At 44.6% G+C, this 72,089-nt stretch overlaps 1 protein-coding gene across 1 annotated transcript; it reads left to right on the top strand.

Moving 5' to 3' along the window:
• Positions 1 to 7,448: 7,448 nt before the first annotated feature.
• APLN (apelin) lies at positions 7,449 to 59,908 on the top strand. Its single transcript, XM_082262509.1, has 3 exons — positions 7,449 to 7,553; positions 56,429 to 56,597; positions 59,380 to 59,908. The coding sequence occupies exons 1-2, from the start codon at positions 7,487 to 7,489 to the stop codon at positions 56,590 to 56,592; spliced, it is 231 nt and encodes a 76-aa protein (XP_082118635.1). The 5' UTR covers positions 7,449 to 7,486; the 3' UTR covers positions 56,593 to 56,597; positions 59,380 to 59,908.
• Positions 59,909 to 72,089: the final 12,181 nt, after the last annotated feature.

The raw sequence follows: 72,089 nt of genomic DNA on the forward strand, positions 1-72,089 counted from the left end.
CACGGAGGGGCACTGATGAGGCTGCACGGATGGGCACTGATAGGGCTGCATGATCGGCACTGATGGGTCTGCACAGATAGGCCCTGATGAGGCTGCACAGATGGACACTAATGAGGCTGCACAGATGGACACAAATGAGACTGCACAGATAGGCACTGATGGGGTTGCGCAAATGGGCACTGATGGGGCTGCACAGATGGGTGCTGATGAGGCTGCACAGATGGGAACTAATGAGGCTGCACAGATGGAGACTGATGGATCTGCATGGATGGGCACTGATGAGGCTGCACTGATGGGCACTGATGAGGCTGCACGGATCTGCACTGATAGGGCTGCACTGATGGACACTAATGAGGCTGCACAGATGGGCACTGATGGGGTTGCGCGGATGGGTGCTGATGAGGCTGCATGGATGGGTGCTGATGAGGCGGAGCTGATGAGGCTGCAAGAATGGGTACTGGTGGGGCTGCAGGAATGGGAGCTAGAAGGGCACTAATGAGGCTGCATGGATGGATGCTGATGAGGCTGCACTGATGGACACTAATGAGGCTGCACGGATGGGCACTGATGGGGCTGTACGGATGGGCACTGATGGGGCTGCACAGATGAGCACTGATGGGGCTGCACAGATGGACACTGATGTGGCTACACTGATGGGCACTAATGAGACTGCACGGATGGGCACTGATAGGGCTGCATGGATGGGCACTGATGGGTCTTCACAGATAGGCGCTGATGAGGCTGCACAGATGGACACTAATGAGGCTGCACAGATGGACACTAATGAGGCTGCACAGATGGGCACTGATGGGGATGCGCGAATGGGCACTGATGGGGCTGCACAGATGGGCGCTGATGAGGCTGCACAGATGGGAACTAATGAGGCTGCACAGATGGAGACTGATTGATCTGCATGGATGGGCACTGATGAGGCTGCACTGATGGGCACTGATGAGGCTGCACGGATCGGCACTGATAAGGCTGCACTGATGGGCACTAATGAGGCTGCATGGATGGGCGCTGATGAGGCGGCGCTGATGAGGCTGCAAGAATGGGCACTGATGGAGCTGCAGGAATGGGAGCTGTTGCGACTGCATGGAAGAGCACTAATGAGGCTGCATGGATGGACGCTGATGAGGCTGCACTGATGGGCACTGATGGGGCTGCACGGATGGGCACTGATAGGGCTGCATGGATGGGTGCTGATGAGGCTGCACGGATGGGCGCTGATGAGGCTGAGATGATGGACACTAATGAGGCTGCAAGAATGGGCACTGATGGGGCTGCACGAATGGGTGCTGATGGGGCTGCATGGAAGGGCACTAATGAGGCTGCATGGATGGGCGCTGATGAGGCTGCACTGATGGGCACTAATGAGACTGCACAGATGGGCACTGATGGGGCTGCCCGGATGGGCACTCATAGGGCTGCATGGATGGGCACTGATGGAGCTGCACAGATGAGCACTGATGGGGCTGCACAGATAGGCAATGATGGGCACTAATGAGGCTGCACGGATGGGCACTGATGGGGCTGCATGGATGGGCACCGATGGGGCTGCATGGATGGGCACCAATGGGGCTGCAGGCATGGGCGCTGATGGGGCTGCATGGATGGGCACTAATGAGCTGTACGAATGGTCACTAATGGGGCTGCACTGATGGGGCTGCATGAATGGGCACTGATGGGGCTGCACTGATGGGTGCTAATGAGGTTGCACTAACAAGTACTGATGGGACCTCACTTATAGGCACTGATAGGCTGCACTGAAGTGCCCATGGACATCCTCCCAGAACTGGAGAGCATCTATTGGCTACAGCACAGGAAGAACCAGTAACTAAAGCTGGCCATACACTTTACAACCTAATTGTACAATCTGTGTACAATCTCCTTTCAGCTACAGGTGTGTAATAGGAGGACATTCCTAAACAATCCATTCAATCTGTATCCAATCAAGCAGGCTCTTGCCCTACATAGGTAATGGTGGCTCTAAAGAAGATTGTACAATCAGATTGTACAGTGTACAGTCGCCTTAAAGTGTTTGAGTAAAATCTGCGTTTACGCTTTAGGATTGGGGGAGCGCGTCCAAAAATCGCAGAATGCTACCCTACTTGAGTGATTAAAAATCGCAGGCAGAATCTGAGCGATTCCAAGTCATGGCAGGGTGCACAACGCACATTTGGGTGCCATCTATCCTGAATGCCACCCCAAAGGCGGCACGATTTTGCCGCCATTGTCGCGTGAGAATCACCACAAAGGATGTGCGTAAAATCGCACCAAAATTTGGTCGCTGAGCTTCCTTTGGGCAACAAGTAAATAGGCCGCCCCATGGTGGAACAGGCAGAATCGCATAAGAATCACTCAAACAAAATGGCGAGCGTCAGCGAAAGTTCCCTCTAAGGCCTCAAGGACTTCTTCTGAGCGTTTCTCACGAATAGGGAAGCCCATTGAAACAAATAGGCTGCCTTACATGCGACCTGCAAAAGACGCACACGCGATTCATTGTACCTGCATGGTATGAACGGAGCCGCTCCTTTCACACTTGTGCGACTTGGGATCCGACTTGTGAGACCCCCAAGTTGCAGGACATGTGAAACTCAATGTATTTCTATGAGAACCGTTCCTACCGACACTGCAGAAGTCACTGCGACTTCAGGAAAGTTTCCTGTACGACTTTGGTCTGACTTTTGATGCAACTTCAGTCCGGAGAATGTAAAGTCAGGTCAAAGTCGCACCAAAAGTCGCATCAAAGTCGCAATGCAAGTTATGAAAGTCACAAGTGTGAAAGGAGCCTTAGGGCCGGTTCACACTACATGCAGTCCAGTGCGTTTTTTTTTCTGCACCAAAAACGCATGGACAGTGGGTTACATGGGTTCCAGAGGCAAAGTTCACACAGTTGCATTCCAGTGCAGGCAACAAAAATAAAGCATGCTGGATCTTTTCTGCAAGGAACTGCACTGAAACGCAACAAAACGCATCAAAAACGCACTGGAACGAATTACACAAAAGAATAACAAAAAAGAAAAAAAAAGAAAAAAAAGAAAAAAAAAAAGAAGAAAAAATACATGTAGAATGCATCAAAAGCGTGTAAAAAAAATGTACCAGAAGGCATAAAAATGCACCAAAAACCATAAAAAAACGCACCCAAAAGGAACCAAAAAATGCATCAAAAACGCTCATTCAGGTGTGGTGTGAACCGGCCCGTAGAGTATTTTTGATGCGTTTTCAATGTGTTCCAGTGCAGTTTTTCCCCCAAGGTTTTATATTGCTGTAATGCGTTCTGGTGCCATTTTTGATGCGTTTGGATGCGTTCTGGTGCATTTATGATGCCGCGTTCCAGGACAGTTCGGTGCAGAAAAACACAGCACGTTCTCATTTTTTTTTACCGCACTGGAACGCACAACACTGGTGTGAACTATGCCGTTAGAACCCACATAACCTACTGTCCATGCATTTTTTAATGCAGAAAAGAAAAACAGTTGAATGCGTTGCATGTTTCCTCTATGGAACGCATCTGGAATGCGGCAAAATACATAAAAAAACGCACCAGAATGCACAGGTGAAGAATAAAAAAAAAAAAAAAGGGGGGGGGACGGACCAGAACACATCATAAAGGCACCGGAATGCATCAAAAAGGTATCACAAATGCACATGCGAAAATGCATCCAGAACGCAAAAATTGTGGTGTGAACCGGCGCATTTGACCCGATTTACACTTGAAGGAGCAAAAAAATAAATTATTCTCCACTCTAAGTCGCCTGAAGCTCAAAAACATTCTGGAGATTTTTTTTGTAGCTCAAATCGGGCAGATTGGTGCGTTTATGAATCGTTTTTTTTTTTTTTTTTTTTTTTACATAGGAAATGCATTAAAACGCTTGATTAGAGTGTTTTATTGCATTTTGCTGCGCATTTTTTAAGTTTTTTTCTAATTTTCAAATGCAATAATTAAATGAAAATAAAGAATAATAAATATATAATAAAATAAATAAACATAAAATAAATAAATAAATAATAGATCTAACCCCCAACCCTTAACCATAATATTAACCCCTAGCACTAAACCCTAACCCTAATATTAAACCCTAACAATAATAATAACCCCTAATATTAACCCTAATACTAAACCCTAACCCTAATATTAAACCCTAATAATATTAATAAACCCTAACCCTAAACACTAATATTAAACCCTAACCTTAAAAGGCTTAACCTAACAAAATAAATAAATCAATAAAGAAAAAAGTCATTAAGAAAATAAATAAACAAAAAACATAAAATAAATAAAATAAATAAATAAATAAATAATAAACCTAACCCCAAACCCTTAACTCTAATATTAACCCCTAACACTAAACCCTAACCCCTAATATAAAACCCTAACAATATTAATAACCCCTAACCCTAAACACTAATATTAAACCCTAACCCCTAACCTTAATGCTTAACCTAACAAAATAAATAAATAAATCAATAAAGAATAAGTCATTAAGAAAATAAATAAACAAAATACATTTTAAAAGTAAATAATAAAAATGACATTTAAAAAAACCCTGCCATTAACCTGAATATTAACCCCTAACCCCTAATCCTAACCCTAATATTAAACCCTAACACTAAACCCTAACTCTAATATTGAACCCTAACAATATAATAACCCCTAACCCTAAACACTAATATTAAACCCTAACCCCTAACCTTAACCCTTAACATAACAAAATAAATAAATCAATAAAGAATAAGTAATTAAGAAAATTAATAAAAACAATATATTTTAAAAGTAAATAAAAAAAAATAAAAAAACCCCACCATTAACCCGAATATTAACCCCTAACCCCAATATTAAACCCTAACAATAATAATAACCCCTAACCCTAAACACTAATATTAAACCCTAAACCCTAACCTTAACCCTTAACCTAACAAAATAAATAAATAAATAATAAGTAATTAAATAAATAAACAAAATATCTTTTAAAAATAAATAATAAAAATAAATAAATGAACCCCACCAATAATTCTCATAACCCCTAATCCTAACCCTAACAACAGTATTACCCCTAATCCTTAACCCTAACCCTAATTGTAAACCCTAACAATAATATTAACCCCTAACACTAAACCCTAATCCTAATATTAAACCTTAACAATATTAATAACCCTTAACACTAAACACTAATATTAAACCCTAACCCCTAACCTTAACCCAACAAAATAAATAAATCAATAAAGAATAAGTAATTAAGTAAATAAATAAACAAAATACATTTTAAAAGTAAATAATAAAAATAAATTTAAAAAACCCTACAATTAACTCTAATATTAACCCCTAATTCTTTAATTAAACCCTAACAATAATAATACCCCTAAACCTAATCACTAATATTAAACCCTAGCCTTAACCCTTAACCCAACAAAATAAAAAAAATATATAAGAAGTGATTAAATGAGAAAGTAAACAAATTATATTTTAAAAGTAATTAATAGAAATAAATAAAAAAAAAACCCTACCATTAACTCTAATAATAACCCCTAACCCTAATCCTAATATTAAACCCTAACAATAATAATAACCCCTAACCCTAAACACTAATATTAAACCCTAACCCCTTAACCTAACAAAAGAAAGGAAGAAAGAAAGAATAAATAAACAAAATACATTTAAAAAGTAAATAATAATAATAATAATAAAAAAAAACAAGCATTAACCCTAATATTAACCCCTAATCCCAACCCTAATTTTAAACCCTAACAATAATATTAACCCCTAACCCTAATATTAATCCCTAAAAATAATATTAACCCCTAACCCTAATATTAATCCCTAACAATAATATTAACCCCTAACCTTAATTCTAAACCCTAACTCCCAAACTTTAACCCAACAAATAAAATAAATAAATAAATAAACAAAACAAAATTAAAAATTAAATAATAGAAATAAACTAAAAAAAAAACCCAACCCCAACCCTTAACCCTAATATTAACCTCTAAACCTAACCCTAACCCTAGCATGAAACCCCTAACCCTAATAATAATTCCTAACAATATTATTAACCCCTGACCCTAAATACTAATATTAAACCCTAACCCCTAACCTTAACCCTTAGCCTAACAAAATAAATAAAGAATATGTAATTAAATAAATAAATACACAAAATAAATTAAAAAAGTAAATAATAAAAATACATAAAAAAAACATAAACCCTAACCATTAACCCTAATATTAACCCAAAATCCTAACCCTAATATTAACCCCTAGTCTTAACCTAAAAAAGAAAAAAACAAGTAAATAAAGATTAAGTAAATAAATAAATAAACAAAATATATAATAATAAATTAAATTAAAAATAAGTTAAAAAAAAAAATGAAAAAACCTTCCCCCCAACCTCTAACCCTAATATTAACCCCTAACCCTACTCCTAACCCTAATATTAACCTTTAACCCTAATCCTAACCCTAATATTAATCCCTAACCCTATTTCTAAACCCTAACCTTAACCTAACAAAATAAATAAAGAAAGAATAACTGAATAAATAAATAAATAATAATAATATAATAATAAATATATAATAATAAATATAATTAAAAAAATAAGTAATAAAAATAAATGAAAACCCCAACCTTTAACCCTAATATTAACCCCTAACCCTAATATTAAACCATAACAATAACATTAACCCTTAACCCTAAACCGTAATCATAATATTAAATTCTAACCCCTAACCTTAACCTAACAAAATAAATAAATAAATTAAGACATAAAGAAAAAGTAAATAAATAAATAATAATAAATTCATTAATTTAACCCCAAACCATACAAAAAAAATGTTTTTTTTTTTTTAATGAATAAATAATATTTAAAAAATAAAAGCCAATGAAAAAGCTGAAAAACATAGCAACAAATGATGAAACAGATTATCTTTTTTCTCCATTGGCTAATTAAAAAAAGCCAAACCTTAATAACGCTGTACACAAACGCTCAAAAACGCGCATACAAACGCCCGAGTAAAACGCTCAAAAAACACAACTCTCGGGTGTGAATGCAATGCACACTGATCAGCAAGGTGCATCGCACCAAAACGCATGCAACGTGTGCATTATTGCCATTCTGCAGTGTGAGCGCACCCCGATTATTTCTCCCAAAAATCTGGGAAGCATCTGGCAGCCGCCCCAATTTGTAAAACGCTACGCCTGTCAGCCGCCCCGATCCATTGTGTCTTGGGTTTAAAATGTGTGAAGGAGTTCAGATCCTTACGGTGCTAAAAAAAAAAAGAAGGAAAGAAAAGGGGGAGGAACCGGATTGGTGACCACATGACCAGCTTGGCTTTCATCCAAAGCAGACTCACTAATACAAAATGCAGCTCCAGCTGAATGAGAGCTCATAGACAGAGCAGAGCCCCCACCAGTAAGGAGCCAGTCTAGATCTGACATACAGGGAGTAGCACAGGGAAGCCCCTCCGCTCTCTCCGCACATAGTCAGCCAACATGAATCTGCGCCTTTGGATCCTGGCACTCGCCCTGCTGCTTTTAACCTTCACTTCAGCCTTTGGAGGTGAGTGTGTCCCCCCCTTGTCCTTCAGCGCAAAGTGCAATTATATCCTTTTTTCTTTTTTTTTTTGGACCATTAGCGCATGCCTTTCCTTATTTTCATTCATTCTTGCATGCCCCTTCGGAGCTGTCCAAACTCTCAGCTGCAGAGCTGACAATCTGTTGACGTTGAGCTTTGTTATATATTAACTCGTGTGGATCATTGGATAGGCAATATGACCAGATGTAAAAACGACCGTTGGGACGGTTGGCGGAGGATATTATAAACTTGGAACGGTTGCTGGAAAGTGGAAATTTTGTGACATTGTTTGGCACTGCAGGGAATGTTGTGCAGGGAATGTTGTGCAGGGAATGTTGTGCAGGGAATATGTTGCAGGGAATGTGTTGCAGGGAATGTTTTGCAGGGAATGTGTTGCATGGAATGTTGTGCAGTGAATGTATTGCAGGGAATGTATTGCAGGGAATGTATTGCAGAGAATGTATTGCAGGGAATGTATTGCAGAGAATGTATTGCAGAGAAAGTATTGCAGGGAATGTATTGCAGGGAATGTTGTGCAGGGAATGAGAATCTTCAGTACGTGTTGAGTTTAGAGCGCTGGGATTTGCAGCAGTTCACTAGTAGTAACAGCAGCCTAGGCGGGGTGCTCGCCGTCTCAGAATTAGAGGGTTGGTCCACCCAAAAGTGATTTTTTTAAGCTACAGGTGGAACATGCTGGACTGAGTCAACCCCTGGCTTCTTGTATATCTAGGATACTTGGTGAGATCGCCCTGGTATAATCCCCGGCTGAGAAGAGTAGACGTGTTTTGTGGGAGCACTGAACCCCCTTGTAAGGACAAGGATGGATATTCAAATATCAGAAATTTCTGAATCCAGTGCTTTGTTGACCCAGGAGTCCTCAGAAAATGTTGGTAGGCTATTGGATGAATTTCTGAGGCTGTCACACTGATTCTTTAATATAAGTCCGGTACAGATTCATTTTCGACATACAAGCCCTGATGAAGGGTGATTTGAGAAAGTCCAAAACGCGTTGGGTATAGATTCATTTTTGACATACAAGCCCTGATGAAGCGTGATTTGAGAAAGTCCGAAACGCGTTGGAATTTTCCTTCATATTGTATCTAATAAAAATGCCCTTACTAGACTGCAGCAATCAGTGTGGCACTGTATTCCTCTAAATCCTACTAATAGTTCCCAACTATTCCTGTTCACCTGAGGGTTTTGGATGGATACATGTTGTATAACATAAATCTTTTTTTTGAAGAATTCCAGGAAGGATGGTGGGAACCCCTCACTATTGGCACAGCACAGGAGAACACAGTGCCACAATCTCACTAGTCCCTGAGAGATAGAAAAACTGTCTGGGGCCTAACCCTTAAACATTGAAATATTTATATTAATTAATTTAAAATTTTATATATATTTATATGAATTATACATATGGTATATTATATTATTTTATACTGTGTATATACATATATTATATTATATTATGCAGTGTATATATTTTTATATATTTATATATATTTTTCCCCATTTTTTAATAATATATTAAATAATAAAAAAAAATAAAAAAAATATATATATATATATATATATATATACTGTATATATATATAAATATATATATATATATATATATATATATATATATATATATAATTTTTTTATACATGAATTATGAATTTAAATACTTTCTTTTTATATATATTTCTTTATTTATATAATTCATAGTTATATTATAACTATGTATACCTAAATATGTATATTTGTTCAGTTATATTTAATATAAATATCCAATGATTGGAATGCGGTTTTATTTTGACGTTTTGATGAGGCACAAGCTCATCAAAATGTCGGGAAAAAAAAAAAAAACTTCATCATGTGTTCATCTCTTAAGACCCGTGGGTGCCGCTCTCTCTTATGGTATATAAATAAATAAATAAATAAATAATAAGAAAAAAATATATATATATATATATATATATATATATATATATATATATATATATATATATATATATATATATATATATATATGTATATATATATATATATATGTGTATGTATATGTGTGTGTGTGTATATGTATGTATGTGTGTATATATATCAATGTATTTTAATATATATATATATTTATATATAAATTATTTATATTTTATATATTTCTTTATTTATATAATTTTTACTTATATTATATTATAAATATGTATGCTTGAAAATATATATTTTTTCAGTTATATTTAATATATAGATAGATAGATAGATAGATAGATAGATAGATAGATAGATAGATAGATAGATAGATAGATAGATAGATAGATAGATAGATAGATATATTAATATCAGTTGATATATGAATTTTACTGAACTAGTGTATCATTTCATATATTTTTATATAAATGTATTTATTATATAATTTATATATATATATATATATATATATATATATGTGTGTGTGTGTGTGTGTGTGTGTGTGTGTGTGTGTGTGTGTTATAATTAAATATATATACTTATATATATATATATATTCAAATTCATTGATATATGAATTATGGGTGGACCGACTCTTTACGTTTATGATACTATAGTCTTTGTGGGTGAAACAGATTTGAATGATCATCCGTGTTATCCAGAGCTCCTGAATCTTGGAAGTTTGCTGCTATGAGTTGGAGCTTCATACAGCCTTCACTAAACACTAGTTTTCCACTGCTGGTTACTCACATGCATAAAAGTGACATCTGCATTGTATCAGTCTGCTCTACAACATGGCAATCTTGCTTCGCATGTAAGGCTTAGTAATTATTTGGTCATATGTTTTCATTCATGGTTTATGCCTCATCTCGAATCGTATCCTGCATTGTATTTCATAGATGGGTCTCTGCTTGCTTTTAGTCTTGCAGCAGCATGCATCCATTATTCATGCTTTCATATACCTGATAATTAAACCGTCTGAGCTATACATTGAATTCAGTCTATTTCTGCGCCGTTTCTCGGTAACATATGCAGAGAGAACAATGGGAGACATTCGTAATGCATTGACAGATTTAAAATAACTTTATCTGCATTGTAGGATGGTGGGGACGGAGCGCAGTCTGGGGCATCTGGAGTGAAGTTATTACTACAATTGGAACAAAAGCTTGGCAGGGAGTTTTTTTTTTTAAGAGAAGAAGTCATTTATTATACATGGTTGCCTTTTGCATTAATTTCCCCATCGCTGGGGAGTCTAATGGGCTCCACATACAGTCCCAGCGAAGGGTCAGATATGAAAGGAATGTGCTGTTCTTCAATAGCATTGCTTGTGTGCCCAGCCATGCGATGAGGGCATGGAAGGCAAAGCAATAATACATTATATAGGCCGCTTATAATACTTTGTGTGAAATGTTGTGCTACAATATTAACTCCTTAGTGCTATATGGTGGCTCTTTAGTGGTTCCCAGGCTTCTCGCTGGGTTGTCTGCCAAGGTGATTGTAGCCACATCGGGGCATTGGCAACAATACAGTAAAGTAATGCCTGTGATCTTTTTTTTTCCAAGCAAGCTCTCGGTCCTTCTAATGTTGAGTACTGCTTGGACCTTGGAAGAAGGGTTATACCCCAGGAGCTTGTCCTGAATATTCTACTGGAAGGGTCTATTCATATCAGCCGCAGAGTGACAACGCAGTGGTTGGTGGGCAGTGGGGTGCGGTGGCATCATAGCAGTATCAAAAGGGAGAATAGAGACTATGTTCCCCAAAGCGTAGTCACCAAAAATGGGAAGAGGTTCCCCTTTGGAGAACATTGTCTCCATTCTCCCTTTTGATACTGCTACAATCCCATCTGGGGAGCGAGCCTAAATCATAAATAATGGGTTAATAGGCACCCATATTAAAAGCAAAATCAAAAGAGAGAATGGAGACTATGTTCCGCAAAGCGTGGTCACCAAAAAATAGGAAGAGGTCTCCTTTGGGAAACATAGGCTCCATTCTTTTTTTGATACTGCTATGATCCTATCTGGGGGCGAGCCTAAATCATAAATAAAGCATAGTCACCAAAAATGGGAAGAGGTCCCCTTAGTGAACATAGTCTCCATTCTTACTTTTGATAGAATGGGACCTCTTCCCATTTTTGGTGGCTACGCTTTGGCGAACATCATCTCCATTCTCCCTTTTGATACTGCTACAATCCCATCTGGGGGTGAGCCTAAATCATAAATAATTGGTTCATAGGTACCTCCATCTGTATTAAAAGCAAAATCAAAAGGGAGAATGGAGATGATGTTCCCCAAAGCATAGTCACCAAAAAATGAGAAGAGGTCCCCTTAGTGAACATAGTCTCCATTCTTTCTTTTGATAGAATGGGACCTCTTCCCATTTTTGGTGACTACGCTTTGGGGAACATCATCTCCATTCTCCCTTTTGATACTGCTACAATCCCATCTGGGGGGTGAGCCTAAATCATAAATAATGGTTTAATAGGTACCCGCATCTGTATTAAAAGCAAAATCAAAAGGGAGAATGGAGATGATGTTCCCCAAAGCATAGTCACCAAAAATGGGAAGAGGTCCCCTTTGGGGATGGAAGAATGGAGACTATGTTCCCCAAAGAGGACCTCTTCCCATTTTTGGTGGCTACGCTTTGGGGAACATCATCTCCATTCTCCCTTTTGAGACTGCTACGATCCCATCTGGGGGTGAGCCTAAATAAAAAATAATAGGTTAATAGGTACACGCGCCCATATTAAAAGCAAAATCAAAAGGGAGAATGGAGATGATGTTGCCCAAAGGGGACCTCTTCCCATTTTTGGTGACTATGCTTTGGGGAACATCATCTCCATTCTCCCTTTTGATACTGCTACGATCCCATTTGGGGGTGAGCCTAAATCATGAATAATGGGTTAATAGGTATCCGCATCCGTATTAAAAGCAAAATCAAAAGGGAGAATGGAGATGATGTTCCCCAAAGCATAGTCACCAAAAATGGGAAGAGGTCCCCTTTGGGGAACATAGTCTCCATTCTCCATTTTGATACTGCTACGATCCCATCTGGGGGTGAGCCTAAATCATAAATAATAGGTTAATAGGTATCCGCATCCGTATTAAAAGCAAAATCAAAAGGGAGAATGGAGATTATGTTCCCCAAAGCATAGTCACCAAAAATGGGAAGAGGTCCCATTTGCGGAACATAGTCTCCGTTCTCCCTTTTGATTTTGCTTTTAATACGGATGCGGGTACCTAGTAACCCATTATTTATGATTTAGGCTTGCCTCCAGATGGGATCGTAGCAGTATCAAAAGTGAGAATGGAGATGATGTTCCCCAAAGCATAGTCACCAAAAATGGGAAGAGGTCCCCTTTGGGGAACACAGCAGTATCAAAAGAGAGAATGGAGACTATGTTCTCCAAAGGGGACCTCTTCCCATTTTTGGTGACTACGCTTTGGGGATCATCATCTCCATTCTCCCTTTTGATACTGCTACGATCCCATCTGGGGGTGAGCCTAAATAATAAATAATGGGTTAATAGGTACCCGCATCTGTATTAAAAGCAAAATCAAAAGGGAGAATGGAGACTATGTTCTCCAAAGCATAGTCACTAAAAATGGGAAGAGGTCCCCTTTGGAGAACATAGTCTCCATTCTCTCTTTTGATACTGCTGTGTTCCCCAAAGGGGACCTCTTCCCATTTTTGGTGACTATGCTTTGGGGAACATCATCTCCATTCTCACTTTTGATACTGCTACGATCCCATCTGGAGGCAAGCCTAAATCATAAATAATGGGTTACTAGGTACCCGCATCCGTATTAAAAGCAAAATCAAAAGGGAGAACGGAGACTATGTTCCGCAAATGGGACCTCTTCCCATTTTTGGTGACTATGCTTTGGGGAACATAATCTCCATTCTACCTTTTGATTTTACTTTTAATACGGATGCAGGAACCTAGTAAGCCATTATTTGTGATTTAGGCTCGCCCCACATGGGATTGTAGTAGTATCAAACGGAAGAATGGAGACTATGTTCCCCAAAGGAGACCTCTTCCCATTTTTGGTGACTATGCTTTGGGGAACATCATCTCCATTTTGATACTGCTACGATCCCATCTGGGGGCGAGCCTAAATCATAAATAATGGATTTAATAGGTACCCGCACCCATGTTAAAAGCAAAATCAAAAGGGAGAATGGAGACATGGGGGGAAAGTGTTCTGTAGTCCAGAGAAGAGATTAGGGAAGGTTTGGTTAATAATATGGTTTCAGATATTAGTTCTTTGCACAAGAAATGAGAAGGCCACTGCATTTTTGCCAGGATCAACGGGTATTTTTGAAAATGTACTTGGCCTGAAAAGAATTGCAGCCACCATATCTAACGAGGGGTATATGGGTATTAAATTTTTATTTTTGGGTTTAGATATCCTTTAAAAACTTTAGGCTTCTTTGATCTTGATGATTCCTCTGGGCTCCCAGCCTTGCCCACTGTTAGCCAATGCTTGTGGAATTATTCCTCTTCTTCTGAATGTGCAGTCAAAATGATGGACTCAAATGGCATTGAGGGATAGTCCAGTAGTGGCCTTCAAGAATTACAAGAAGCCAGCAAGTTGCTCCACCATTCGAAACCCAGAATAGAAGCTTCAGTTTTGGCCCGAGAGACCCTTTCATTATTCTTTTATAGGGAGTTCCAGTTGTTCAGACCGTGTTTCCAGGGTAGGCAGACACAAGCACCGTTCATGTAAAGTTTGTATTGACGCCCATCACATACACAAAATACAGTATGGAGTGAGCACATAGTGGATAGAGAAAACAACCTTGTGAGGTCCCCTCAACTCTGATAAACTTTGGTGAAGATTCTTGGAAAGATCAGATAGAGAGGTTATGTCAATATGAGTTAATAACTCACAGGATCTACATGTTTACACTAAGCGATGGGATGTGGTCTAATTCTGAGTGCTCACCTGAGAATAGGACTACTAAGAATACCTGTATTAGATAGGAAGATATGAACCACCTCTCATTCCTACCAAACTAAGGGCCCAGATGGGAAACCCATGGTTGCAGGAAAGAAATTTGTTCCTAAGGGCGCAAGTGAGCATATCTATGTGTTGGGATGGGAATTGGGATGAGCTACATTAAAGCACACTGTGGACGTACGTTGGGGTGCAATTTACTTTCTGATCCCTAAGCCCCGGTTCACACTAGGGCGACCTGTGAGGCAAAGCTGTGAGGAAAGCTGCGGACCCGTTCTAATAGGAGCGACACAAGTCGCTCCGACCTAGAAAAAGGGTCCGGAGCTTCTTTGGGCGACCAGGAGGCGACCGCCATAGACTTCAATGTTATGAAGTCCGTGGCGGCCGCTCCAAGGTCGCCGCGCGCTGCTCGCACCGCGATCTCGGAGGTCGCCCCTGCAAGTAGCGTCGCTCATATGTGAACCGGCGCTAAGACCTCCCATATAAAATCCCCTCTATTATAATAATCTTTGGCGAGGATTCTTAGAAAGACCAGATATGGAGGAGACGTCGATATTGACAGTTAATAACTTACAGGGATACCGCACAGCATGAAGCAGATATCCTACAGAATGACCTGGACAAAATAACGGAGTGGGCAACGACTTGGCAAATGAGATTTAACGTGGAGAAGTGTAAGGTTTTGCACTTGGGGACTAGAAACATAAAAGCACAATACACGTTAGGGGGGGAACCCTTGGGGGAATCAAAAATGGAGAAAGATCTGGGAGTCTTGGTTGATGATAGATTAGGCAATAGCATGCAATGCCAAGCGGCAGCTGCCAAAGCCAGCAGAATATTAGCATGCATAAAGAAAGGGATGTATTCCAGAGATAAGACTATAATCCTTCCACTCTATAAAACTCTGGTCCGACCACATCTGGAGTATTGTGTCCAGTTCTGGTCGCCAGTCCTCAGGAGGGATGTGTTGGAGCTGGAGAGAGTCCAGAGAAGGGCAACTAAACTAATTAGGGGATTGGAGGACCTTAATTATGAAGAGCGTCTGCAAACGCTTGATTTATTCTCCCTGGAGAAGAGACGCCTGAGGGGGGACATGATAGCAATTTATAAATATCTCAATGGGGATCTCAGCTTAGAAAAAAAGCTATTCAGTCGAAGGGATTGCATGAGGACTCGAGGGCATACAATGCGATTAGAGGAGAAGCGCTTTAACCTCAGGCAACGTGGGGGGTTCTTTACTGTTAGGGCTACAAGATTGTGGAATTCTCTACCACAAGAGGTGGTTTCTGCGGGAAGTATGGTGGCTTTCAAAAGACTCTTAGACGTACATCTCAAGGATCAGAACATTCAGGGCTATGTGAGATGATTACAGCCACACACTACACAGGTTGAACTGGATGGACTATTGTCTTTATTCAACCTCAGCTCAGTATAGGACTTCTAGCAATACTTGTATTAGATAACACGATAGGAACCACCTCTCTAGGGGCAGACTGGCAACTTTCGGCCAAGGGGGCAAGTACAAACCAGAGGCCCATGGTGCAGCAACAAGCCCCCCCCCCGCCCCCCCCCTTTTTCCGTTGTTCTCCTGATCCTCATTCCAAGCTGAAGCCCTGCTCCAGGTACTCTCTACTTACTGGTTGAATCCAAGTTCTCGACCTGGCGAGCAGTTGGGGGAAGCTGGGACAGCTTGGTTGGGGCTGGCCTGGGGGAGAAGAGTCTCCAGTGGGGCATGGAACCGGCCTCTGCTCAGACACAGTTTACACCATCCATGCTGGGGAGGGAGGCTGCGCTCTGTCCTTTTCTTCATCCCGCACTCAGTAAGTCAGTGGCAGGGACTTTTTACTTCTCTTCACCGAGAATTCATTAGGCAAGTCTTTGGCAGAAGCAGTGCAGGCTTTTTACGGGGCATCAGAATGGCCCAGGGGGCAATTGCCCCTCTGCCCCCTGGCCCAGTTCTCCCCTGCACCTCTCATTCATACTAAACAAAGGGCCCAAATGATAATATGTATCTGGGTGTTGTGGTGCTCTATGTTGGATGTGCATTGGGGTGCAGTTAGGAATGAACCATTCCTTAGATCTTCCATAGACGTACGACATGAGCCAAATGTTGAACATCTCTTTTGCACATCATCTTGAGATATTCAAACAGCTGTACACAATACCCAAGTGTGTTTCCTGGACACCAAATGACCTGCCATTGTTGTGTGGGTGGTTTGCAAACTTAAGATCTTGCTGATAGATAAGATTGTTACAGTTTATGGAAAGATCTTTCAAACACAGCACTGTCTATAGATAACTTGACAGTCACCATCTCCGGGAAGGCCTCCTACCTAGCCACTTGAAGCTGATAATCCCCAGCTTTGGGTGGCTATGTCCTGGTGAGCACAACAATTCATTATACTGGGACCTGATCTGATGAAGCTCCCTGATAAGAGGGATTGAGCTGTCACTGCCTGGGAGGAGGTGAAAACTGATATGGTTAATAAACTGAGTCAACTTCATCCGTCTGTCATCTTCTGGCTGCAGGTTTAAAAGTATCTGCTTGGACGCAAACTCCGTCCCTCAATGGAAAATCACCAGCTACTAATACTATACTAATGACTGGTAGAGTTGGGTAAACATTGAGTTTTCGTCTCTTGGTTTACATATTGAGGATTGGTTTTATCAAATCTTAATAACACAATCTGTTCTTCAATCTCATCACACTATAATCTACAATTGTGATCAACACATTTTTTGCAAATTTGGCCCATTTTAGGTCTAATCTTTGTCCAACCAATACTGATTACTCATCGTTGTTTCCTATATTTAATTTAGTTTTTTATTAGCTGTTAAAGTGCATTTTTACCCTAATTTTGGATGGAACGTAGAGCTGCACAATTCTGGATAAAATGAGAATTACGATTTTTTTTGCTTAGAATAAAAATCACGATTCTCAGCGTTACATCATCTTTCATAATATACTAAAAAATTGGGTTAACTCTACTGTTTAGCTTTTTTTAAATTAATTTGTATGCAGTGGTGGCTGGTGCTCCATGGGCCGGGGGGAGGAGGGGCAGCAGACGGACCACACCATACCCCCCCCCCCCCCGATCCACACCAGTTCTAGCCCGCACTGTCCCCCACCAGCTCCAGCCCACACTGCCCCCCACCAGCTCCAGCCCACACTGTCCCCCACCAGCTCCAGCCGCACTGTCCCCCACCAGCTCCAGCCCGCACTGTCCCCCACCAGCTCCAGCCCGCACTGTCCCCCACCAGCTCCAGCCCGCACTGTCGCACCCCCCCGGTCGCCGGTCCCCCGTCCCCCACCAGCTCCAGCCCACACTGTCCCCCACCAGCTCCAGCCCGCACTGTCCCCCACCAGCTCCAGCGCGCACTGTCGCACCCCCCCCGGTTGCCGGTCCCCGTCCCCCACCAGCTCCAGCCCGCACTGTCCCCCACCAGCTCCAGCCCGCACTGTCCCCCACCAGCTCCAGCCCGCACTGTCCCCCACCAGCTCCAGCCCGCACTCCCCCCCCCCCCGGTCGCCGGCTCACTCACCCTGGGCAGGCAGTGGCGGCGGCTTCCCCCTCAGTCTCCTCCCTCCTCCTCCTCCACTCCTTGGCCAATAGCATGGCTTTTCCCAATCGGGAAACGGGTCTCAGGACCCACTTCCTGATTGGCCAGGAGGAGAATCAGTGTGGCAATAGCGAATATTCATTCGCTTTTGTCACACAACTGAGTGGGCTTGGGGCAGTGCTCTGTGCCCCAAGCCCCCCCTTTTGTGAAGCCTATTAGGGCCTCTGGCTCTAATTACGTGCTTAATAAAAAAAACCCATTGGAATCCATGCGTCCGGCGCACTGCATTAGGGGGCCAAATGCATGGATAGGGGGGGGGGGGCGCCCTTGTGCCCCCAATGCACCAGCCGCCACAGTTTGTATGTGTAATTCATGTGTATTTTTCCGTCCCCAAAAATTGATTTTGAAAGACCGCTGCGCAAATACAATGTGACATGAAATATTGTGCTATTAACGACTTTTATTCTCTAGGGTCTCTGCTACAAAAAATATACATACAGTGGGTACGGAAAGTATTCAGACCCCCTTAAATTTTTCACTCTTTGTTATATTGCAGCCATTTGCTAAAATCATTTAGGTTCATTCTTCTTCCTCATGAATGTACACATAGCACCCCATACTGACAGAAAAACACAGAATTGTTGACATTGTTGCAGATTTATTAAAAAAGAAAAACTGAAATATCACATGGTCCTAAATATTCAGACCCTTTGCTGTGACACTCATATATTTAACTCAGGTGCTTTCCATTTCTTCTGATCATCCTTGAGATGGTTCTACACCTTCATTTGAGCCCAGCTGTGTTTGATTATACTGATTGGACTTGATTAGGAAAGCCACACACCTATCTATATAAGACCTTCCAGATCACAATGCATGGCAGAGAAAATGAGAATCATGAGGTCAAAGGAACTGCCTGAAGAGCTCAGAGACAGAATTGTGGCAAGGCACAGATCTGGCCAAGGTTACAAAAAGATTTCTGCTGCACTTAAGGTTCCTAAGAGCACAGTGGCCTCCATAATCCTCAAATGGAAGACGTTTGGGACGACCAGAACCCTTCCTAGAGCTGGCCGTCCGGCCAAACTGAGCTATCGGGGGAGAAGAGCCTTGGTGAGAGAGGTAAAGAAGAACCCAAAGATCACTGTGGCTGAGCTCCAGAGATGCAGTCAGGAGATGGGAGAAAGTTGTAGAAAGTCAACCATCACTGCAGCCCTCCACCAGTTGGGGCTTTATGGCAGAGTGGCCCGACGGAAGCCTCTCCTCAGTGTAAGACACATGAAAGCCTGCATGGAGTTTGCTAAAAAACACCTGAAGGACTCCAAGATGGTGAGAAATAAGATTCTCTGGTCTGATGAGACCAAAATAGAACTTTTTGGCCTTAATTCTAAGCGGTATGTGTGGAGAAAACCAGGCACTGCTCATCACCTGTCCAATACAGTCCCAACAGTGAAGCATGGTGGTGGCAGCATCATGCTGTGGGGGTGTTTTTAAGCTGCAGGGACAGGACGACTGGTTGAAATCGAGGGAAAGATGAATGCGGCCAAGTACAGGGATATCCTGGACAAAAACCTTCTCCAGAGTGCTCTGGACCTCAGACTGGGCCGAAGGTTTACCTTCCAACAAGACAATGACCCTAAGCACACAGCTAAAATAACGAAGGAGTGGCTTCACAACAACTCCATGACTGTTCTTGAATGGCCCAGCCAGAGCCCTGACTTAAACTCAATTGAGCATCTCTGGAGAGACCTAAAAATGGCTGTCCACCAACGTTTACCATCCAACCTGACAGAACTGGAGAGGATCTGCAAGGAGGAATGGCAGAGGATCCCCAAATCCAGGTGTGAAAGACTTGTTGCATCTTTCCCAAAAAGACTCCTGGCTGTATTAGATCAAAAGGGGGCTTCTACTAAATAATGAGCAAAGGGTCTGAATACTTAGGGCCATGTGATATTTCAGTTTTTCTTTTTTAATAAATCTGCAACAATGTCAACAATTCTGTGTTTTTCTGTCAGTATGGGGTGCTATGTGTACATTCATGAGGAAGAAGAATGAACTTAAATGATTCTAGCAAATGGCTGCAATATAACAAAGAGTGAAACATTTAAAGGGGTCTGAATACTTTCCGTACCCACTGTATATAAATAAGCCATTCTTTACCAGTTTGCAGAGCGCCAATCGATGCTCACGTGACCCTCCGCCTCTATCCTCCTTTCCTCCTTCCCTTCCGACTGACGTCAGCAGGGAATCCTACAGGCAGCTGCCAGACAGGGAGAGGAGAGAGGCGGCGGGTCACGTGAACGGCGATCGGCACTCTGAAAACTGGTAAAGAACAGCTAATTTTTTTAAGACACAGACACAGGGGCACGGGCACACAGGATTATTAAATAGACCAGACAGGATAGTAAAAAGTGGTGTAACTACCACTTTAAAGGGGAAGTTGAGATTCCAGGGGGGGGGGCTCTTGCGGACGCCCATTGACCTCGGCCTTTACATATGTGACCAGCACTGAAGGGGATCTAGAGCAGCATTTTCTCCGATGGATTTCAGTTCTGTAGATTTTACTGGTCAGCTACCCAAAAAAAACAAAAAATTAGGAAAGTTTCCAGGGACAAAGCTCCATAAACCGGTGTTATCTCTGCAAATCAATTATCTCGTGCAAATCTGATGGTGTTTAGACAACAGGTAGACCTTAAGAAGGCCTTGAGGCAAGTGTTAAGGAATTTCAGTCAGCACAGAAGGTTTACATTGCCATGAAAAGTCCTACCATATGTCCAATGTTACGGAGCGCCACTAATCTTCCACCCTCAAGGTTTGTTATTGCACGGGGTATAAACTGCATTGAGAATTGTGTGATCTACTTATCCCCCCCACTATAAACTAAGTACACAGCCAGCTAATTCACCTCCCAGCACGCCGCTCACTGTTTGCTGTTCATTAAATCCTGGCAGGACGGTTGCTATAACTTCCTTTGGGATGGCTGCCAAGCCGAGAGAATTATTGTTAAACATGTTGTATAAGTTTTACAGCAACAGGTGAAGAGCATTAGACCCAACACAGCACGCCGACTAACAAGACGGGGCTAATAAAGCCAAATAACCATGGGCGGCGGGAAATAACCCGAATCAACCAAGCAATCATCATTCAGTGTTGTATCAGATTGGAACGTCAACTTTGCTTGATGACATTGCGGGGGGGGGGGGGGGGAGTCTGCAGCCATCCAGAGTTAATAGCATTATGTTCACCTAGACCAGGGGTCTTCAAACTATGGCCATCCAATTGTTCAGGAACTACAATTCCCATCATGCCTAGTCATGTCTCTGAGTCTCGGAGTTTTACAATGCCTCATGGGATGTGTAGTTCCGCAACAGCTGGAGGGCCGTAGATTGGGGATCCCTCACCTAGATACTGCATTGTATTTGCAATTATTATTATTATTATTATACAGGATTTATATAGCGCCAACAGTTTGTGTAGCGCTTTACAATATGAGGCAAGACAATACAGTTACAATACAATTCAAAACAGGAGGAATTAGAGGGCCCTGCCAGGGCTGTCTTTTCCATTGGGCACGTCCGGCGGTTGCCCGGGGGCCCCACTTGCCAAGGGGCCCCACACACAGGGTGGCAATTACACTGCCCCCCCAGGCCAGTCTCCAGATTAGTTTACCTGGGGGTCTAGCCCCCCCCCCCCCGTTGTCCACCGGCCCCCCTGCTGTCCGCCGGTGGCTCTGAGTCTCCCTGCACACTGGTTGCTAGGAAGGCCAGCCGATTGGCATCTAGCAACCAGTGACGCTCTGAGAGGACCCATCATGCACAACGGAGGAGGATCCTCCTCGTCGGCTCGTCCTCCTCTCTCCGTGCCTAGAAGATGGACTCCACCCACTTCCTCCCTTCATGTGCTGTGCAGCCGTTGTGGAAGGTAAGCAGACTGCTGCAGCTGCTTGATTTCTTTTTTCTCACTCTCTCTCCATCGACTGTCTGTGCCATCCTTTTCCTGCCCTATATATCCTCTGTGTGTGCCATCCTTCTCTCTCTCTCTCTCTCTCTCTCTCGGGGCCCCAGTGCACTGCATTACCTGGGGGCCTATAAGGCTCTTAAGATGGCACTGGGCCCTGCTCATTAGAGCTTACAATCTAGAAGATATGGTCAAGTGAAACAAAAGGCAATAACTGTGGGGGATGAGCTGATGGAGAAAATGGAGGTAGAGTTGTTAGGTGTGGGTAGGATAGGCTTCTCTGAAGAGGAGGGTTTTCAGGGATCCTCTAAAAGCTAATAGAATAGGAGATAATCAGACAGATTGGGGTAGGGAGTTCCATAGGATTGGAGAGGCTCTGGAAAAGTTCTGGAGGCGAGCATGGGAGGAGGTGATGAGAGCAGGAGGTTTTGAGAGGAACGAAGAAAGCGATTAGGTTGGTATTTGGAGACTAGGATAGTGATGTAGCTGGGGGCTAAATTTTGGATGGCTTTGTAAGATGTTGTTAGTATTTTGAATTTAATTCATTGGGTGAGCGGAAGCCAGTGGAGGGCTTGACAGAGAGGAGCGGCGGACACTGAGCGATTGGTAAGGTGGATGAGTCTGGCGACAGCATTCATGATGGATTGGAGGGGGGAGGAGCCTGTGAAGAGGTAAGCCAATGAGAGGGGAATTGCAGTAGTCGAGGCGAGAGATGACCAGAGAGTGAACTAGGAGCTTTGTTGTGTCATTGGTTAGAAAGGGGCGTATTTTGGAGATCACGACAACGAGCAAAACTTGGACCTCTACAAATGGCCGCAATGGAAACTTCAACATTGTACAAGTGCAATGGAACAAAAGACATAATAGTTGCTGTTTAACCAAGATGGTGATTTTTTTTTTTTCCTATCACAGCCTTGAATATTAACTTAGCTAGAGATGTGTATAAAGGTGAAGTTACCCTTTACTGGGGCAATGGGGTTCATTTATTAAAGGCAAATAGAACGTTCAATTTCCAAGTGAATTTTCTACTGCACACAGCAAGATCCATAAAGACATGGATGAGCAAGTTTGGGGTGGAGGAACTTGACTGGCCTGCACAGAGTCCTGACCTCAACCAGATAGAACACCTTTGGGATGAATTAGAGCGGAGACTGCGAGCCAGGCCTTCTTATCCAACATCAGTGCCTGACCTCATAAATGTGCTTCTGGAAGAATGGTCAAACATTCCCATAGACCAGGGTTCTTCAAACTATGGCCATCCAGCTGTTGCGGAACTACACATCCCGTGAGGCATTGTAAAACTTTGACATTCACAGACATGACTAGGCATGATGGGAATTGTAGTGCCTGAACAGCTGGAGGGCCATAGATTGAAGACCCCTGCCATAGACACACTCCTAAACCTTGTGGACAGCCTTCCCAGAAGAGTTGAAGCTGTTATAGCTGCAAAGGGTGGGCCAACTCAATATTGAACCCTACGGACTAAGACTGGGATGCCATTAAAGTTCATGTGGGTGTAAAGGCAGGCGTCCCAATACTTTTGGTAACATAGTGTATATTTTTTAGGCATTCTTTAAGGGGTTGTAAAGTCAAAAGTTTTTTTTTTTTATAGATAAGATAAAAAGCCTTCTGTGTGCAGCAGCCCCCTCCCAGCACCCCCTAATACTTACCTGAACCCCATATTGGCACAATATGAATCCTAAATAATAATATTAATAATTATAGGAACACTGCTCAGTCCTGAAAGATGCCCGTCAGTCTGCTTCCACTGAAAAAGGAGAGCCAGGGATGATATCACAGGTTGGGCAGGAAGACCTAATAAAAAAAAAAAGGCATGCTTAGGGGCATAAAAAAAATATTGGGGTGTGCTTTGGGGAATGAGGGGAGGCAGGTGGTGGGAGGGAAGATAAATCTTGAGTTATGCTTTAAGGGCCACGAACATTGGGGAAGATTGGAAGTGTATCCTGTGCAAACAGGGGAGGACTGGGCCAGGGGCAGGGGGGCAATTGCTCTCCGGGCCGCTCTGATGCCCCGTAAAAAGGCTGCACCGCTTCTGCCACAAACATACCTAAAAGGATTCCCGGTCAAGAGAACTAAAAAGTCCCCACTGCTGACCTACTGAGTGTGGAATGAAGACAGGGACAGAGTGCAGACCCCCCCCCCCATCCCACCCCCCAGCATGGATGGTGTACACTGTGTCTGAGCAGAGGCCGATTCCATGCCCCACTGGAGACTCTTCTTCCCCAGGCAGCCCCAACCAAGCTGTCCCAGCTCCCCCCACCGCCCCCTGCTTTCTAGGTCGGGAACCCAGATTTGGCCTGTGAGCAGAGCGTACCTGGAGCTGAGCTTCAGCCTTAAATCGGGGTAGGGAGGAGGTCGGGAAGAAATCGAGTGGGAGAGGGGCCGAGTTGCTACACCATGGGCCTCTGGTTTGTTCTTGTCCCCTGGGCTGAAAGTTGCCAGTCTGCCCCTGTGTGCAAAACATTACCAGCCTGAAGACATCTCGAAATGGTAAATATAAGAAAATACAGTATAAAGCATGATGTACTGCCAGGGGAGTGGAGGTTATGAATGGGGGGGGGGGGGGGGGGAGCCCAGGTTTTAGCATTGATCATGGTTGGGTCATCAACTTTTTACAATATGGTAGCATTTTAAAGATCGTTTTTTCTTGGTAATTCTTGGAATTCTTCAGTATTCAACGAAGGCCCATAATTTTTGAACGTCATAAAATGTTCCATAAATGTCACCATGTTGTTACAATACGAGATATAAGACACTTTTGTGGGTTGGGTTTTACTCCATTAAACTCATCCCAAGGTAGCGTTCATTGCTGGGGTATCCCTCGAAATTCTTCTACTCTCCTTTTACCATCATGTAGGACGAGCTACCTGCGGTGACAGCCATTGAAGACCCCAGACTGGCTGACGGATCCACATTCACACTCTGTGAATCTTTAATCTTTGTTGTCTCGTCACTCTGCAGTTCGGTAACTCAAGACAATAGAAAGGATTTTCTCAGGTTGTTAAACGCTCTCTGGCCTCACGTTTTCTTCATCCCACTTCTTACTAAAATGCTTCCCGGGAATCCCCTTACATATTGTTTCAGCTACTGCCAAACATAAGGAAAGTCGTAAACCAGGAGCTGAAACACGTAATGTAATATTGAACGCTATTATTAAGGCATTAGAGGGATCACTTGGCCAAGAGCAAGGCTGAAACGTCTCTTTATTTCCACAAAGGATCTACATGAAGGAGGAATTAGAATAAACGATACAATAATAACAGCTAGGTATGATTTTTAACCACTTAAGCCCCGTAGGATTTGGCTGCTCAAAGACCAGGGCCTATTTTGCGATTCGGCACTGCATGACTTTAACGGACAATTGCACGGTCGTGCGACGCTGTATCCAAATGAAATTGACGTCCTTTTTTTCCCACAAACAGAGCTTTCTTTTGGTGGGATTTGATCACCTGTGCGATTTTTTTTTTACTTTTTGCGCTATAAACAAAAAAAGAGCGACAATTTTGAAAAAAATAACAATATTTTATATTATAATTCCCCCCAAAAAAATGTAAAAATCTAAATTTTTTAACATTTTAGGCCAATTTGTTTTCTGCTACATATTTTTGGTAAAAAAAAATCGCAATTGGCGTATTTTGATTGGTTTGCGCAAAAGTTATTGCGTCTACTAACTACGGGAAAGATTTATGTCATTTTTATTGTTTTTTTTTTTTTTTACTAGTAATGGCGGCGATCTGCGATTTTTTTTTTTTTTTTTTTTGCGGGACTGCGACATTGCGGCGGACAGATCGAACCCTTGACTGACATGTTTGACACTTTTGGGGGTACCAGTGACATTACTACAGAAATCAGTGCTATACATATGCACTATTACTGTAAAAATGACACTGGCAGGGAAGGGGTTAACTTTATTTTTGCAAATAACGCAAAAATAAAGTTAACCCCTAGTAATGGCGGCGATCTGCGATTTTTTTTTTTTTTTTGCGGGACTGCGACATTGCGGCGGACAGATCGAACCCTTGACTGACATGTTTGACACTTTTGGGGGTACCAGTGACATTACTACAGTAATCAGTGCTATACATATGCACTGTTACTGTAAAAATGACACTGGCAGGGAAGGGGTTAACTTTATTTTTGCAAATAACGCAATGAGAGGAGCGGCCGGCCGCCTACGTCACTGCCCATTGAGTCCTGTTAGTGATGAGTAAGAGCTCCCAGGACGCATTGCAGGACAGGAAGTGACGTCGGGTGGGCCGCGGCCGCAGAGGGAGGAAGTGGAAGGAAGGTAAGTATATTTTCTTCTGAAACAAGGTAAGTAAAAAAAAAAAAAATCGGGAATATCCAATTGTTTTTCAGGTGACACTAAGGAAGCGGATGGCACAAAATCTATTGTGACGATTTTGCGGCCGGGACTCCGCTTTAACTTCTTACATGGGAGAGATGTGCTTGAACTGCACTATAAGGGACTCCTCCTATATCTCGTTACTGGTGGACACTGATAATGAAGTACAGGTGTGGGAGGGTGGGGTGCTCAACCCCAGGAGTCTGGTCAGGACTGAATGTACAGGCACCATTTTCCATAACATCTATTTCTTGGTTGATTCAGAAACTAAAGCAATTTTAAGGTGCAACCCTATCGCCAAAGTCATTTATTCTCTAGAAGCTCTCAAGAACTTGTTTAGAGATCTGCCCAGAGTTTTCCTTCATTAGAAGTATGGTATAACATTCCAGCAAGTTAAAACCCACATCCACTTCACTCCACTAAGCACTGCCTTCATCCAACATTCTGGAGCAGAAAATGAACAAGGGGGGCCCAACTTGTAAGTGGCTTAACACAAGTCCCATTAGCAAAGACCCACAACAAGATCTGAGCCAGCCAACTCGCCCCGAGGACATAATGTAGATGTGTCCTGACACTTGGTGACCTTTTATTTTTATCTCCATCCCTGATTGTTTACCCACATGAATCTTGGCATTGTAGACGCACGGCCCTCTCTACACACCGGGAAGGATCAGGCGCTCATGATGGTATCCTCTGTGCGTGCTCCAGCACTAATGAAGAGACCTAAACACCCTATCAGGAACACGGATCACACACTGATGATTCTTATCATCCCTAACCTAAATAATAGAAGACGCTTTTAAGTCTAATGCTGTTTGACTTTCTTAGTCACACGCTACTTCTTTTTTAACCATTTTCCTAGACAGTTATCTCTTTATTGTCTGTTATCCCCACCACTGGTAAGATGGGTCCTAATAGTGGCCATAGATGGCTAATTCCATTTTTGAGCTAGGAAACAAAAATACAAATCTTTGGAGATTTAAGGTGCTCTTTATCTTCCAAGGAGGCCTCCTTCCTTTTTTTTTTAACCATTTTACTGGACAGTTTATCTCTTTATTGTCTTAGTTATCCGCATTACTAGTTAGATAGGTCCTAACGGTGTCTATAGATGACTAAAGCCCCGTACACACGAGTCGAAATTCGGCAGGGAATTTTCGTCCGACGACCGATCTGCCAATTTTCGGCTTGTTAGTATGGTGCTTCTGACAACCGACTCCGACTTTTCGGCCGAAAAAATCCTGGTGTGCATGCTATATAATTTTTGTCGACCATCAAAACACGTCCAATTTTCGTCTCATTAGTACAGATTTCGATTGGGAAAAAACTTATGAGCAAGGCTAGGCATGCTCAGAGATGAAAGAACACATAGAAAGCAATCTAACACATGACATCAATTCTGAAGTAGAATTCTGTCGTGCGGGAAAATTTGTGTGCAGTCTAGGCACATTCCAACCAATAAAACACCACTCTGGACAAAAGACGGACGACCGGTCGGCGGAAATTCGTTGCGTGTGTACGAGGCTTTAGTCTTTCTTTGAGCACTGCTTAAGAGTATTGAGCCATTTCCAAACTGCTAGGAAACAATAATAGAGAATATTTGTAGTTTTTAGGTACTCTTTATCTTCCAGGGAGACCTCCCTCCTGTTTTTACGATGGTGAATGTGGTTGTCACCTTCATGTGAGATTTGTGGTGGTCCCATGGCTGGGAAAAGTAGCTCTCTGATCGGCCTTTGCTGGTAGGGAGTTTTCTGTCTGTCTATGGTTGCCTGTAGTAGTAAACATGTGTGCCCCAGTTAGTGTCAGCCAAGGTTAAAAGGGTTTGAGATGGGCTCATGCAAGCACAGGCAAATATTTTCAGGTAGATACATCCTAGGCCTGGTGTTTTCGGGAGATATCTGCTTGTTTATGACCAGCCTCAACTGACTGAACTGCATTAAGGGAATCTGTTTTTGACCTTTTAGGACAAAGTGACAGGTCCTGTTGGAAGCCCACCCCCCTCACCAACTAAGACTTACCTGCACACGTCCCCCCCCCCCCCCCCCCACACTATTCTGTTTGTCCATCCATGAAAATACAATAGTTTTAACAAAACAGCGCTCTACAATGGCCTTTCTCAAACTTTTTACCCAAGAGGAACCCTTGAAATAATTGATTTTCATAATTAGTTTATTGGTGGTCATTGGGAAAATGCCCCCCTTACGTTGGGGGTGGTAAGTGGGAAATATGTTGCCCTTACAGGGTGGTTGGAATGACTCCCTTGCATCCATGCTGCTGGCTCTGCCAAGTGTTGTTGGACATGGAACTATGCAGGGACCATCATGAGTGAGGTCAGTTATCTGCAGTTCAAGGAGCCCCTAGACCAAGGGTGTCAGTCCTCCAGATGTTACAGAACTACAAGTCCCATCATTCTGCTGCCATTTGGGAGTCATATTTGTAACTGTCAGCCACGCAATGCCTCATGGGCCTTTTCGTTTGTAAACAGCTGGAGGGCCGCAGTTTGACTCCTGTGCCCTAGACACTCCTAGAGCAGTGATGCCAAACCTTGGCACCCCAGATGTTTTGGAACTACATTTCCCATGATGCTCATGCACTCTGCAGTGTAGTTCCAAAAATTCTGGGGTGCCAAGGTTTGCCATCACTGTCCTAGAGGATCCCTAGGGTTATACGGAACCCTTGTTGAGAATGGCTGCTCTGCAATGTTCCAGTGTTTCTAAAGGGCTCTACATGGGAGTTATATTTGGGCAGCTGTTGTGCGTTCCTAATATATGGGGATCACTTCCTGAAGCCTTTGGGTCAATTGAGTGATATGCTAGTCCTGTTAATCAATGACCTCCTTATGCTTTCTAGTATATTTTGCAGGTATACTAAAGTCAGAATGTCCATTTAGAATTCACTTCTCCACACTTCTAATACCTATAGTATTAGACAGGTCTGCAGGTTCTTGTTCCATGTTCCATGTCCCTGTGATGTACATCATGCTCAGTTGGGCTTGAGAGAATAATGTTGGCTAGACACAGCTCAAATTTTGGGCAATTTATACTGAATTATCAGAAATTGCAGCTGTGGTTGACCATGTCAGCTTTAAAAATGTTGACCTTAAGATCAAAAATTCTCACCCAAACAATGACTGCCGCCAATCAATTGCCGTCACTGCTTAGGCATTTATGACAGCCATAGGTGCAGCAGCCCCGAAACAGTATAGGTAAGGAAATCGACTGATTTATCGCATTCAACCCACAGAATCGAACTGAAGATAAATCTTAACATGTATGGCCACCTTTAGAAAGAAAGGGTGGAGCTTGGACCATGGAACACCCTGGCTTCACTTTTTGTTGCCATGTAGTAAACTAAATGACCATTAGAGGGATTGAGTTTGCAGAGGAGCGGAATGCACAAGATAAATAACAGTATAAGAAATAGGGTTGCTGTGTCCAATATTGATTCCCGATATCGCTCTGCTACAGCTGAGATACAGGACACAGCGACCTTGAAGATAAACTATTATTTTTTTTTTTGCTAGCTGTAGCACACGTGCAAACATACACATACAGTAAGCTCCACCACGGGAACTCTGGTGTTTGTTTAACCAATGTAATCAGTCATTTAAACAGAGAGTGTACTCTGGAGGTGAACATGAGATATGGAGGCCTACCGTACAGATCTGGGGAGTTATGAGGAAATGAAGCTGGTGCTGCTATATATTATATCTGCTAAAAATATATATTTTACTTGTGTATGTGCAGTCGTGTTAAAGCCCAACTCCAGGCAAAAAAAAAAAAATACTCATAATGTCTTAGGGGTGTTTTTTAATGCCCCAGTAGACTTCCTCCATCCATGCAACCGAACCCCTCACAGCCTCCTCTCTAAGCTGCTTTTGGTTCCATTGGTACACTAGTCTCCTCCACGTAGAATGCAGGGTTAATTTATTACCCCAAGGGTCTGCCACAGACCTGAGCTTCTATGACTCCTTCCACTGACACCAACGGTGGGGAATCATTCCTCTCAATGACACCAACAATGGGGCACTATTCCTCCCACTGCTATAAACAATTAGGCACTATTCCTCAAACCAATACCAATGACTGGGCACTATTCCTCCTACGGATACCAATGATGGGGCACTATTCCTCCCACTAATACCAATGATGGGGCACTATTCCTCCCACTAATACCAATGATGGGACACTATTCCTCCCACTAATACCAATGATGGAGCACTATTCCTCCAACCAATACCAATGATGGAGCACTATTCCTCCAACCAATACCAATGATGGGGCACTATTCCTCCCACTGACACCAATGATGGGGCACTATTCCTCCAACCAATACCAATGATGGGAACTATTCCTCCTACTGACACAAATGATGGAACACTATTTCTCCCACTAATACCAATACTAGGGCACTATTCCTCCCAGTAATACCAATGATGGGCTACTATTCCTTTAACCAATACCAATGATGGGGCACTATTCCTCCCACTAACACCAATGATGAGTCACTACTCCTCCAACCAATACCAATGATGGGACACTATTTCTCCAACCAATACCAATGATGGGGCACTATTCCTCCAACCAACACCAATGATGGGGCACTATTCCTCCAACCAATACCAATGATGGGACACTATTTCTCCAACCATTACCAATTATGGGGCATTATTCTTCAAACCAATACCAATGATGGGGCACCATTCCCCCCACTGACACAAATGATGGGACTCTATTTCTCCTTTCACTGACTAAAAGCACTATGTATTTTTTTTTTTACTGACACTGGGACATTTTCTACTCCCACTGGCCACTCTGGCCCTCCTAAAGTTGGAAGGACAGCAAACCAGCCACTTGTTTCAAAAGTCTGGAGACCCCTGTTGTAGGAGAAGAAGAGGACAGGTAAGAAATACTGCCTCTTGTTCTACCCCCTAGACATGATGACCATTTAACTTATGCAGTCCATAGATTTTTTCCAAAAACTGGATTTTAAGCCAGTTCTCTTGCTGGTCAACAGGTCTATGACTGTCATGGCCAGTTGAATATAATTACAAATATTTTGTAAGATGAAATAGTTCATATTACACTACTTCAGTCTATCTCAACCTTTTCAACATGAAGGAACTCTTAAATAACTTTCAATTTCCGGGAACCCCTGCTAAAAATTACTATGTCTACGACTACATTAGTAATGGTCAGGGGGAAGAATGCTCCTTACAATTGTGGTCATTGGGACGTATTACCCCCTTACAGATAGCTATCAATGGTGTCAGTGAGCAACGCTGTATCTTGGCCTAGGCCGACTAGGCCTAGGGCGGCATTTTGCAGGGGGGTGGCAAAAAAGCTCCCCCGCATGAAAAAAACAGCCTGCTCCTGAACGAAAATAGTCCCTGCCAGCTATGGGGGTGTGGGGGGTGCGGACTGCACCCGGGTGACACGCACCAGAGGGGTGACACCTGTCCACCGGGCCCTATGTCCCAACCACTGGTTGTGGTGTGTGTCACCAGTGCTGAGGGGGCCATCTGCATGTTAGCAGGATGGGCTAGACAGAATCTGATTGGCCAGCGCCATCCATGTGATGGTGCTGACCCATCAAAATGCCTCTTCTGCTGAGAGTTACAGATGTAGGTGTAGAATATGGCCAGCTTTAAGGTTTGCCATGCATGTTAAAAAAGGTGGAGCCTAAAGAGGAAGGGATGGGGTTTACAGATGGCAGGGCGGGTCTTAAACAGGAAGGGGCATGGCCTTGACAGGAAGTGGTGGGCCATATTTAAATTAGGGAGTGTACGAGTTTAGGCAGGCCTAGGGCAGCAAAAAACCTAAATACACCACTGTCAGTGGGGACTTATGTGAGAGGCAGAAATTGTTCATTGCTCAAGGAACCCCTAACAACCTCTGGAGGAACCCTGGTTGAGAAACCCTGGACTTCATGTATTTCCATTTTACTCTCAAGAGCAAAGTCTGTCTTAACTGTATCCATTGGATCTTGGAAGTTGACTTGACTGGATCTCAAGGGCTAGGTGAAGCTAGATGTCTATCTTAAGGACAGTTTTATAGGTGTCTACCTTAAGGGCTGTTTTATGGCATGATAAGACAGCAGGTGAAACCTCAAGTGAAATTGTAAAAGGAAACAAGTGCCAAACCAATGTTTAGGTCCTAACAAAGCATTACTTTAATTATCCAAATATGTAAAAACCTAGCACGTTTCGTCGGGTTACTAAAATTTCCACTTTTCCAATTTCCATTTCATCCAGGCTTTGAAAAATTGGAATCATGCATATTTTTTATATTATTAATAATATAATTATATATCTATATTTACTAAAAACATGATGCACCCATGAAATTTGCTTCTTTTTGCCCCTAACTACTCAACCCAGTCAACTGGCCTCCATCACACTTATTATTTGTTCTTAAAGTGACCAATTTCAAATTTGCTCATTATCCCAAAGCGGATTATAAATATACAGTATTTTCAGTATTTTTGTAAAACCGGGACCTGGGATTTTTTTAAATATATAACTGGCCTCATCTGTTGTAGACTGGAGAGGTATTTATAATAATACCTCACCTTTCTACAACACGTCCTCTCAAATCTCCCTATTTGACATGACAGGAATATTAGTGGAAAGGTCGAGTAAGGAGAAGACGTGACATTGCTGACAGCTTCTTGATGCAGTGCCCTTCCTGTGTCCGCCATGATGGACAATGGCTCTTTCACACGGCTAACAAAACTCATTTTGTGCTGTTATTCCAGTGGAGAACAATCAACAGATGACACCACTGCCCGGCGATACTACAAGGCTAGGCCGGGACTGTGGAAGCGATCCTTCAGATATGCGCTCTGTCCTCATTCCCGTCATCGGAGCAAACTGATATTAAAGATATCGGAAGCCATCCGCCCAAGCAAAACTGAAATATAAGCTCTGGTTGACCTGCATGCTAGCTCTTAGTCAGTGAAGCTAAGCCTGTTCAGCTTCACTGCTGGCAAGGTTGGTTTTCCCAAGATCTAGAGAAAGGCAGGAGATTCAGAAACATAGTGAGTGATTGTCTATAGAGAAACTGCTGAAATCCAAATTTTATTCAAAAATTTTATTTTACAGCAAAGGAGAGTGAAAATAAAGAGCTAGTGTGATAACATAAATCAGTTCCACAGGGACACTAACAGCAAAAAAGCTCTACTGAGATTCAATGGGTCTAAGTAGGGATGCACCGATCCGACTTTTTTGGACCCGATACCGATAACGATATCTGGCGTTGTGAAATCACCGATACTGATGCCGGAACCGATCTGGAGCTACACACAAAGCAAGCGGCTGCAGTACAGAGCAAAGCCGCTGCTTCATGTGTACGACTCCTCCATTCACAGGCGGAGTGCATCTGAATATCACTCCGCCTGTGAGCCGGACCTATACAGGAAGTAGCGGCTCCCATCCCATACTACTACTGCACCTAGTAAGGGATGGCTGAGCCATTACCAAGCAAAAACCGGATCGGCCAGTGGATCGGTCAATGTTACCGATCCCCCAATACATCTAAAATGGCCATATCGGCGCCGATATCCGATCCAAATATCGGATCGGTGCATCCCTATTTCTAAGCCCCCCCCCCCCCATTAGAAAGATTTGCCTTTACTTTTAGAAGCAGAAATTTAAACTCCACAAGGAAAGGCTTGAGTCTAAGAGTAAGGAAGGGTTCAGACCCCTTTTCATTTTTTTCTGCATTTGTGTTCCATTGGGGAGATTTCCCTTCACTTCCAATCCCATAGCCAACAGGAAGTAAGATAAAATCCCTCCAAAGTGAGGGAACACCTGGTTGACACCAGAATCAACAGAACTAGCATCCTCTTTGGAAAATGTCCCCTCTATTCCTGTTCTGAGGACAACCCAAAATTTTGGATCTTCTTTCACTTTCCGTGATAAGGGTAAAAATGACAAATAGGGTCAATCTCCCCAATAGGAACACAGATGGCAAGAAAAACCAGATAGATGTTTTAGTTCTTCTCCACTCTATCCAAAACTAAAAGAAAAAGTTTTGCCTTTAGTTATACTTTAAGGGTGTCCACTTCATCAGGGCCAAATATAACAGAACATATACAGTATATATATATATATATATAATACATCATATACAGTATATTACTCTAGCCTTTGAGCATGGCCTCTTACTTTTTTCTTCTAGTTCTATCCTTGGGTTCCCTCTCTTGCCTATGTGAACATACTGCCATCCATCAACTCTACATGGCTCTATGGAAGTAGACCTTGTCTGAGGACAACCATCTGCTTGATTCCCTTCACTACCTGCCCTGGTAATTTTGTCCCCTGGTCAAGGGGAATCTCCATAGAGGGGACACGGACGAAACTAAAAATATGCCAGAGGATCATAATTCTTCTCCACTGTATCCAGAACCAAAAAGAAAGCTTTGGCATTGATTGGCTTTTGGTCAGTTGGTGCCAGTTCTTGAAGGCTTTTTTGAGGTCCAGAAATTAACAATTATTATGTCACCCGGAGAGGGGGAATCTCAATAGGATAGACACAGACCAAAATAAAAGATCACCAAATGATCCTTCTCCTTCTACACTCAATCCATGCTGGTCACTGTGCATTGAAAGGGGGGCACGCTGGACACTGTGCATTGAAAGGGGGCACACTGGTCACTGTGCATTGAAAGGGGGCACGCTGGTCACTGTGCATTGAAAGGGGGCACGCTGGTATCTCTGCATTGAAAGGGGGCACACTGGTCACTGTGCATTGAAGGGGGGCACGCTTGTCACTGTACATTGAAAGGGGGCACGCTGGTCATTCTGCATTGAAAGGGGGCACGCTGGTAACTGTGCATTGAAAGTCGGAACTGGTTACTAAAATTTTTGAATCCCACTACTGATTTTGAGGGCTACTTTGAGGTCCAAAAATTATCAATTAATAGGTTACCCAGATAGGGGAAATCTTCATAGAGGGGACACAGACCAAAAAAGCATGCTGGATGATCTTACTCTTTCTACATGCTATCCAGAACCAAAAAACAGATTTGGCATAGATGGGCTTTTGGTCAGTTGGTGCCAGTTCTTGAGGGCTTCTTTGAGGTCCAAAAATGAACAATCATTACCAAACTTACCAACTCTTCTCATTGAGCGTATTGCTCTTTCTCTCTCCATATATTCTATTGGTATAGAGCTGCCCTGTAATTATTCCAAGCATATGTGAGTGTGTCATGAATGATTTCCTCTCTAATACAGGCCGCACTAGTTAACTTTTGGAAATAAAACATTTGCAAAGTATTTTCACTAATAATTGCAAACTGTTGGAAGTATTCACCGCAGATGTTCACTTTCCTCTGCGGTGCCATCTTTAACAATGACCAGGTGAGACAAATGGCGTTCCTTTTACAAATATCCCCCGCTGTTTACTGAAGGCCGCTCTGATGGGCCAGGAAGTTGGTACTTAGGCCATCGATTATTCACATGTGTTCTGCAGAGGACTCTGAGACTTGCTTTTTTTTGTGCTGATACATAAGGCTTCTGAAACCCACCAGTGACTACAAGCCGGCTGGGGGGGGGGGGGGGGGGGGCAAGAGGGCAACGAAACCTTTGAAGTGGGTGATCCATCACTGAGGGTCTTAATCCGTGTACACAAAACATTCATTAAAGACTTGTTACCAGGAAGAGCATTGCGGGCCCCCAGATACTAAGTGAAACAAGCCTTTTGTAGAATTTCGTTTGATCAAACTTTGCACTTCAACCATATAAAAGCAAAAAAAAAAAAAAGAAAGGTTTTGTAGTTTTATTCTCACCGGGTCTTCCTTACGTAGATTAAAGTAGACCTACACATGAGTGGTAAATCAAAAGGAACCTGCAAAGCAAGACCTTTCCCCTCCAACACTATAGTACCCAACAAAGTATAGAACCTCTCAAGGTCTGTCCAGTCCAACATCTCTCCTGGGTTGCTAACACCATGGTGACAGTCGTTAGCCCCCTATGAAAACGTCACTTCTTTTTCTGCAAAATGTAAAATTGAGACCCATACCACCCAAAAATACCTTTATTAGAAAGCCATTTATTGCAGGCTTGTGTTAAACATGGACAAACAATGCTGCATTCTGATGTGTGGTTGCCATCTGTTCCTATTTAATTTTGATGGGTCTGTCCCCAGCCAACCAATGTCCCCAGCAGCAAAGTCTTTCTTCATTCTCCTGCATTCTGATGTACTGTATGGTTGTCATCCTTCCCAGTTGGCCAGGGACAGTCCCAATTTGGAATATTTCCGTCCCCAGCAAATAAATGTCCCCAGCAGTGTAGTCTTATCTCTCTGCATAGATGCCACTCAAATGTCCTCGGCAGTGTAGTCTTATCACCCTGCATAGGGCCACTCCAATGTCCCTGGTGGTGTAGTCTTACTACCCTGCATAGGCACCACTCCAATGTCCCCAGTGGTGTAGACTTATCGCTCTGCATAGTCACCACTCCTATGTCCCTGGCAGTGTAGCCTTATCACGCTGCTTAGGGCCACTCCAATTCCCCACAATGGTGTAGTCTTATTGCCCTGCATAGGTCCCCCTTCCAATGTCCCCAGTGGTGTAGACTTATCTCTCTGCATAGGCACTAGTCCAATGTCCTCGGCAGTGTAGACTTATCGCTTTGCATAGTCGCCACTCCTATGTCCCTGGTGGTGTAGCCTTATCACTCTGCTTAGGGCCACTCCAATTTCCACAATGGTGTAGTCTTATCGCCCTGCATAGGCCCCACTCCAATGTCCCCTTTGGTGTAGTCCGATCACCTTGCATAGGTACTACTCCAATGTCCCCTTTGGTGTAGTCCGATCACCTTGCATAGGCGCAACACCATTGTCCCTGGCAGTGTAGTCTTATCACCCTGCATAGGTCCCACTCCAATGTCCCCTATGTTGTAGTATGATTGCCCTGCACAGAAGCAACTCCATTGTCCCCGGCAGTGTAGTCTTATCGCCTTGCATAGGCGCCACTCCAATGTCCCTGGCGGTGTAGTCTTATCGCCTTGCATAGGCGCCACTCCATTGTCCCTGGTGGTGTAGTCTTATCGCCTCGCATAGGCGCCGCTCCAATGTCCCCCGGCGGTGTAGTCTTATCGCCTCGCATAGGCGCCACTCCATTGTCCCCGGCGGTGTAGTCTTATCGCCTTGCATAGGCGCCACTCCATTGTCCCCGGCGGTGTAGTCTTATCGCCTTGCATAGGCGCCACTCCATTGTCCCCGGCGGTGTAGTCCTATCGCCTTGCATAGGCGCCACTCCATTGTCCCCGGTGGTGTAGTCTTATCGCCTCGCATAGGCGCCACTCCATTGTCCCCGGCGGTGTAGTCTTATCGCCTTGCATAGGCGCCACTCCATTGTCCCCGGTGGTGTAGTCTTACCAAGTAACATCCACATGAACATCCACATGAACGGCAGGAGCCAAGGTTTCCCAGCAGAACATTGCCCAAAGCATCGCACTGCCTCTGCCGGCTTGCCTTCTTATACCTCATCCTGGTGCCATCTCTTCCCCAGGTAAGTGACACACACGCATCCGGCTATCCTCATGATGTAAAAGACCAGGCCACCTTCTTCCATTGCTCCGTAGTCCAGTTCTGATGTTCATGTGACCATTGTAGAAGCTTTTGGCTGTGGACACGGGTCACCATGGGCTGCACAGCCCCATACACAACAAACTGCGATGCCCATCTACTTATGCTTCCACCACATCAACTTCATGGACAACATGTTCACTTGCTGTCTAATATATCCCACGATTTTCAGATGCCACTGTAACGATATGATTATATATATATATAAACTATTACATTCTTTTTTTCATACAAAAAACTGTGTTTGACTAGGTGTCAGCATCCTCTAGTCCTTCTACAGCAGAGCTCAGAATGGGTGAGTGGAGCAGCACACAGAGCCAATCAGTTGTGTTGAGCATGTTTACAGACGGAGAGATGAGATCATCGGTCTGCTGCTCCTGCTTTCCAATCACTGTTTGGGGGGGAGGGAAGGGCACTTGTAAGTGAAAATGAAACTGAAGCAGAAAAAAAAAAAAAAGATCAGGGCTCTTACCCTGCAAGACAGGGCTGTGCTGTGTTGCAGAGCTGTGTAAATCTCAGAACTGAATGGCCACAAAATCATTTAAATCAGAGTTCCACTCAAAAGTGGAACTTCTGCTTATCTGTCTCCTCCCCCCCTCCGTGCCACATTTGGCACCTTTCAGGGGGGAGCGGGTCAGTGGCGGTTGGTGCTCCATGGGCCGGGGGGGGCGGCAGACAGGCCACACCATACCCCCCCCCCCCCCCAGACCACACCAGCTCCAGCCCGCACACCTAACCCCCCCCCCCCCCCCAGTCACTGGCTCACTCACCCTGGGCAGGTAGCAGCGGCAGCGGCAGCGGCTGCGGCGGCTTCCCCTGCGTCTCCTCCCTCCTCCTTGGCCAATAGCATGACTTTTCCTTTCGGCCAATCGGGACACGAGTCTCAGGACCCGGTTCCTGATTGGCCAGGAGGAGAATCAGTGTGGCAATAGCGAATATTCATTTGCTATTGTCACACAACTGGGTGGGCTTGGGGCGCAGGGCTCTGCGCCCCGAGCCCACCCTTTTTTAAAGCATATTAGAGCCTCTGGCTCTAATCACGTGCTTCAGAAAAAAAAAAACATTGGAATCCATGCGTCCGGCGCCCTGCATGTAGATTAGGGGGCCGGATGCATGGATAAGGGGGGGGGGGCGGCGCCCCTGCGCCCCCAATGGACGGGCCGCCACTGGAGCGGGTACCAGTTTTTGACAGGTACCCTATCCTCGCTTCCGTCAGACCTCGCCGCGGTGAGGTACGTCAGAGGTTCGACCCCCTACTCCTCCCTCTGCTTCCTGGCCAATTACCGAGCGCAGCGGGATTTGCGCATGCGCAGTGGGGACCTGGAGGGTTCCCTAACCTGCAATGCCAGCAGCAGCACCCGACGGCCGATGGAAATATCGGCTGCGGTGCTAACATCACTGGATTCCAGGACAGGTAAGTGTCCTAATATTAAAAGTCAGCAGCTACATTATGTGTAGCTGCTGTCTTTTAATTTTTGGAGGGGGGGGGCAGAGCACTGTTTTAATAATCTATTGATGAGTACAGAGGCTATTTTATATCTTTTATATGTGCCTTGAGTTTAGTTTTAGGTAAGCCTATTAGAATTTCCAGGGTGTCGGTCTGCAGTGCACACGTTGCTCTTTATCCTGGATATATAGATACGCCTTTCGGAATAATCGCGTTGATCTATACACAAAGCGGCGCGATACCTGCGCAATCCGGGGGGACAGACGACGCCTGTCTAGGAATTCCTGCTCTCAGATCACACACCTTCCCCTGCATGCACCACCGATAACTTCTGCTTATCTGTCTCCTCCCCCCCTCCGTGCCACATTTGGCACCTTTCAGGGGGGAGCGGGTCAGTGGCGGTTGGTGCTCCATGGGCCGGGGGGGCGGCAGACAGGCCACACCATACCCCCCCCCCCCAGACCACACCAGCTCCAGCCCGCACACCTAACCCCCCCCCCCCCAGTCGCTGGCTCACTCACCCTGGGCAGGTAGCAGCGGCCGCGGCGGCTTCCCCTGCGTCTCCTCCCTCCTCCTTGGCCAATAGCATGACTTTTACTTTCGGCCAATCGGGACACGAGTCTCAGGACCCGGTTCCTGATTGGCCAGGAGGAGAATCAGTGTGGCAATAGCGAATATTCATTTGCTATTGTCACACAACTGGGTGGGCTTGGGGCGCAGGGCTCTGCGCCCGAGCCCACCCTTTTTTAAAGCATATTAGAGCCTCTGGCTCTAATCACGTGCTTCAGAAAAAAAAAAACATTGGAATCCATGCGTCCGGCGCCCTGCATGTAGATTAGGGGGCCGGATGCATGGATAAGGGGGGGGGGGGCGGCGCCCCTGCGCCCCCAATGGACGGGCCGCCACTGGAGCGGGTACCAGTTTTTGACAGGTACCCTATCCTCGCTTCCGTCAGACCTCGCCGCGGTGAGGTACATCAGAGGTTCGACCCCCTACTCCTCCCTCTGCTTCCTGGCCAATTACCGAGCGCAGCGGGATTTGCGCATGCGCAGTGGGGACCTGGAGGGTTCCCTAAACGGCAATGCCAGCAGCAGCACCCGACGGCCGATGGAAATATCGGCTGCGGTGCTAACATCACTGGATTCCAGGACAGGTAAGTGTCCTAATATTAAAAGTCAGCAGCTACATTATGTGTAGCTGCTGTCTTTTAATTTTTGGAGGGGGGGGGGGGGGGCAGAGCACTGTTTTAATAATGTATTGATGAGTACAGAGGCTATTTTATGTCTTTTATATGTGCCTTGAGTTTAGTTTTAGGTAAGCCTATTAGGATTTCCAGGGTGTCGGTCTGCAGTGCACATGCTGCTCTTTATCCTGGATATATAGGTACGCCTTTCGGAATAATCGCGTTGATCTATACACAAAGCGGCGCGATACCTGCGCAATCCGGGGGGACAGACGACGCCTGTCTAGGAATTCCTGCTCTCAGATCACACACCTGCCCCTGCATGCACCACCGATAACCACTATGTGGGCTGCTGGGCCAGGAGCCGAGGGCCAACCTCCATATACCGTCACCCGAGCAGCACCTGGAAAATGTTTTTTATTCTCTGTGCTCCACCTGTAAATTCTGTTCTCTGCACACATGAAAGGACGGAATATTTATGTTCATGGAAGTGTAGAAAAGGCTGAGGATGGATCAGGATTAGCCAGGATGGGAGGGGAGGGGATGTCAGATGTTGGGCGAAGGTTACTTGTTGGGAGATCGCTCTTTGAAGGTCTCTCTTTATATGACGGCTCTCAGCGGGGTGATGCCTTCTCTGCAGGTACATGAAGGAGACTCTGATGAGTTCTGAGGGAGATAAATCACCTTCACTTAACATATGTGCCGCCTTTCATGAGGATTCCCCGGATTCTTTGTTCGTAATCGGCTCCCCGAAGGTTTATATCTGTTACAAATTATCGTTGTGCTTCTTTACATCAAATGGCGCCATTAATCTTCGCGATGTTTCAATTCGACGAAACTGCAACATTGTATCGCTGCATAATCCTAGAATCGCCTGAGTTTAATTGTCAGTGTCAGAATAAAGACCCATCTACATTATTGATGTCATTTACGTTATGTCGCACGTGCGTCGCGTTAACCACTTCCTTACCGCTGGACGTCATATCAATTCAATTCAATTCAAATAAGCTTTATTGGCATGACCAAATACATTTTAGCATTGCCAAAGCAGTTTGGCAATGCTAAAATGCATATGATGTCATGGGCTTTAAGTGGGGATATCTGAATGACGGGTACAGCTGCAGGCATCATTCAGATATAATTTTTTTTAGCTGGCGATTTACTTCACCATAAGAAGAATCATAGAGGCTGTTCAGCCACTTGATCGTTCTTACAGGCGACGGGAGGGGACATCCCCCCCCCCCCGCTCCAGCCGCCCTCTGGTGCTTCTACAGGCTCGCCCTTGCGATCGGCGGGCCGGTGAAGGAATCCACCGGCGGAGGAAGTACACTATAGAGACTACCGAGGACCAGATGATCCCTGGTAGTCTTTATGACTCTTGGAGGCCCGGGCGCGACGTTATGGCGTCACGCCTAGCCTGGCAGTTGTCAGTACTGCTGTGATCTTGGCTGCATAGCCAAGATCGTTTCTTTTTCTTCTTTTTTCTCTATGACTCTCGGAGGCTTGGGCGCGACGTTATGACGTCACACCTAGCCTGGTAGTTGTCAGTACTGCCGTGATCTTGGCTGCATAGCCAAGATAGTTTCTTTTTCTTTTCTTTTTTTTCTTCTTTTCTTCTTTTTTCTCTATGACTCTCGGAGGCTTGGGCGCGACGTTATGACGTCACGCCTAGCCTGGCAGTTGTCAGTACTGCCGTGATCTTGGCTGCATAGCCAAGATCGTTTATTTTTCTTATTTTTTCTCTATGACTCTCGGAGGCTTGGGCGCGACGTTATGACGTCACACCTAGCCTGGCAGTTGTCAGTACTGCCGTGATCTTGGCTGCATAGCCAAGATCGTTTCTTTTTCTTCTTTTTTCTCTATGACTCTCGGAGGCCTGGGTGCGACATTATGAGGTCACGCCTAGCCTGGCAGTTGTCAGTAATGCCGTGATCTTGGGCCGGAGAAGGAATCCACCGGCGGAGGAAGTACACCATAGAGACTACCGAGGACCAGATGATCCCCGTTAGCCTCTATGACTCTCGGAGGCCCCGGGCGCGACATTATGACGTCACGCCTAGCCTGGCGCTTCCAGGGACAATATAAATTACCTGATACAGGCTCCTATTTGCAGGGACTGTCCCAGGAAAAAAGGGACAGTTGGCAAGTATGCAATACTAGAACCCAAGTCGCTTCGATAAGCCCTGCCCGGAACGCGTCGCTCGGATTTCTCCGGCTGGTGAGAATGGGACGGAGAATAGCCGCATTGAAGAGGATTGTTTGTTGTGGGGGTAACGACTATTCAGCAACACAAAGTCTGGCGTCCCATGCGTCACCGCGGCCATTCAATGGCGTGATTTACTGCGGCAGGAAATTAAGATGTGACCTCTGTCCCAGAGAAAGGTATTCATACGAGCCGAGCGCCCGCGACCTGGAATTCAGGTTTCTGGCGGATTGCCGCCAATTAAACAAAGTAAAAGGGAAAACAAAGCGAGGGAAGTTTGCAGAGTCATTAGCACTAAATAAATGTGGAAATATTAATGGGAGACAAATCGGGAGGACAGGGGGGGGGGCGCTGGGGGAAGCAAAGAGCGCCCCCCAGGAGCTGCACTTTTCTAATGATAATTAGGTTGTCCGCGCAGACCGCCACTGGCAGCTTCCTAGAGACCGAAGTGGCCGAGAGCCAGGCCTGATCTATGCCGGGACTCTGCAAATTCCTGGACAGCGCCAGAGGAATCTGGCAGCAACAAAAGAGGGCCGGGGCCCGCAGCAGTTCACTAATTAATAAAAGATAAAGTTTAATCTGCTTATATTTTGGCTTCCCTGGTTCCTCCTTCCTCGTTCTTTTTCATGACATGCCTTATTTTAGACACAGTGATGTCATCAATGGGTCTCTATGCTCCTCTATGCAATGCAGGCAGATCATGGCTGATGGGAGGGGCTGGAACATCACAGCACCCCGCCTCAGTACTACTCTCAAGAGCCCTCAGCTCTTATGCAAGCAGTGGGCTGGCTCTTGGGGGGAGTTATGCAAATATCAAAATGCCTTGATAGGTGGGTTTTAGTAAAAGGCATTCCTAAGCCTGACATCATCCCCTACAATGCAGGGCCAGGGGGCATCGCTGGCCTTGCATTGTACTTGATAATGCTTACAGGCCTGGCCATACCATATATCCATGCAACAAGGTAAAGCCAGCAACTTGGTGTCCTCCGCAAATATAAGTCCTTTTATTAGCTACAGGGTGGGTATAGCGCACAAGAGGCCAACGTGTTTCGGCTACACAGCCCTACTCAAAGCAGCATGCAGTTAATAGCATGGTGCTTTGAGTAGGGCTCTGTAGCCAAAATGTGTTAGCCTCTTGTGCGGTATACCCACCATGTAGTTAATAGCATGGTGCTATAAGTAAGGCTGTGTAGCCAAAACGCGTTGACCTCTTGCGCTGTTTACCCAGCATGCAGTTCATAGCATGGTGCTATGAGTAAGGCTGTGTAGCTGAAACATGTTGGCCTTTTGTGCTGTACACCCATTAGGTTAATAGCATGGTGCCACGAGTAAGGCTGTGTAGCTGAAATGTGTTGGAATTGTTTTCTGTATACTTACCATGTGGTTAAAAGCATGGTGCCCTGAGTAAGGCTGTGTAGCTGAAACGTGTTGGCCTTTTGTGCTGTACACCCACCATTAGGTTAATAGCATGGTGCCACAAGTAAGGCTGTGTAGCTGAAACACGTTGGCCTTTTGTGCTGTACACCCACCATTAGGTTAATAGCATGCTGCCATGATTAAAGCTGTGTAGCTGAAACACGTTGGCCTTTTGTGCTGTATACCCAGCATGTAGTTAATAGCATGGTGTCATGAGTAAGGCTGTGTAGCTGAAACGTGTTGGAATTTTTTGCTGTATACTCACCATGTGGTTAATAGCATGGTGGCATGAGTAAGGCTGTGTAGCTGAAACACGTTGGCCTTTTGTGCTGTACACCCACCATTAGGTTAATAGCCTGGTGCCCTGAGTAAGGCTGTGTAGCTGAAACATGTTGGCCTTTTGTGCTGTATACCCAGCATGTAGTTAATAGCATGGTGTCATGAGTAAGGCTGTGTAGCTGAAATGCGTTGGAATTTTTTGCTGTATACTCACCATGTGGTTAATAGCATGGTGCCATGAGTAAAGCTGTGTAGCTGAAACACGTTGACCTCTTGTGCTGTTTACCCAGCATGCAGTTCATTGCATGGTGCCATGAGTAAGGCTGTGTAGCTGAAACACGTTGGCCTTTGTGCTGTACAGCCACCATTAGGTTAATAGCCTGGTGCCCTGAGTAAGGCTGTGTAGCTGAAACATGTTGGCCTTTTGTGCTGTATACCCAGCACCCAGCATGTAGTTAATAGCATGGTGTCATGAGTAAGGCTGTGTAGCTGAAATGCGTTGGAATTTTTTGCTGTATACTCACCATGTGGTTAATAGCATGCTGCCATGAGTAAGGCTGTGTAGCTGAAACACGTTGGCCTTTGTGCTGTACAGCCACCATTAGGTTAATAGCATGGTACCCTGAGTAAGGCTGTGTAGCTGAAACACGTTGGCCTTTTGTGCTGTATACCCAGCATGTAGTTAATAGCATGGTGTCATGAGTAAGGCTGTGTAGCTGAAACGTGTTGGAATTTTTTGCTGTATACTCACCATGTGGTTAATAGCATGGTGGCATGAGTAAGGCTGTGTAGCTGAAACACGTTGGCCTTTTGTGCTGTACACCCACCATTAGGTTAATAGCCTGGTGCCCTGAGTAAGGCTGTGTAGCTGAAACATGTTGGCCTTTTGTGCTGTATACCCAGCATGTAGTTAATAGCATGGTGTCATGAGTAAGGCTGTGTAGCTGAAATGCGTTGGAATTTTTTGCTGTATACTCACCATGTGGTTAATAGCATGGTGCCATGAGTAAAGCTGTGTAGCTGAAACACGTTGACCTCTTGTGCTGTTTACCCAGCATGCAGTTCCTTGCATGGTGCCATGAGTAAGGCTGTGTAGCTGAAACACGTTGGCCTTTGTGCTGTACAGCCACCATTAGGTTAATAGCCTGGTGCCCTGAGTAAGGCTGTGTAGCTGAAACATGTTGGCCTTTTGTGCTGTATACCCAGCACCCAGCATGTAGTTAATAGCATGGTGTCATGAGTAAGGCTGTGTAGCTGAAATGCGTTGGAATTTTTTGCTGTATACTCACCATGTGGTTAATAGCATGCTGCCATGAGTAAGGCTGTGTAGCTGAAACACGTTGGCCTTTGTGCTGTACAGCCACCATTAGGTTAATAGCATGGTACCCTGAGTAAGGCTGTGTAGCTGAAACACGTTGGCCTTTTGTGCTGTATACCCAGCATGTAGTTAATAGCATGGTGTCATGAGTAAGGCTGTGTAGCTGAAATGCGTTGTAATTGTTTGCTGTATACTCAGCATGTGGTTAAAAGCATGGTGCCCTGAGTAAGGCTGTGTAGCTGAAACACGTTGGCCTTTTGTGCTGTACACCCACCATTAGGTTAATAGCATGGCCCCACGAGTAAGGCTGTGTAGCTGAAATGCATTGGCCTCCTGTGTTGTACACCCACCATGTAGTAATGACCAGTGTCTTGAAGCCTCACTTCCGGTCATGTCTCCGCCCCTCTTCCTGACATCATCACCTACAATGCAGGGCCAGTGGTCATCACTGGTCTTTCATTGTACTTGATAATGCTTACAGGCCTGGCCACACCATATATCCATGCAGCAAGGTAAAGCCAGCAACTTGGTGTCCTCCGCAAATATAAGTCCTTTATTAGCTACAGGGTGGGTATAGCGCACAAGAGGCCAACGCGTTTCAGCTCCATAGCTTTAGTAATAGCGTGGTGCCGAAATGCCAGATAAGAGCAGAAGATCCCGGGCCAGATCAGAACAAGACCTTGTATGTAGACAAGTGGCAGTCTCAGCCTGGATCCCCCATCAGGCCACGCCCCCAATGTGTTTCACTCCGCCCACTGGCTCACATACATACCATAGTGCCGAAATGCCATATAAGAGCAGAAGATCTCGGGCCAGATCAGAACAAGACCTGCTGTATGTAGACAAGTGGCAGTCTCAGCCTGGAACCCCCATCAGGCCACGCCTCCAATGTGTTTCACTCTGCCCACTGGCTCACATACATACCATGGTGCCGAAATGCCATATAAGAGCAGAAGATCTCGGGCCAGATCAGAGCAAGACCTTGTATGTAGACAAGTGGCAGTCTCAGCCTGGAACCCCCATCAGGCCACGCCCCCAATGTGTTTCACTCCGCCCACTGGCTTACATACACATACCATGGGTTCATGGTGCCGAAATGCGGTAACATCTGTGCTATTTATCCACCATGTAATTAATAGAATGGATAATTACACGGTTGAGCAGCTATGGTTTTTTGGTACCCTAAACCATAAATCTACTTCAATCCAACCCCCCCAGTTGCTACAACACACAACTAATCGCCAAGCGCGCTATTTGCCTGGATTTATCTCTTTAAACGGGAACTCCGTCCAAAACTGATGCAGAGTTTGGAGCTCTCCAGGAAAATAAAATGGAAATGAGTGTTTTTCAGGAAAGGCTCCCAGAGGATGATTAGCTCTAATAGTGGAGTCATTCAGGAAAAGGAGCCGGGGATTGGGCTGCCCGCCATCAAATTTCCTTGTTTCGGTGCCACGAAAAATAATCGGAAAGTGAAAGGAGCCAGGAGCACATGGAGCCGGCTCAATGAATCCGTTCAACGTAACACAACGCAGAGATCTGAGCGCCGGAACGGGAGGATCTCACCGGGGAATTCCTTCTTCTGCCATGCATGGTGCCCGCAACGTTAAAAGGTTTCTCCACCCCCAGACTCCATATTATGGTTGAAGGGTCAGTCTACCCATTTCTTATTTAGGGCTCATTCACACTATCGCTGTATACCTGCGTATGTTGGGGCGTTGCGGTGCTGTTCATTCTAGCCAATGGTTGTGCGTTGCCAAGCTGTTCGCTGCCAGAAACAGTGCATGAACCATTTTTGGTGTGTTGGTGGGCACTGGAAGTGCATTCATTTGGAATAGGCTACTGTAATGCAACGCAGGCTGATGCCCGGCATAACAAGCGTCAATGCATGTGCATTAGGATATCGTAATCATGGGAATGGCCCCCCTATAGTGAGATTTCCCTGCCATAATTCCTGGGGGGGGGGGGGGGGGGACAGCAAGCCGATAGGTGTGGGAACAAGGCTCAGAGATGGTGGGAACCCCTCATAATGGGCACAGTAGGTGGGAACCCCTCATAATGGGCACAGCAGGGGTACAGAACCCGAGATTCAGCAAAGGCAAGGTGGGAACCCCTCATATTGGGCACAGCAGGTGTACAGACCTGGGAACTTGGCACATGTATGGTGGGTACCCCTCATAATGGGTACAGTAGGTGGGAACCCCTCATAATGGGCACAGCAAGTGTACAGAGCTGGGAACTCAGCACAGGGATGGTGGGAACCCCTCATAACCGCCACAGCAGGGATGCAGACCTGGGAACTCAGTGCAGGGATGGTGGGAACCCCTCATAATGGGCACAGTGGGTGGGAGCCCCTCATAATGGGCACAGCAGGGGTACAGACCCAGAGACTCAGCAAAGGCATGGTGGGAACCCTTCATAAAAGGCGCAACAGGTGAACAGACCCAGGAACTCAGCACAGGAATGGTGGGGACCCCTCATAGTGGGCAAAGCAGGTGTACAGACCTGGGAACCCAGCACAGAGATGGTGGGACCCCCTCATAATGGGCACAACAGGTGCACAGACCTGGGAACTCAGCACAGGGATGGTGGAATTGAGCGGCCTCTGCTCAGACACAGTTTACAGTCCATGGATGTCCAACCTGCGGCCCTCCAGCTGTTGCAGAACTACAAGCCCCATCATGCCTCTGCCATTGGGAGTCATGTTTGCAACTGTCAGCCTTGCAATGCCTTATGGGACTTGAAGTTCCTCAACAGCTGTAGGCCTGCTGGTTGGACACCCGTGGTTTACACCATCCATGCTGGGGGGAGGCATGCTCTCTGTCCTTGTCTTCATCTCACACTCAGTAGGTCAGCAGTGGGGACTTTTTACTTCTCTTCATCAAGAATCCTTTAGGCATGTCTGTGGCAGAAGCGGTGCAGCCTTTTTACGGGGCATCAGAGCGGCCCGGGGGGCAACTGCCCCCTGGCCCAGTCCTCCCCTGCTCAGGGCGGTGACAACAGCGAACCATGCCTGTGTAATCTGTGTTGAAAAGGCTATATGTAGTCTCCATATGAAGCACATGTGACAGGGTGACAACGCTGGAGCACAATTGTGAGACAGAGAAAGAATGTTGTCATCCTATATCAGGAAATGCCTGAAAACTGGGGACTTTTATTAATGAAAGCTGTAATCCAAGATAACAAGATACAAACTCTAAGCTGTATGTAATCAATGTTGGCTGCTGCGCCTAATTCCATTAACTCAGAGATTACAGCTGCCCCGGGACCCTCATACCAGAGGAGCTCAGATCCTTTATCTCTATTGATGGTGTGATTGTCTTTTCAATGTTCCTTATTGAATAGGAATCTCCATGGAGAAGAGGAGACAACTATAAGAGACATGCTGCAGAACATATGTGGACAGATTATGAATGCCATCCTATACAATGGCGCGCTTTGCATTGATAGGCTGCGTGCCGGGAAGGTTGTGATCCCCATCACTCAGAGCCGGGCGTGCCGTGCCGACAGATGACTTAAATTGTCCAATTCTCTCCTCCAATCTGTCAGTGAGATTCATCAAAGCAGAAAATAGGAACGACATTTGCGGATTTCATTTCATCAGGCTCCAGGGACACATATGGCGATGGGATGTGCAATGATAATTCTCTTGTATAACAATGGCAACATTCCCACGGCACGGCTTACATTTCCTACATTCTAAACCAGCATCTACAAAACACAGGTCTGTAGATATCAAGAGGAAAGATTTCAGACTTGTGGTTGCAAGAAACCATAAAGAGACCCCCTGACCGACGGGCAGGGCTGCTGATAAGGCAGTCCAGGCAGCTCTCCTGTACTGGGCCTGGGCTCCATCAGTTCAAAAGGGGGGCCCGAGCACCTGCTGAGCAGGAGGACCGGCTGCACGGTCTTATTGCAAACACTGATCCACTTCTGCCTCCCCCCTGCCAGCTTCCCCTTCTCTTTCTCTCTCCAGCTGCACAGCAGGGGGATTGGTTCTAGCACATGCACCGCTTCCATCCTCTCTCTGGACTCCCCCCCCCGCCCGTGTGCCCCTTTCCCCATAGTGCTGCCGGCATCCCTCCTCTCCCTCTAGCAGCTGCTGCAGGTAGAAAGGGGGATGTTTTGGGATGGAGAGCAAGGCAAGGGGCCAGCAAATCATATCATAGTCATATTCTGGCCCCTTCCTTTTCTGAATGATTACAGTTAGCGATCAGTACCAATCACTCCTGTGTCCATTCATGACTAAAGCATAGTAAACTGTATTTAATATGCTTCAGTTTGTTAATGAGCAGGAAGCCTCAGAGTGCTTGCTATTCATTAATTTGTGCAGCTGAGGTTGCAGAGAAAGACACTTATAAATCTACAATATGTCCTCAGTCACTTTCAGCCTGGGGGGCCCTGTCAGGTAGGCTGTATGGGGCCCCGTTATTTCTAACAGCAGCCCTACCAATAGGGCCCTTCCCTCTGATCCTGGGGCGATTCCCACTGATCCTTGGACCCTTTACTCCACGCAAGTCACTAGGAAATCTCAAACAAGTCGCACGACTTCCAGCAGCAGGACCCTTTTTACATGATCTGCAGTGGCCTACTTCCTGCCATCTTGCCCCCCCCCCCCATGGTGCACCTTTGCAACCTTTGTGACCCTGGAAGTTAGGCCACTGCAGCACAGTAAAAACAGGCAGTCCAGTTGCATTTGTACCCCCCCCCCCCCAACCACCCACCGCCTTACGTTGCCAAGGTAGCCATACGAAGGTATACATATGCTGCAACCACAATGCTTTGCTTCACTGCTGTGGTAGCGCAGCATTTAAAGTGTTAAAACAGGTGGTGAGAAGGGAATATATCACCGCGATGCTTTGCCACTGCAGCAAAAAATTGTCCCCACTGTTACATTTGGTTGGTGGCACTGCCTCCGAACATGACCCATTCAAGTTAAAAGGGGCCATGGTTCCATTATGTGCAATGCATGGCGGGGCAACATTTACAGTGGTTAAACAAGTGGCGAGAAGGGAATATATCAACACAATGCTTTGCTTAGCCGCTGCTGCAAAATTTGTTCCCACTGTTGCATTTTGGTGGGTGGCATTGCCTCCGAACGTAACCCATTCAGGTTAATAGGGCCATGACACCACCATGTGCAATGTGTGGTGGCTCAGCATTTACAGTGTTAAAAGCGGTGGTGAGAGGGAAATAATTTACCGCAATGCTTTACTTTGCTGCTGCGGTAAACATTTTCCCCACTTTTGCATTTGGTGGGCAGCCCTGCCCCTGAAAGTGACTCGTTCAAGTTAATGGGGCCAACGCCACCACATGCAGGTGGTGGGAAGGGACTATATCACCTCCTTAATGTCAACGTACCAGACAGGACAATGCTGTGTGGCAGAGCTGTGTAAATCTCACGACTGGATGGAAAGAAATGCCAATCCTTTGGCAGGTAGAACAACTCCCGTATCTGCGTTTCATCTGTGTATTTATTTGTTTGCCTGGAGTTCAGCTTTGAATCCAAAAGAGACATCTTATGTTTACTAATTAATCGGGGCATCCACTTAAAGAAGCCGGCCTGGAGCCAAATGACCGTTCTAATGAGGAGCCAAGCGTGGGAAAGCTTCGTATTTCAGGTCTGTGTCTATATTAACTTTAAGAAGAATCATTCCAAAACTTAAAGCTTGGATGAAGATTCCCCCAAATTACAGTCAGCACAAAATTCTTACTTGTAGAAATCCATCTGTGGCTACATCTGGTAACAATATAACAGAAATGTGTTCCATGTTTAATTGTTCCTAAGTATGTCACACACGCTTCAAAGAGCGCAGTCTCTTTCTGTTTAGGAATATAGCAGCGCTATAAAACATCAACAGCGACATGGCTGTCAGTCTACAGGCTCTGTTAGGATTAAAATACTCCTCAGTCTTATCCCTCTTTAGGCAGGTTTTAGGCACAATGAACTTGAACGGGGCATGTAATCCCTTTAGAGATAGGAATGTCGCTGAATTCCCTTCCAAAATCCTCAGAAAGAGAAGAAAGCTGGGTACTTCTGTCCAGTAAAAAGCGATGGCTGTGGAGGTCCTCTGCGGACCAACTCTGTGTTTGCAATAAAAAGGAAATGATGGGGTATAATACAGGATTCTAGGACAATATCCCTCGGACAATATCCCCCACGGACAATATCCCTCCGGACAATATCCCCCCCGGACAATATCCCCCCCTGGAAAACACCCCCCCGGACAATATCCTCCCTGGACAATATCCCCCCTCTAACCCTAACCCTCTAACCCTAACCCTATGTCCAGGGGGATGTTTTCCGGTGGGATATTGTCCCGGGGGGATATTGTCCCGGGGGGATGTTGTCCCGGGGGGATGTTGTCCCAGGGGATATTGCCCGGGGGGGTAATGTCCGGGGGGATATTGTCCGGGGGGGATATTGTCCTGATACCATAATACAGAGGGAGAATCCGTAATGGTTTGTTAGCTTTATATCTTTACATGAGTAAATGACATAAGGGCACAGAGGTCTTCACTCTGTTGAAGGCAAGATCTAAGAGGTATTCAGTCCATTGGAGATGGGATCTAAAAGGTCTTCATTCCATTGGAAGTGGGACCTAACAAGTCTTCACTCTGCTAGGGGAAGGATCTAAGAGGTCTTCACTCTGTTGGGGGGTGGGATCTAAAAAGGGTTCACTCCATTGGAGGAGGGATGTAATAGATCTTCACACCGTTGGAAGTGGAAACTAGGAAGTCTTCACTCCATTGGAGGTGGGATCTAAGAGCTCCTTACTAAAATAGAAATAGGATCTAAGAGGTCTTCACTCCATCAGAGGTGGGATCTAACAAGTCTTCACTCAGTTGGAGCTGGGATCCAAGAGGTTTTCACTTCAATAGAGGTGAAATCTAAGAAGTCTTCACTCCCTTAGAGAATGGATCTAAGGGGTCCTTACATCATTGGAAGTGGGATCCAAGAGGTCTTTACTCAATTAGAAAGAGGATCTAAGAAGTCTTTACTCTGTCCGTGATGGATCTAAGAAGTCATCACTCCATTGGTGGTGATATCTAAGAAGTCTTCATTCAGTTGGAGGTAGAATCCAAGAGGTTTTCACTTCAACTGAGGTGAAAGCTAAGAAGTCTTGTCCCTTGGAGGTGGAGTCCTCACTCAATCAGAAATAGGATGGATATAAGAGGTCTTCACTCAGTTGGAGGTGGGATCTAGGAAGTCTTCACTCAGTTGGAGGTGGGATCTAGGAAGTCTTCACTCCATTGTAGGTGGGATGTAATAGATCTTCACACCGTTGGAGGTGGAATCTAAGAGTTCCTCACTAAAACAGAAATAGGATCTAAGAGGTCTTCACTCCATCGGAGGTGGGATCTAACAAGTCTTCACTCAGTTGGAGCTGGGATCCAAGAGCTTTTAACTTCAATAGAGGTGAAATCTAAGAAGTCTTAACTCCCTTAGAGAATGGATCTAAGAGGTCCTCACTTCATTGGAAGTGGGATCCAAGAGGTCTTTACTCAATTAGAAAGAGGATCTAAGAAGTCTTTACTCTGTCCGTGATGGATCTAAGAAGTCTTCACTCCATTGGTGGTGATATCTAAGAAGTCTTCACTCAGTTGGAGGTGGAATCCAAGAGGTTTTCACTTCAACTTAGGTGAAAGCTAAGAAGTCTTGTCCCTTGGAGGTGGAGTTCTAAGAGGTCCTCACTCAATCAGAAATAGGATATAAGAGGTCTTCACTCCGTAAGTAGTGGGATCTGGGAAGTCTTCACTCAGTTGGAGGTGGCATCTAGGAAGTCTTCACTCAGTTGGAGGTGGGATCTAACAAGTTTCTGACTTCATTGGAGGTGGGATCCAAGAGATCTTTACTCAATTAGAAATAGGATCTAAGAGGTCTTCACTCTGTCTGTGGTGGGATCTAAGAAGTTTTTACTCTGTTTACTCTGTTAGAAGTGCGATCCAAGAGGTCTTCACTCCATTGGAGATTGGATCTAAAAGGTCCTCACTCCATGGAAGGAGCGATCCAAGGTATCCTCACCCAGTTAGAAATAGGATCTAAAAGGTCTTCACTCCTTTGGAGGTGGTATCCGAGAGATCTTCACTTTTACACACCAGAGGTGAGATTCAAGAGATCTAAGTGTGTACCCTGCATCAATTCCTGTACACACAGGGCACCCTATGGGACACCAGTACTAATTGGCAGAGATGATTTTTAATGGTGACAACACCACAACGCAGAGGTTGTAGTCTGTGTGCTACAGCGCTGATGGAGACCACGATACAGTGAAATTATTGCAGGCCATACAGTTTTGTCTTCCTTGGAGAGAAAGGCAAAGTCATGGGTAATATCACCAGGTATTTAAATATGCAAAACTGCACCAAAATAATATTTCTTTAGTGTAGCATACTTTCTTTTTTAAAAGACTGGTGGCCTTGTAATTTTTTTTACATTTCGGTAGAGTTGTACTTTAATTGTATGTATATAGCGCCATCATATTCTATAGTATTTTGCTGTCGATTATACAGTATAGCGACACCTAAATACACCTAAACAATATTGGTATGTGTTATAAAAGTTTATAGTCTGTTAGTCAGTATGGATATTCCTCATTCTAATATTGAATATTGTGCTGCAGAAAAAAATCAGAGGAGAGACAGGACGGCTCCTAGAAGTATCATGAGGATAGAATGTGTTGGAGTAAGTAAGAGATTATTAGAAACAGTCTGTTATCCTCGTTCTCAATAATGCACTCCAACCGATTTAAGTTACTATCATGCCAGCAGATTCACTCATACAGACATGTAATCTCCATTAGAGGATGTCTGCAGGGTAATGTTCCTGAGTCCAATCTTCCAAACCTCAGACCCAGATGAGCCCTGGGGCTTAGACAAGCTGCTTCTTCAGTTTCATTATGAGCAAAGCCAATGACAGACAATTTCTACAACTGAAACTGATTTCTAAAATCAGAACAAGGCCGGCACACACCTTGTCTTTACCTCATTATGTTCTATAAAAAAAATAAATAAATGGGAAGGGAAACAGAATGGCGACCAATATAACTCTACCAAAATGTATTGAGTTACTAAAGGAGTAGAGAATGTTGACCTAGCTGAGCAAATAAGATTATAATGTGTTAATTTTCAAGCTGAAATGTATTTTTTTACTTATTTTATGTTTATTTAAACCCGTAGATTACCATTTCTAAATTTTTTTTTAAAAAAAGCAGCTCTTACCCACTCTGTGATCCATCACCATTCTTCTGGGTTGAATGACAGCCACCGTCATTAAGCTCACTTCCTGGAGTGTAGGACATCAAGGTCAAACCCCATGGGGAACAAAAAGTGGACCCTGTGTGTCACGTGACCAGCTTGAAAAATGTAAAGTATGAAAAAAAAAAAATACATACTGGGTGGCTTCCACATGAGTAGGGAAGACTAAAAAGATTTTCCTTGCATCTGATTTGTTGATTGGAGTGCACAGAGCTTCACTTTCTTTTTACAAATCTGGTTGACCATTCGATGTCCTCAATGAGTCTTATTAGGTATCCGGTGTGTGTGTGGTAGTGCTAGACCGATCTAAGGTTTAAACTTGGTGGATGTACTGGAGTCAGTTTTACTTCTGGGGGGTTGGTACCCAAGGAAGGTGCTGTGTAGGGGGACCTTGTTAAGGTCCTGGGCTGCCATCCCTCTGATGATTCAGAAAACACCCACTCTTTGGTGGGTATGGAGGGGCAACCAATACCAAAGTTTGCTACTCTCTGGTATTTATTTAAGAAGTTAATCGAAGATGTTATTTTCTTATATCACACTATGTTTGATGTGATTTTCCGTTTTACATTTGTATTTGAAACCCAATAAAAAAATTATTGATTGAAAAAAAAAGAAGTTAATCGAAGGTAGTAGCTCACAGATAATAGGTCAAGCCAAGGAATTTGAGGAAAACTGCCTCCCCCTTCCTCAGGTCTGTTGCATAAAGAAGGAGGTCCCCTAAGGGTTTGGGATTTTATCGGCACTCAGAAACTTGGAAAAATGTCTAAAAATATAATAGTTTATTGCATATACAAATATAAATGATAACAACGCATAATCACAAAAAATTGGGCAAACGGTTCCATAAAAAACACATAGTACAGATACAAAGATAGAGCAGTACAGATACCCAACACGTTTCAGAGCTTGCTGCTCCTTCTTCAGGGGTAATTTAGATAGATATACTGCAGATTAATTTCTATAATGAAACAGCATATGATGATATTAGAAGGAAATTCAACAAAAAAACATTCAAAATGTGACATATACATATTTGATCATAACTTCCAACATCCTTGTCGCCCTAACAGTGAAAAACCCCCAGTGAAGCTTTAACCTTAAGCTGCACAGGGTTTTTTTTTTTTTTTACTGTTAGGGCGACAAGGATGTGGAACTCTCTTCCACAAGTGGTGTTGTCAGTGGGGATTATTGTTATTTTTAAAAGACTCATGGACGTGCATCTTAAGGAACACAGGGATATGGGAAATAATTACCGACACCGACACACGTACACCTACCCAGGTTGAACTGGATGGACTAGTGTCTTTATTCAATCTTACCAACCATGTAACTATGTTGTCACGAAGCTCAGAGTACTCATGACCTTCTCCTCTCCACAGCTCCACTAGCTGAAGGCTCAGACAGGAAGGATGAAGAGCAGAATATCCGCACCCTTGTAAGTTCAAACAAGAACACGCGCCATGTGCCTCAACGTGCAGGAGCCTTAAGGAAACTCCGGCGCCAAAGACCACGTCTCTCTCACAAGGGGCCAATGCCCTTCTAGAAAAGGTAAGACTCGGAGACAGCTCTGTACTGCATTCTCCTACAACAAGCATAAAATAAATTCATGTATAATTCATAACAACATACATTGTCATGAAAAAGTCCTTCTACTAAGCCCAGGTAGTGTCCATGCCAACATTTCCCATCTTAAAAAATCAGTTCTAAGTTTATCTTTAAATGTAGATCAAGCTCGGGTTGTGGTGTCTGGGTGGGAATCTGCCAACATCCCTAATATAATAGTCATGGAAGAAAGGGGAAGAAAAACGTTATTTTTTTGGATGGTTTTCTGCCTTGAAAGTCCCAAACCCAGGGGAACCCCCTTTCTTCCATAAGTTTATTTTTAGCAAAAACTTTTTTTCTTATTCTGAATAGAGTAGGGGGAAAATCTCTCCAAAGTGAGGACAAATCAATTATGTCCACTTAGTGTGTAGCAAAGGCGTCTATCAGACCCCTTCAGACTAGGACACCCTACTTGCTGGAGCAGCACTAAAAGGGATCCTTTGGGGATCTTATACTTGGCTGTGTTTGCAGGGTATGCCTGCCCCATAACACCTCTGTCCTAATAAGGATGTATAATGCTTTTTTATATCCCAGTATATGGAATCCCCACACATTCCCTTCCTCCCGTTACCCTCTACCACCCTCATTTACTCTTCTTGTGAAGCCGTTGTCACCAGAACAGAAAGTGAAAGTAATTCTCTCAAAGGGAGCCCTGGATAGCATTGAAAACTCTACTGGGGTTCAGATCTTTCCCCACCCTGCACAAAACTAAGAAAAAAAAGTTCTAGCGTGATATTCACTGTAGATGACCTGGTCCGAGGTCCAAAGCATGGCAGCTGTGAAAAATCATGGGGCTCGGTGCAGCCTACCTGACCCTCTCTCTATCCTGAAGCTTTACGCTATACCCTGCAGCAGCTGGTGGGAGGAAGAGGAGAAAAAGCCGTCAACGCTGCTGGAGGGGCACATAGGGAAGCAGGGGGTAGGAGATTGTCTTTAGAATTGGTGCAGAGGGGGGCATTTACTAGAACAGATCCCCTGTAGTTCCCCCCTGCAGCAACTGAAAGCTGGTCAGGGGTTCAAAGCATAGTAGCTGTTAAAATCATGGGGCTCAGTGCAGCCTACCTGACCCTCCCTTCATCCTGACGCTTTCCGCTATACACTGCAGCAGCTGGTGGGAGGAAGAGGAGAAAAAGCCATCAACGCTGCTGGAGGGGCACATAGGGAAGCAGGAGGTAGGAGGTTATCTTTAGAATTGGTGCTGAGGGGGCATTTACTAGAACAGATCCCCTGTAGTTCTCCCCTGCAGCAACTGAAAGCTGGTCAGGGGTTCAAAGCATAGCAGCTGTTAAAAATCATGGGGCTCAGTGCAGCCTACCTGACCCTCCCTCCATCCTGACGCTTTCCCCTATACCTTGCAGCAGCTGGTGGGAGGAAGAGGAGAAAAGCCGTCAACACTGCTGGAGGGGCACATAGGTAGGCAGGGGGTAGGAGGTTATCTTTAGAATTGGTGGGGAGGGGGGCATTTACTAGAACAGATCCCCTGTAGTTCTCCCCTGCAGCAACTGAAAGCTGGTCAAGGGTTCAAAGCACGGCAGCTGTTAAAAATCATGGGGCTCAGTGCAGCCTACCTGACCCTCCCTTCATCCTAATGCTTTCCCCTATACCCTGCAGCAGCTGGTGGGAGGTAGAGGAGAAAAAGCCATTAACGCTGCTGGAGGGGCACATAGGGAAGCAGGGGGTAGGAGGTTATCTTTAAAATTGGTGCGAGGGTGGCATTTACAGGAACAGATCCCCTGTAGTTCCCCCCTGCAGCAACTGAAAGCTGGTCAGGGGTTCAAAGCATGGCAGCTGTCAAAAATCATGGGGCTCAGTGCAGCCTACCTGACCCTCCCTTCATCCTGACGCTTTCCCCTATACCCTGCAGCAGCTGGTGGGAGGAAGAGGAGAAAAAGCCATCAACGCTGCTGGAGGGGCACATAGGGAAGCAGGGGGTAGGAGGTTATCTTTAAAATTGGTGCGAGGGTGGCATTTACAGGAACAGATCCCCTGTAGTTCCCCCCTGCAGCAACTGAAAGCTGGTGGGAGGGAGAGAAGAGATAAAGCTGGCAGCACTGCAAGGAAGGGGGGGTGCATACAGGGGAGCCTAGGCATCAGGGTGTAAGGGGAATCTGATCATGGACAGAGGGGGGTGATCAGTGTGTAGAGGGGCAATTACAGGAACCAATTCCCTGTTTACCTCTCCCGGCAGCATTTGAAAGCCAGTGGGAGGGAGAGGAGAAGCCAGCTTTCAGCTGCCGCAGGGAGGGCCAAACAGGGAGCTGGTTCCTGTAATTTCCAACCCCCTCCCCCCTGCCGCACTGATATGATTTCTCTTGCTGACTGGGCCCCCCTGCTGAACTGATGGGGCCTGGGCCCTGTACAGGAGGTCTGGTGGTACCCCATAATCCATGGTCATGGTCCAAAGGACTGTAGATGAAAACCACTTCTAGTTACCTTCAATAGCATGTAATATAGGATGCAATTGCATAACCTAGAAATGTAATGAGGGAGCATGACAATATAGCTTGACTAGCAGTTGGTCAAGCAGAGGCTTCTATAGAGAAGGCAAATATCAAATACAGCAATATACTATTACAGCCATGGTATGTCTGCAGACGTGAAGCCAGAAGACTATAAAACATCTAAATTTAAACCCTTAAGTCTGTTTCATATCAAAGCTATCTCCTTTCTGTATGCAAAACATTTCTCCCGTGTCCTTATTAACCCTTTGTGATGTCTTTCCTTCCAGATGGTTTGCCAAGAGGCTTGCTCTTTTTTCCACTGAAATTATCTGGTTTGTTTGACTTTGGACCCCTTGGGTGAGACGAAAAAGGTTCCAAAAGGAAAAATCCTAACCTCCCGCCTCGTGCCTCTCGGATCTGTCTGCGTCTGGATGCCTTCCCGTCTGACAAAGCAAAGGATTTGGGGACACTACTTGGGAGAGGATTATCTGACCCTGTCCAGGATAGCACAAGTCTGGCTGCAGCTTAAATTGGCCTTTGTTCCCTCAGGAAAGCTTGTTTAATTACCACTGGATGAAGACTAAAAAAAACTACATTGTTTTTGCCCTAAGGCCTACTTTACCACTTTACTTGCCTTGCCTCGCCTTGCCATTGCTGATGTTGAGGAAATGGCATAGATTGCTCGAAATTATTGTCTGCAAAGCCAAGAACGTTCATTTTTGGTTGAATACGTTCATGCTACGATATTTCTTCCATATCCAATTCGACTGACTTATTGATAAAGCCCAAGTCTACCTGGTTGTCCTTCAACTTCGTCCCAATATGTTTCGTCCATCAGCTTTCTACTTAAACGTCTTTCAAACCAGATAACTGAACTTTCTTCAACTTTAATACGAGGACAAGAATGATCATCTAAGTTTCATTACCAATTTGTAAACATTTTCTAAAGGTTCTTTATTAACAAACCACCATTACCATTGGCCAGAGAAAGCAAAAGGCCTCAATGTTTGTACAAAATATCTAAATGTAGAGTCTCTCATAATAGCACTTTCTAAACTGGGTCATTTAATGAAAATCAAAAAAAAAAAAAGTATACAAAAACAGTATTGTCCCTTTTTCCTTCAGACTTTTTTCCCTTCTTTTAAAACAAATGGATTTTTATGTGTATATGTATATAGATGTGTATGTATCTCTGAAAAGAAAAAATTCTTATTTTTTTTAAATATTAATGGCTGTATTCTATTTATTTTGTGATATTTTAATTTAAAGCGATTGTTAGAGAATTGTGGTTCTTGGGCATTTGCATATTTTACTAAATATATACAAAAAGAAGTATACTGAAAAATGATTTCTTCTCGCATTATCCTCTGACCAAAAACATCTATAGTTCCTAAAAGATATGACTATCCCTAAATAAAATTACAATTCTGAAAATATTACTACAACTTTATATTTTTCAGAGAGAGTAGCACTGTGTTTGTTTTCTGTAATATCATCAGGAGTTTAACACATCATTATACATAAAAAAAAAAAAAATTAAAGTTGAATATTTCATTTTAAATTCCTTTCTGTTGGTATTTTCCCTCATCTGGGCAAACTGGGAATCAAGAATTTTAAGTAGACTTGGATTCAAAAAAGTGAATATTTGCTATGTTTTAGGGAACATTTAGAAATATTAATTGTGGCAAAATAGTACTCTAAAAAATCGACCATTTGTCTTGAATGCCCAGGTATAGCAGTGCATTTTCTATATCTGGGCATTTCTTTTTCTGTAGCCTTTCAGCTATATATTTGCAGCTTGAGATCATCTAAGAAAGCGGTCTCCAAACTGTGGCCCGGGGGCCAGATGTGGCCCTTTGCTAGCTTTTATCCAGCCCTTGGGGCAATATTCTATCCATTGGCACCAACAATAAGGCACAATTCCTTCTACTAACACCAATGACGGGGTAGAATTCATTCCACTGACACTAACAATGGGGCATAATGCCTTCCATTGATACCAACGATGGAGTACTATTTCTCCCACTGACACCAACAAAAGGACACTATTCCTCCCACTGACACCAACAATGGGGCACTATTCCTCCCACTGACACCAACAATGGGGCACTATTTCTCCCACTGACACCAACAATGGGGCACTATTCCTCGCACTGACACCAACAATGGGGCACTATTCCTCGCACTGACACCAACAATGGGGCACTATTCCTCCCACTGACACCAACAATGGGGCACTATTTCTCCCACTGACACCAACAATGGGACACTGTTCCTCGCACTGACACCAACAATGGGGCACTATTCCTCCCACTGACACCAACAATGGGGCACTATTTCTCCAACTGACACCAACAATGGGGCCCTATTCCTCGCACTGACACCAAAGATGGGGTAGAATTATTTCACTGACGCTAACAATGGGGCACAATGCCTTCCATTGATACCAATGATGGGGTACTATTTATCCCACTGACACCAACAATGGGGCACCATTTCTCTCACTAACATCAATGACGGGGTAGAATTAATTTCACTGACGACAACAATGGGGCAGAATTCCTTCCATAGATACCAATGATGTGGTACTATTTCTCCCACTGACACCAACAATGGGGCACTATTCCTCTCACTGACACCAACAATGGGGCACTATTCCTCTCACTAACACCAATGATGGGGTAGAATTATTTCCACTGACGCCAACAATGGGGCACAATGCCTTCCATTGATACCAATGATGGGGTACTATTTCTCCCACTGACACCAACAATGGGGCACCATTTCTCTCACTAACATCAATGATGGGGTAGAATTAATTTCACTGACGACAACAATGGGGCAGAATTCCTTCCATAGATACCAATGATGGGGTACTATTTCTCCCACTGACACCAACAATGGGGCACTATTCCTCTCACTGACACCAACAATGGGGCACTATTCCTCTCACTAACACCAATGATGGGGTAGAATTATTTCCACTGACACCAACAATGGGGCACAATGCCTTCCATTGATACCAATGATGGGGTACTATTTCTCCCACTGACACCAACAATGGGGCACAATGCCTTCCATAGATACCAATGATGGGGTACTATTTCTCCCACTGACACCAACAATGGGGCACTATTCCTCTCACTGACACCAACAATGGGGCACTATGCCTCTCACTAACACCAATGATGGGGTAGAATTAATTTCACTGACGCCAACAATGGGGCACAATGCCTTCCATTGATACCAATGATGGGGTACTATTTCTTCCACTGACACCAACAATGGGGCACTATTCCTCTCACTAACACCAATGACGGGGTAGAATTAATTCCACTGACACCAACAATGGGGCACAATGCCTTCCATTGATACCAACGATGGGGTACTATTTCTCCCACTGACACCAACAATGGGGCACTATTCCTCTCACTGACACCAACAATGGGGCACTATTCCTCTCACTAACACCAATGATGGGGTAGAATTATTTCCACTGACGCCAACAATTGGGCACAATGCCTTCCATTGATACCAATGATGGGGTACTATTTCTCCCACTGACACCAACAAAAGGGCACTATTCCTCCCACTGACACCAACAAAAGGGCACTATTCCTCCCACTGACACCAAAGATGGGCATTGTTTGCTCCCACTGGATGCCAGGACATTATCTTTTCCAACTAGCCCTAGTCCAACCCCCTAAAGTCTGAAGGACAGTAAACTGGCCCTTTGTTTAGAAAGTTTGGAGACCCCTGCTCTAAGGCCCTGCTGCCGCTGACTACTAGTCTCAGAAGATTTGGTGATGTCACTGATGTGCTGTTTTCTGTTCTCCTTGCTGGAAAAGAAGCTGTACCTGAGTACCTGTAGTGCAAGCATCTCCCTGCTTCTGCCTAATCCATTCTCTAAATCTGTGCTCCCTCCACCTCTCCTGATACTTCGTAAATTTTACTCCATCAGTCATCAGACCACCAGTCAACAGAAGAGCAGCTCTGAGATCAAGAAAGTCCTGCCCCTTTACCAAAATGGTCCTATCCACATAGACACAGTGCAGAACAAGGCATAGTAAAGCAGGCTATGCATGGATCAAAACTTGACAAGTTCGGCAGGGACCTGCTGAATTCTGATCCATGTAAGAGCAAGCTGGTTGTACACAAGGCAATATATCGATTTTCCCGAAACATCAGTGCCTTTGGCTGTAGCCAGCAACATTGGTCATTGTATTCTGATGTGGGGGAAGGCTGAACTACAGCGAGAGGGATTCCCACATCCACATCGAAATATGTGAATGGGAGGATCAAGGCATTTTCTTTTGGTTAAACGAAAAAAATACATAATGTATGGGCTGCTTAAGTCTGTATTGTGGGAAAGATCAGCTGCAGGCAGCCTACAGACAATACTGCTGAATTGCCCCCTCTCTTCTGCTGTCTTTTTTAGGAATGGTTCCCAGAGTTCAAATCCTATTTAAAGAGTAACGCCACTTGTGTGGAAAAAAAATAGCAAATAAATAAAAAATAATATAGCGTATATAACTACAAAACAAATCATATTGTAATTGAGAGTTGTTAAAAATGACCTTTCCTTTTCAATCTGCAGCTGCTGTAATTTTCTGAAAATGCAATGCAATATGGCCGCCTGGAGCTGTTCTGTACACAGAATGTATACTGACCACACCCCCAGAAACATCATTTCCTGCTTGTGTGATTGGCTCCCCAATTTCCCCAGAAGTCTGCACTAAGATACAAGTCAGATTTCTGGCATCCCCTGCAACATAAATGTCATTTTTGGTGAGATACTCCCAATAGGAACACATCTAAAGGGATGCAGGCCCAGCAGATTTCCTCATTAGTGCTCTGCAGCTGCCACAGCTGACAGATAATTATGAAACCGATCCCATTAGACCCACTCAGCACAGAGGAACAAACAATGATTTCTTCAGAATAATAAAAGGTAGGAATCTGCAACAAAGTGTGTTATGATCCTTGTAATGTAGATAAATCCCCCAGAGGGGAATGTTTTTTTTTCTCAGCAAAAGTGGAGTTACGCTTTAAACAAAATATTTGGTTAATATCTTTCTTTCATCTCTTTTTATTAAGTTTTTTATAGCCAACAAGTCATACAAACATAAAAAAAAAAAAAAAAAAACAAGAATAATCACAGTATCAAAATCTATGCTCTATAATAATAATATTAACCACTTGCCGACCAGTCACTGGGACTGTACTGCGGCAAAGTGGCTCGATTCCATCCAGCGACGTAGGTCTACGTCGCTGGACTCCTCCCCTTGTGGGCGGCACTCGCGCGCCGCCGGAGGCTCGCTCCCGCTGTTTTCAGTCACAGCGGGAGTCGGGCCAGGGGAGGAGCGGCGGCAATCGCTGCTGATCTTCCCCGATCGTCGGGGAATCGAGTTTGGAGATCCGCCCACTTGTGTAAACAAAGCGGGCAGATCTCCTCTGTGACAGACAGGGTCAGATTGCAGGATTCAGCATAGCTGAACCTGCGATCTGTGCCTGTGTCACACAGTCCCCTCCCCCCACACATGTTAGTAAGCACCAGGCATACATTAACCCCTCCCTCTCCAATAAAATTAACCCCTTCCCTGCCAGTGTCATTTTTTACAGTAACAGTGCATATGTATAGCACTGATTACTGTAGTAATGTCACTGGTACCCCCAGAAGTGTCAAAAATGTCAGTCAAGGGTCCGACCTGTCCGCCGCAATGTCGCAGTCCCGCAAAAAAATCGCAGATCGCCGCCATTACTCATTAAAAAAGAAAACCACCAAAAATGACAGAAATCTTTCCCTTTGTTAGTAAACGCAATAACTTTTGCGCAAATCAATCAAAATACGCTTATTGTGATTTTTTTTACCAAACATAGGTAGCAGAAAACAAATTGGCCAAAAATTTAAGAAAAAGTTTGATTTTTACATTTTTTTTAGGGGGATTTCATATAAAAAAATTTGAAAAATATTATTTTTTCAAAATTTACGCTCTTTTTTTGTTTATAGCGCAAAAAGTAAAAATCGCACAGGTGATCAAATACCACCAAAAGAAAGCTCTGTTTGTGGGGAAAAAAAGGACGTAAATTTCGTTTCAGTACAGCATCGCACGACCGCGCAATTGTCAGTTAAAGTCGCACAGTGCCGAATCGCAAAAAGTGGACGTAAGACAGCAAAATCCTCCGGTGGTAAAGTGGTTAATATGAAGAAAAAAAAAAAAAATCAAATTGATGATTAGTGATAGATATGGAAATAGAACTAGAAGTTATGGAGGCAATCAGGACTTTTATGGTACCCCTTGTACAGATGATACACTCACAGATTAAATATGAAAATGTTTTATTACAAAAAAAGCAAGTGAAAACACTTCTATATACAAATATAGATAAACGTATGGTTTAAAAACACAGAAAAAACTCCTTCAAAGAGATTAGGTCATTAGAAGAAATGCCCCTCTAAAACAAGGGGGGGGGGGGGGGACTACATTCATTGTTACACCAGTATTTCTCAACATGTTTCGCGGAGTAACCGCTTCTTCAGAAACCTGAGAAGAAGTTGTGATGGATTAGGTTTATTTTTCTCTCTCTATTTTTGTACATGTAAATATGCTTTTTTAATCCTTACTCAAAATGGCCGCTAGCAGTTCCCCCTCCCATCGAGTGAAGCTTGTGTAACTTAGATGGCGCCTCCATCCAGGACTACGCCCAAGATGATGACACCAAGATCCTGGAGGAAGGTTATCTTACATGGATATGACCAATCAGAAGCTACAAGCAACCAGATAACGCTCTGCTTATGACATACTTGCCCACGACACTAGCCGCTCGCCTATATAACCCCACGTATACAGTAGCAATAAAGGAAGTATCACTTACCTGAACACGTTTCAGTGTGGTTCTTCTCGTCCATGCACTAGATTATATAGGCCAAACCAGGAAGGGGGCAGATACTCACCAGATGCATGCACTGGATTATATAGGCCAAACCAGGAAGGGGGCAGATACTCACCAGATGCATGCACTGGATTATATAGGCCAAACCAGGAAGGGGACAGATACTCACCAGATGCATGCACCGGATTATATAGGCCAAACCAGGAAGGGGACAGATACTCACCAGATGCATGCACCGGATTATATAGGCCAAACCAGGAAGGGGGCAGATACTCATCAGACGATTGGTCTGATCCAAAACAAAGTGAGGATCTATAAATGAACAGAAATACATAATAACATACAAATGATATACAACTGGGTCACATATAAGGCCATATGTACGCATATAACTATGCATGCACATTGGATCACATATACTCTAGGCAGTATAAAGCTTCACATTAAACAGAATATAGAAATTAGCCTCGTATGGTGCATCGGCCATCCCCCAACCAGGTAAAGACAGAAAGGCCCCATATCTCTTGTAGCCCACCTCTGAGAAGGGCAAAGGCACAAATAATAAATGATAAGTAAACTATCTTTCTTTTTTGATAATATGAACTTTCATTTGGATCATTTGAACCTGTGGTTGGCTTTGTAGGTCAGATCCTCATAATGGATCATCGGCATACAGGGTCCTTTTGCAACAGATTTCAAATCCCCGCTTGGCCCATAGCTTATAGATGAGCCATGCCGTCATGACTTTGGTACTTTTATTTGGATTTGGGGAAGATAAGGAAACAGGGCCGTAGTAATGCACTCTCCCCTTTATGGGAAGTGAACTGTTGAAGAGGTCCAAAAGAACTCTTTACCTGTACACAAGAGAATTGACTGATGCAAATGGGCAAATTAGCAAGCCAATGCCATTTAAAAGAATGACCCATTGCACTACCATTTGATACATTTAGGGTCAAAGAAGGACTCAAATCCTAATAATGTTTTTACAAGCTGAGCTTTAGGCAAGGAATCTAAGCCAGCCTTTCTCAAATTTTTTAACATGGAGGAACCCTTGGAATACTTTTTTTTTTGGGGTTCAAGGAACCACTGCTAATGATTATTACATTTACAGCTCACAGTACATTAGTGTAATGATCATTGGGAAGAATGCCCCTTACACTTGTGGCCATTGGGAAGAATTACCCCCTTAACCACTTAAGCCCCGGAAGATTTTACCCCCTTCCTGAACAGGGCTTTTTTTGCGATTCGGCACTGCGTGACTTTAACGGACAATTGCGCGGTCGTGTGACGCTGTATCTAAACTAATTTGACGTCCTTTTTTCCCACAAACAGAGCTTTCTTTTGGTAGTATTTGATCACCTGTGCGATTTTTACTTTTTGCGCTATAAACAAAATAAATAAATTTTGCAAAAATAACAATATTTTTCACATTTTTTTTATATGAAATTCCCCAAAAAAAATGTAAAAATCAAAATTTTTTAACATTTTTGGCCAATTTGTTTTCTGCTACATATGTTTGGTAAAAAAAATTGCAAAAAGCGTATTTTGATTGGTTTGCGCAAAAGTTATTGCGTTTACTAACTAAGGGAAAGATTTTTGTCATTGTTGGTGTTTTTTTTTAACGCGTAATGGCGGCGATCTGCAATTTTTTTTGCGGTACTGCGACATTGCGGCGGACAGATCGGACCCTTGACTGACATTTTTGACACTTTTGGGGTTACCAGTGACATTACTGCAGTAATCAGTGCTATACATATGCACTGTTACTGCAAAATGACACTGGCAGGGAAGGGGTTAACTTTATTGGGGAAGGAGGGGTTAAGTGTGTCCCTAAGGGCGTGCTTCTTACTGTGATTGGACATGGCTACTGGTGTAGGAACAGTGATCAACGGTCCTACATAGTACAACCGTATGATCACCATTCCTACACAGGGGAGAATGACAGGCGGCTTGTTTACATTAGCCGCCTGACTTTCTCCCTTCACGGCGGACGATCGCGAGTGACCGGCGGACATCGGGTGCGCCGGTCACACGCACGGACTTCCCAGGGAACGAGCCGGGGCTCTGCGGGCGCGCGCTCGCCCGCTATTGTCTCACAAGGAAGTGACAGGCTAGTGACGTACCGGTACGTCCCTTTGCCTGGCCGGGGCTGATATGTACTTGCGGCGGTCGGCAACCGGTTAAAGATAGCTAAAAAGATCAATGGTGTTAGTAGAAACTTATCTGAGAGGCATAAATTACTAATTGCTCAAGGAACCACTAGCAACCTCTGAAGGAACCCTAGGGTTCCATAGAACCCTGGTTGAAAAACCCTGATCTAAGCACACAGTTGAAATGCATACCCTAATTGGGGGATGTGTTACCTGCTAAAGGATTTGGCATCCATTAAGTTCTCAAATTTACACAGCCTTACCAGAGAGCAGCGCTGGTGACCTGACTTTTCTCCACTGCAGTTTAAAAATACAGCAAGGTCAGCTTCCCACCCCCACCCTAGGTATAGATTGTAAAGGAGCAATAGACTATTGGTCCTTTTCCTCTGCTCACTCTGATTTCTCCTTCTGTCAGCAGGTTTCTTTTCACATATATGCATGTAGCACACCTAATATTTTGCTTTGGCCTGTTAAGTGTTTCACAGACTGCTGGTCTGATTATTTCTTCCTGCATCCTAGAGGGTTCTGGAATCACATTGTGAGGAAAGATAGAAGGGCAGTCTTAATATTTATGGGGACCCAGCCAATCCCTGGGGAGGTGTTCCCAGTAGGTGGTTGATGAACCCATACATGGTCTGAAGCCTGGAGAAGGAATTGAGAAGGACAGTCTTAATATTTATGGGGACCCAGCCAATCCATGGGGAGATGTTCCCAGTAGGTGGTTGATGAACCCCTACATGGTCTGCAGCCTGGTGAAGGAGTTGAGTTGGTCCTGGGTTCAGTCCTGCAGGAGGAGCCCTGCCTAATGGGCCCCTGCCCCTAGGGCAGTTCACTGGAACGCTGCTGGATGTTAATTGAGGTCCCAGCTGTAACATAGCTGGGGGAAAGGGGCCTAATTCAAAGGTTCTAGTCTGTGATTTTGGTCTGCAGAGCTTGCTGAAGAGTGCCCAGTGAAAGTTGAAGGAGGGTGTCCCGCTGTCCTGTGATGTTGTGAGCTTTGTTTCTCCCTCACTGAAGAGTGGCCAGTGGGTATCCCAAGGAGGCAACCGATGATCCTGTGGCATTGTGAGTACTGACCTCAAATCTGAGTCCTATTGACTGTGTGCTGGTTTTCTTTTCTTCAGAGGGCTCTAGTAATTGGTCTCCAAACTGTGGCCTGAGGGCCAGACATGGCTCTTAGCTTGCCTTGGGCTCCAACAACAGGGCACCATTCCTTCCATTGACACCAATGATTGGGCACTATTTCTGCCCAGTGGGTATCAGAAGGAGGCAACTGATGATCCTGTGGCATTGTGAGTCCTTTTGACTGTGTGATGGTTTTCTTTTCTTCAGAGGGCTCTAGTGATTGGTCTCCAAACTGTGGCATGAGGGCCAGACGTGGCTCTTAGCTTGCCTTGGGCTCCAAAAACAGGGCATCATTCCTTCGATTGGCGCCAATGATGGGGCACTATTTCTTCCCTCGATATCTGCAATTTGCACTATTCCCTTCTCCTAATATAAGGGACTATTCCTCAGGCTGACATCATCAATGGAGCACCATTGACACCAATCATAGGGCACTAATCCTTTCCCTAATACCAACAATTTGCACTATTCCTCCCACTGACACCAATGATAAAGCATTGTATACCCCCATTGATGCCAAAGCATTTTCTGCACACACTGATCACTTTTCGGCCCCCAAAGAGTCGGAAGGACAGTAAACTGGCCCTTTGTTTGGAAAGTTTGGAGACCCCTGCTTTAGAACATGGAAGAAAAGTTACTGGCAGGATCAACCAGGTACTTCAGGTGGAAGTAGATGAAAATAATAGAGGCTATGATTTATAAAATACACTTTAAATCTGTGTGATTATTCCCTGTATAATCTGATCCCCCTGGCCCGTGATATTTGGTGATGATTGCAATTACTGTCCATGCTATTCACAGTTTTCTTTTTATCCTTGTACCTGGCGCTTCCTAAAAGGTCACTAGGAACAGAAACCGTATTCTTAGAAGTACTCGAAAATAGTAAAGCGCAATTCCTCCATTACTGTCCGCAGTCATCAACACCGCCGTCAGCTCACATTACCGGTTGGTACAAGGTGAAATCCAAACCAATAATGGCAGAACGTCAAACTGGCAGAAGTGTAATAAATCATAGATTGGACATACTATACACACTCATAGCAGGCAACAGCTAACACTACGCACAGCTAAACCCATAATTCCTCTCTATACAATAAATAGATGAGATGGTGGTTTGTTGCTACTGAGGTTTTGGAAGGAGCCAATTGGGCAGTGGCGGCTAAAGCATTGGGGGCGCTGGGGCACCGCGCCCCCTATCCATGCGTCCGGCCCAATAATCTACATGCAGGGCACCGGACGCATGGAGTTCAATGGGGCTTTTTTTTCTTTTTAGCATGTGATAGGAGCCAGAGGCTCTAATAGAAAAAAAAAGGGTGGGCTCGGGGTGCAGAGCACTGCGCCCCGAGCCCACCCGGTTGTGTGACAATAGCAAATGAGTATTAGCTATTGTCACAGGGATCCTCCTCCTGGCCAATCAGGAAGCGGGTCTGAGACCCATTTCCCGATTGGCCAAAAGGAGAAGCCATGCCATTGGCCATGGAGGAAGGAGACACAGAAGACAGGGGGAAGAAGCCGAAGCATGTAAACAACATGAAAGCATGGATCCATCCTGCCTTGAATCAATGGTTCAGGCTGGTGGTGTAATGATGTGGGGGATATGTTCTTGGTACACTTTGGGCCCCTTAATACCAATTGAACATCGTTTAAATGCCACAGCCTACCCGAGTATTGTTGCTGACCATGTCCATCCCTTTATGACTACAGTGTCCCCATCTTCTGATGGCTCCTTCCAGCAGGATAATGCACTAGCATGAGGTCACTGTACTCCAATGGCCTCCACACTCACCAGACCTTAATCCAATGGAGCACCTTTGGGATGTTGTGGAAGATTGGCATCATGGATGTGCAGCTGACAAATCTGCAGCAACTGCATGACACTATCATGTCACTATGGATTCAAATCTCTGAGGAATGTTTTCCACACCTTTTTGATTCTATGCCATGAAGAATTAAAGTAAAAGGGGGTCCAACCCGGTACCAGCAAGGTGTACCTAATAAAGTGGCCAGTGAGTGTATACTACTCTCAGCAACCAGATTTCAACCAATATGCTTTTATACACTATATTACCAAAAGTATTGGGACGCCTGCCTTTACATGCACATGAACTTCAATGGCATTGCAGTTTTAGTCCATAGGGTTCAATATAGATTTGGCCCACCCTTTGCATCTATAAAAGCTTCAAATCTTCTGGGAAGGCTGTCCACAAGGTTTAGGAGTGTCTATGGGAATATTTGACCATTCTTCCAGAAGCGCATTTGCGAGGTCAGGTGTTGGACGAGAAGGCCTGACTCACAGTCTCCACTCTAATTCATCCCAAAGGTGTTCTATCGGGTTGAGGTCGGGACTCTGTGCAGACCAGTCAAGTTCTTAAACCCCAAACTCGCTCATCCATATCTTTACGGACCTTGCTTTCATCCCTGGTCCAAATCCTTTGGTGGAGGGGGGATTATGGTGTGCGGTTGTTTTTCAGTGGTTGGACTTGGTTGGCCCTTTAGTTCCAGTGAAGGGAACTCTCAAGGCGTCAGCATACCAAGACATTTTGGACAATTTCATGCTCCCAACTTTGTGGAAACAGTTTGGGGATGACCCTTTCCTGTTCCAACATGACTGCGCACCAGTGCACAAAGCAAGGTCCATAAAGACATGGATGAGCGAGTTTGGGGTGGAGGAACTTGACTGGCCTGCACCGAGTCCTGACCTCAACCCAATAGAACAAACTTTGGGATGAGTTAGAGCAGAGATTACGAGCCAGGCCTTCAAGTTCTCATCCACATCAGTGCCCGACCTCACAAATTCACTTCTGGAAGAATGGTCAAACATTCCCATA

The sequence above is a fragment of the Pelophylax lessonae genome (genome assembly GCF_965119305.1).
Source record: "Pelophylax lessonae genome assembly, chromosome: 7".
NCBI lineage: Eukaryota > Metazoa > Chordata > Amphibia > Anura > Ranidae > Pelophylax > Pelophylax lessonae.

Coding starts and splice junctions, on each gene's coding strand:
- APLN (XM_082262509.1), top strand. CDS start 7,487: ATGAATCTGCGCCTTTGGATCCTGGCACTCGCCCTGCTGCTTTTAACC. Junction 7,554..56,428: donor CTTCACTTCAGCCTTTGGAG/GTGAGTGTGTCC, acceptor TCCTCTCCACAG/CTCCACTAGCTGAAGGCTCA.